The sequence below is a fragment of the Ornithodoros turicata genome, chromosome 10, assembly GCF_037126465.1.
Source record: "Ornithodoros turicata isolate Travis chromosome 10, ASM3712646v1, whole genome shotgun sequence".
Taxonomy (NCBI): domain Eukaryota; kingdom Metazoa; phylum Arthropoda; class Arachnida; order Ixodida; family Argasidae; genus Ornithodoros; species Ornithodoros turicata.
Genome location: NC_088210.1, coordinates 8,383,821 through 8,455,909, shown reverse-complemented (window position 1 = coordinate 8,455,909; position 72,089 = coordinate 8,383,821). Strand labels below are relative to the sequence as shown.

Here is a 72,089-nt window from a genome sequence, read left to right as displayed (position 1 = left end):
TATTCACTGCTGTGAAAGGAACTGTTGAGCCATGTCTCCGTTAGGCAGATCACGTCATACTCAAGTGAAATTACATTGGTTAAAAATTCAGCAGACTTTGTTCTAAGACCACGCACATTTTGGTAATAAATGGTAAGTGGGCACACCATTTTGAAATTAGGTGAGGCTACAGAGGCGGTATTTCAGGATCAGAGTTAGCCGATGCATCGGGAATCTTCCCCATGAACACGCGGTATAAACATCCTTCAGGCCACACGTTGGCACAGTTGATATCTGTGAAACTTAGTACGTCTGTCACCACACAGAAAGATGCGTAAGAGTCATGTCGAGTGGCTAGCTTAACACAACGAAACGGTTTATCCCGAAGGACTTCTCTTACGACTTGTGAGACGTCATCCTCAGTGGTGTCCGGGTGGAGCCTTGACACGAAGAGTGCACGGGTAGGGGCTGGCCGAGTAGCTAGTCGAAGAGCAGACGAAGAAGCAGTCCCGGTGGAAGCGGGAAGACGTTGTTTTCGCCTATATCTGACGGTAGTAAAACCAGCATCTTCACTTTGTTCGTCGGTAGTGTCTCTTGTAGGGGCGGTTGAAGACAAAGTAGTTGTCGACGAGGCCATGCCTTGATGGACCTGGTTTTGTGAAGGGCCGGGAGCAGCGGCGTTCTTCGCGACACGCGAAGAAGGCAAACTTTCGGTCGAAGGAACGGTGGGAAGACGAGCAGGAATCTTCTTAACAAGCGAAGAATAACTTGCAGGGGAGTTCACAGATGTGGCATATGCATAGCGCAAGGAACCTAGCTTCTGGTTGAAATCGGCTCTCTGCTTCGCGAGCTCAATTTGGAGAAAGCTTACATTTTTGTCCAAGCTTCGTACAAGGTCCAGGAGCTGAATTTTTTCGTCTTTCAGTTCAGACACTTCCGTATGGAGAGCATCGACTTTCTGCACCAACAGGGCCATTAGCTGTTCAGCGTTACCTTGGGCGGAAAGAGGACCACTCGCGATGATGGAAGCGCCAGTAGCAGGGCTTGAGGGAATCACAGAGTCGTCCGCATTTGCACGTTTTGTGCAGGATTTGCATTTGAAGATGCAGGCATCGTCCACCCAGTACATGTCATATTCAACAGGAGTAATGTTCAAGCACTTACAGTGAAAACGTTGCCCGCATGGGCCAGAGCAAACAAGTTTTTGCTGACGGCCGATAAAGGCCTGGGAGCAGAATGCACACGTGTCAGACGAGGGAGGCATGTTGCAGCACAACCTTCCTCGAGAAGAGACAGCGCAGGAAAGAAACAATGATTTGCAAATTATCATTACAACTGCATTTTACAAGCTTTGTCGATTGTTCTAGCAATGGCTCAGGCAAGACAGCCAGGTATGCCTCACGAGTCATCAGACGTACCATCCAAGACCTCTATTCAGTGTGTTTCACCTAAGGTGATAAAATATTTTAAATGGCTATGTACTCGCCAGGGGATTGTCGGACTTTTGGCAATTACCTTCTGGGAACTTTTGCGACGATTGTGGAAGGCTTTGGGCAATTTTTAATTGCGGGAAATTTATTTTTTCAATTCAACTTTGAAAACTGCCAGGGGAACCTCACTTTTTTTTTTTCACAGAAATATGAAGTCCTCCACTGATAACCACACACCCAACCGAAACTATGCACCTTATAGAAACAGAAATACTCTATAAAAAAATAGTAAAAACTAGGCTTTAGCCCCGCCTACTTCATTGTCGCAAAGAAAAGCGTACTGTATTTGCGGGGAGAGAAGGAAGTGTTCCCGCCTCTTGTTTTACCTTTCTTTGCGACGCGTTGACCTTGATGCTGGTGACAACCGACTTATCACAGGCTCCCGGGTGGTCAAGAATTATACTCGGATATCGTCTAATAATTTAGACATTATCAGAGGACCGTCTGCATGTCAGAGCATTCGATTGTCCTCATGCTATTGCCTTGGGTCTATTGGTTGTATGTTTTTGCCCCCCCCCCTCCCTTCGGGAATTCTTTGCCCTAGGCTGAAAAAAAGCCACAATGACGCCCATGGTACAGACGGAGAAATCGTGCCAAAATGCACATTGTTTTACAAAGAATATGAAGGGGAGACAGCGATACGAAGCAACACAAGCTGGTCCACAAGGTGTGTCGTGAGGCTGGAACATACAGAGGGACAAACAGAACGACCAACCCCCCGCGTGATCCGGTATCGCACCTGACCGGCAATCATGACGTACATGCGCATGTCCCACTGTTGTTTGCTTTTCTTTTTTATTGTTGTGGTTAATCGCTGCAACTTTTCATGGAGCCGAACCCAGAGCTCACATGATCCTTCCCTTGACGACCTTCCCAGCGTGATGTCACCGGTGGACTATAGCTGGTGGACGTTGACCCCACGCAGACGAGGTCGCGTTCACGAGGTAAATAAATACTTTCTGGGTATAACCCACACCATATGCGCAAGTCCTACCACATTACACGCTATAAATTCATTGCTGTCAAGTTGAAACTGCCACTCCGTTATGGGGTAAACGACCCCACAACACAAACAAGGAAAAGCAAAGGAGAGGTTAGTAAAATGGGAGGTTAGTAAAATAAATGGGAGTACGGGGGAAGGGGGTTAGGCGGGGGGAGTTCCGGCTCTTCACTCGCAGCTAGGTAGTCTATACCCGGCTAACCTTTCCTTCTTTTTCCCGGTTGAGCTAACCTTTCCGTCTTTTTTTCTCTTTCATAATAAATATATCCCCCCTCCCCCAGTTGTCATCATAATGATTTCAACCTCATCACCGGACCGTCTGCATATCCGACCTTTCGATTGCCCTGATGCTGGTCTTTTTCCTATTAGTTGTAAGTTCCTCCGTCCCCCCCCCCCCCCAAGGAATTCTTTGTGGTAGTACAAAGAAAAGGGCAAAAACGTAAGGTCCAAAACGAAAACAAAAAAGAGAAAGAAATCGTGCGAAATAAAAATGCACATAATGTTACAAAGGATAAGAACGGGGGAAAACGACACGAAGCAACGGAAGCGGCTCCGTAAAGTGGGCTTGACCTGACACCAAATTGCTACATTTCGCCATTCATGGCGGAAACTTACGTACAATCTGGTCACAATGGTAGTTTTGTAAGACGGTAGTGCTCTCCTGTAGGGTAGGGTAGGTTGGGTTGGGTTGGGTTAGGTTAGGTTAGGTTAGCCTAGCTTAGGTTGGGTTAGGTTGGGTTAGGTTAGGTTAGGTTAGGTTGGGTTGGGTTGGGTTGGGTTGGGTTGGGTTGGGTTGGGTTGGGTTGGGTTAGGTTAGGTTAGGTTAGGTTAAGTTAGGTTAGGGTAGGGTAGGGTAGGGTAGGGTAGGGTAGGGTAGGTTAGGTTGAATTGGGTTGCGTTGGGTTAGGTTAGGTTAGGTTAGGTTGGGTTGGGTTGGGTTAGTCTGGGTTGGGTTAGGTTAGGTTAGACGTTAGGGTACGTTAGTTATACGCTGGGTGTTAGTGCCCGTCACGGGATACACAAACTTCATGTTGTTAACTGTTGCGTACTGCAGATTCATGTGTGTCCCGTTGACCCCACGCATGTAGCATATGCACCTGTAGTCCTGTTATTCGTATGTCACCACTTTCGTGCCCAGTGCGACGCTCTGCCGAATGAGTGGGCCAGGTGTAAAGAAATCAACAGCTATACTGAGATATCGTTAAAGTGGTTTGAACATTATCAGAGCATTTGATTATCCTCATGCTTGTCTTAGTGCGTACCTGTCCTGTGCTTTTCTGTTGTACGTTCTAACCCCCCTCCCCGTGAATGAATTATTTCGCCCTGCGGACGCCCATGATACAGACGGAGAGGCGAAAAGAAGCAACGTTGCGATCATTGTCATGTAAGGTTCCTTTTTTTTCGTTTCTTTTTTTTTTTTCGCTCACTTGCATAGTACACAAAAAGCGAGATAAAAATGCACAAGTAAAGTTACAAAGAAAAGAGCAAAATATAGTATTTTCACGCGTATTAGCCGCACCGCAGATAAGCCGCATGACTCGTTTTTAGATACATTTTGAAAATGTTTTTGCAGATAAGCCGCACTCGCAGATAAGCCGCGGGTAATACGACGCGACTGCTTTGTGCGCTAAACCAGTGAGGCACAAACAAAATCAATAGAGACCCGACGCCGTACTCCCTGCCAGCTGCCCTGTTCGAGTACGTCAACGACTTTTAGTTTGAAGTCGCTGTCGTAGCTGTGCCTCCGCGTTGGAGCTATGCCTTACCTCTAACTGCCGTGCCCGTGTCCACGAATGCTGCTGCTCAGGTCAAATGAGAACTGACGCTTAGCTGACCACGTTTTATCCCGATGTCAGGTGTACTGAACCCTTCCTGCCGACAAAGGAGACCGTAGGGAAGGCCATAAACCCTGTGGTCCACATTCCGGTGTCGGCATGATGTCTAACTAAGGAGGTCAGTTCTAGTGTTCTATCGGATTGTGCCATTGTTGCGTGTTTTTTGTGGATTGATGAGTTAGTGGTGTTCCAGGAGACATTAATCACTGTCACCCCTTTTGTTAAAGCTACGTGGGGGAATGTATTCGGAAGGTCAGTCTACTCGAATGTGGACCCGCCCCTGTTCGGTATTGTTCGTGCACTGACAGGGCGGTCCTGTTCCGAAAAACATGAGGCACAGGCGGCCCTTTAGTTTAATCCGTGGTATGGCGAAAATACCAGGGAAAAATAGCCATCAGATAAACCGCACCCGTGGATAAGCCGCAGAGCGTCCGCGAAAAAATAAAATCGCGCATAAGCCGCGGCTAATACGCGTGAAAATACGGTAAATAAAGAAGAAAAGAAAGTGTGCCAAAAATGCACATTTTTTACAGAGAATACCAAGGGGAGAAATTGACACGGAGCAACATTAGCTGCTCCGTAAAGTGGGCTTCACCTGACATCAAATGTGACATTTCGCCATTTCTGGAGGAAACGTACGTACAATGAAAGATGAAAGTCACTGAAAAGGTTAGCCAGCTGTAGGGATCGAACCCACATCTCCTGGATTATCCGGTAATCCAGGAGATGTGGGTTCGATCCCTACAGTTGGCTAACCTTTTTCAGTGACTTTCATCTTTCATCGTTGATTTCTTAGGCAACTTGAGGCTTGTTTTACATCTGTCCCTTCTATGTTGTTCCAGCCTCAGAACATCAGTTTCTTTCTTGTTCGTACCGGCCTCGGTGGCTCAGTCGGTAGCGTGTTCGCCTTCTGATCCCGAGATCGCGGGTTCGAACCCGGCCGAGGACGCCAGCAACTTGGTGGCAGGGTACAAGTTGCTTAGACACGCCGTCTTCCGCGAGGGACGTTAAATACGGGGTGCCGTGTGATGAGCTTTCATCGCACGTTAAAGAACCCTCAGGTGGGCAAAAGCAATCCACAGACCGACCGCTGTGGCGTCGCTCATGATCTCAGTTGTCTCGCGACGTAAACCCCCAATTATTATTATTCTTGTTCGTACGTACAGTCTGCCATACTGGTAGTTTTGTAGTGTGGGCTTCACCTAGTGCACCCGTGTGCTAGGTGAAGCCGACTTGCAGAATGGTGACGCCTACCAAAACAATGCCGCATTCAAGATGAATGCTGACCTCTGAGACAGTACATGATGAGCAGTGTTGAATAAACTTCAGTTGCAAGTCGCTAACGTGCCTGTCTACTATATGTCTCGGTCCTGTTTACATACATACAAGGGGTTTTATGAATATCCTCCAGCTGGACAATTAAAAAAGGGTTGATATCCGAGACTCCATTCTTGGATAGACTGCTGTCTCTGGGACGACTGCCACACAGGATACGTACGACACAACAAAGGACACCAGACGACAGAACGACAAAGCATCTACAAAAGAGAAGGTCGTAATATACGACAGCCTTGTTGTTAATCACATATCTCTGTCGTTTTTTCTCAACTGGGGTATGTCCATCATATATCCAGGGAACATTGTGTGAGGGACGGATGGGGTATGTAAATATTTGGACATCCAATAAACGTCTTCAGGACTTGTGTGACATCTACGATGTTCGAGGCCAATTTGGTACGGCTTTACTGCTGTAAATCCAATATATGGCGGATTATGTTGAAGAAACAATTCTGCAAGAACTATATAAATCTTTCCTTGTCCACTAGAAAAAAATCAGTGGTCGATATCTCTGTTAAATGTTTTGTCGTCCTCCGATCGAAAATAGGCCGCCGAAAATGCAGTCACGCCAGGGAAATTGTCAACAGCGAACTCAGATTAACATGAATAAAAAATTCGAACACCCAACCTGAACTAGTCTGGGAACAATCTAATTAGCTTTTTGCCAGATTAGTTCAATTTGGGTGTTTGAATTTAACGACGTTATGCTTAGCAGGGCGGCTTTGCACTAGCGTTGCACCTGGGCTTTCAGTGGAGAGTCGCTTACCCTGAAGAGAGGACATCACGTGCCACGTGACCTTCAGATGCCAGACGTCAAACGTCGATGTCCTGCGCACTGCTGACGATAGCCCACTAAGGTTGAAACAGCTTTCCAGTGCTGGAATGGCGACGATGAGCAGTTATAACCATATACTGCACGTGGGCCCAAAGTGCTGAGTAGCTCACCCTGAGGGGAGGACATCAAGTGTCACATTATCTTCCGACGCCACTCGCTCAAACATCGATTTCCTGCAAACTGCTGATCATAGCCCAATTAGGTTGAGACAGCTGTCGAGTGCTGATATGGCGACGTTGAGCAATTATAACCACATACTCCACGCGCATCCAAAGTGGTGAGTCGCTCACTCTGACGGGAAGACACCACCAGTTCAGACCACCGGCCACATAGTTGAATCATGGTCCCGTCCAGCCAAGCACATTTGTCTGAGCTATATGATTACAATGAGACGATAAGAGCCTTGAAGTGACAGAGCCATCACCAATGCCCGGACTAAACCAACATTTGCTGTTTCTGCCAAAGCACACGCCACTTCTCAGTACATGTCAGGGTCAAGATACCTCGAAAACGTTTTCGCGCTTCACTGAGAGCAGCCTGCAGAAAAACAGAAAAAGTGTCCCAAGTTGATCAGTTACTGTGGTTATGCGCATGATTTAATAGTATCCCAATCAGCAAAATGCACTGAAAGTCGAGTGCAATAGGGGTGGACGGGTAGGTGAAGGGCCCTGAACAGATTCGTGAAACCAAAGAACATTGATAAGACACATGCCGTCCACCCCTATTGCACTCGACTTTCAGTACATCGTGCTGCTTGGGATAGATATGAAACGAAAACAGTTTTCCTCGATACCAGAAGGTCACACTGCACCGAGTAAGTATCGAAAAATCGAAATTTCCACTGAATATCGGTACACCGGTAAGATATCGATATACAGTGTGTTCATTTGTGTTGAAACATTGAAACATGTTAGGGTTCGTGCTCGATAGTGACGCAGGAAGATGGTTCCAATCCACGTAGACTTGCCTATAGGCTGTATAAAGGAAATGAAGCATGCGTTTGCCCCGCAAAGGGTGATGGAAACCTTGTAATGATGGTCAATGCGAGATGAAGTGTAAGATGGGAGTATCAGAAGCTTTAGGACGGGGTTGTGAAAGTATATGGAGTGAAAAAGACACAGCCTGCTGTGTTTGCGGCGTGAAGTTAGTGGTTCTACTGGTAATGATGATTTCATGGATGAGGTGCTCGCTGTTGGACGAAAGTTGGAAAGAATAAATCGAGACGCCCGGCTCTGAACGGTTTCTAGCTGATCAGTAGACCTCTACCCGAGAAACGTCATTATGACGTTGGTAGACAGACTGAAACCGAAACAAATCAGAATGGGAGGGCTGGGTTCCGCGGATGGGCACTCGTTCGCTTCCTCCTAGTGAAAGAAAAGTACGACCGAGGGTCGCGTCCCTTTCAGGGACCATCGTAATCCCCTAAAGACATCGGCTTTCGGGCGCGACGTTGTTTGCTTCCAGCGTAGTTCTCTCGAATACTCGACACGTAGTACTCTACGAAATAAACAAGTTCAGAAAATCCCAGAGTCCTTAGCGTCGCTTTGAACTGTGGGAGTTTACTAATACGAAAGAAAAGGGTAACCTCCAAACTGTTCAGATTTCTTCCCTACCGGTCCATTGTCTACGACGTGTCAAGGTCACCGAAAGCGAAATGTGAAGGATTATTCTTGCATGGTTCCCCCGCTCAGCAAGCGCCCAGGATGCAATGCGGGCACAAAGAGCACTGGGATTTCCTCAACTCGTCTATTGGTGGCGCCGTCGCACACTATGACGTCATTTGTTTACAAACAGGGAGAGGTCTATTAGTGAAGTGTAACTGGGATCCCAGACGGTAGAGGCGTATTCTAATTTTGGTCGGATTAAGGTCTCGAAGAGGCGGAGCTTTAAAAGTCCTTAGGGGCCATGTGGAAGTTTCGCATGGTGTAAATTAGCATTGTGGTGTTAACGTATTGAACGTGCTCTTTCCAAGATAGGTCAGGGGCTAGCATTACGCCCAGATATTTGTAGGTGTTTACGGTTACAATTTAAATTCAACCCAGCTCTTTAATCATGGGATTCCGGGAAAAAGCGAGATAACAGAACCGAGAAAATGCTCGTTGAAACTCATTCAATTTCTTTTCTTTTTTTTAAGTCCTGAGACGCGCACGCTGAAATATTGACCGCGGAATTTCGACACGCAAATGAGCCGAAACTGCCGATCAGGAGCACAGGGAGGATAGCGCTCATTTCACGTCAGAGGACTACGTGCTTTTGGAGCGATGGAGGTGATTGGAGTATAGGTGCTTTCTGTTGGTCAGATAAACCGCTTTCCAGCCAAGACAGACAACACCTTACGGGTAATACACCTTGCCATTACCACTTGCGACGCACATAAGCCGCCGCCCTCTCCACTACCTTCGCCACGTCGACGAAGACTGCCCAGCCTCTGACTTCGGTCGTGCTCTCGGTCGCCTCAAAGGGTCCGTCCCTGCACAGTTCTCTCTGCCCTTGCACGCTCCTGCGATGTGGACGCTTGCAAGACCCGAGACCTGTGCCACTATTCCCGGCCTCCAGAGGAAGAACGATGTGCCTGTGACAGTAGCCCGCCAGCTCGCGCTCGAGCATCTCAATTCGGCCTATCCTCTGAGCCGCGCCATCTATACTGATGGATCGGTAGCGAATGAGTCATCTGCAGCGGCCTACTACGTCTCGCAGGAAAACCGTGACCTCGCCCTCCGACTTCCCTACACAGTGTCCTCCACGGATGCGAAGCTGCTCGGACTGCTGGCCGCTCTGCGGTATATCGCTAAATCTGTGCCTGATGCGTGGGTCGTCCTCACAGACAGCAAGGCGTCTTTGGCGCTCCTGTCCACATACCACCCGAGTGTCGTGAGCGATCTGCGTACCATTGCGCTTCAGGAGTACGCCCAACTCTCCTCGGTCGGCCACCGTATCTGCCTTCAGTGGGTACCCGGGCATACAGGGCTACACGGAAACACATGTGCTGACGCGGCTGCGAGACGCGCCGCGCTTGATGCGGCCACGCCGGTGCCCCTACTACCGCTCCCGGTGTCCGCGTGCCGCCTGCTTATACGGCGTCTCTGCGGCGACGGCACCCGCCAGTTTCTTGTAGACGCTATCCGACCTAATGCGTTCCTGCAGTCCATCGACCCCTCACTGGAGTTTGTCATCGGCTGCCGCTGTACCCGAGAGGTGGAGACCCTTCTACATCGTCTCCGGCTGAACGTTGCCCTCACCCGTTCACTCCTGCTCAAAATGGGCCGCGTCTCATCTCCCACTTGCCCCTGTTGCGGTGTAGAAGACGATATTTCTCATGAGCGTCACCACCATCATCGGGCCGTGCTCTGGCAACATCTCTCAGAGCTTGGGTGCACGGACGGACGGACAGACGTTTCTCTCGCAACACTCGTTGGCCCTGTGCAGCGAGCTAACCAGTGGAGAGTCACAAAAGCGGTTCTCCGCTTTCTGCGTAACATGGGTCTCCTGGGCTCCCTGTGAGCCCTATGTTTCTCTCTCGGCCCAGTGGGCAGTCACCACAGCGCTCCTCCTTCGAACCTTGTCAACGCCTTGTGATTGTGTGACTGTGTGTGTGACTTTTTAGTTTTAGTTTTGTGTTCTTCCTTTCCTTACCTTATCTCCTTTGTTCTTAACTCTTTTTCCGTTTCTTTTCATTTCTTCTTCTCCTTTCCTTTTCCTTTCTTTTCTTCTTTTCCTTTTCTTCCCTTTTCTTATTCTTCTTTTCGTCCCCTTTTCTTTCCTTCCCCTTCTTTTGCCTTTTGCCTTTTTTTGTTTGGAATAGCAAGCCGACCTTCGTCTGGCTGACCTTTCCTTTCTTTTTCTTAATAAACATATCCCCCCCCCCCTCGCCGCCGGCGAAGGTCACGTGCTTCTGAGGCTCGCCATTTTTGTTTCGGCTCATTTGCATCGCAGAATTCAGCGATGGCTACTTCACGGTACGCGATCGTTTCAAGATTTTTGAAAAGATAGATTGTTTTGTTTTTTTTCAGCTAACGATGAATGTCTGCGATTCTGCTATCTCGCTTTCGCTCGAAACTCTCCAATAGACCTCTACCTGTTTGTAAACAAATGACGTCATAATGTTCGACAGCGCCACGAGTTTGGTAGAGTTGAACTACGTTTAAAGCCAGTGGCGAACAAGGTCGCGCCCGAAAGCCACGGTCTTGAGGGGATTAAGATGGTCTCTGAAAGGATTGCCCATTCGTGGAACCCAGCTCCCCCTTCCGATCTGTTTTGGTTTCGGTCTGTCTACCAACGTCATGATGACGCTTGTCGGGTAGAGGTATATTAGAAAGTTAGTGGTATTGGTCGTCTTGTAGTACAAACTCATTCGAACGGATATGTTCGCGTGGTTGCAAAAAGTGCTTCTGTGTATCTCTCATAACATCTCAATACAAGACCTGCAGCTGATAAAAGTGAACGCCCTCTAGATAAATAGATATAGTATCAACAGTCTATCTTATCGGTAGTTGAAATTGCGATGTTTTGGCATCTCGAGTTGGAAGACATCAGAATATGTGGGGCAGTGAGGTCTTGAAGGATTTTGAGGCCAGTCATGAGAAGCCAGGCTTGTTGTGAGGCTACATAGTAATGAGCTGAACGAACGAGGAGGTCAGAGACATTGAGGTCTGGGGGGTTGAGAGACCAGTTATGAGTTGGAAGGCATGAGCAGTTGAGGGGTACTGAGGTCTCGCCTGTCCACGCGTTGAAGGCATGGGAAGTTAGCAGCCGTGAGGTCTTTTCAGAATTTTGATACCAGTTAGTATATACTGAAGGCATGCTGCGCTGAGAGGCAGCCCGAAGTTGAGGCATGTGACGCGTTGAAGACGTACGTGAGAAGGTTATATCTTTAGGGGCTGTGGGGCTGTGCGTTGCAGGCATGAGGCGGTGAGGGGTGTGGGAAACGCGGCTTACAAACGCGGGGTGATTCCGATTCCGAGTAGCCGTAACCGAGAAGAACACTAAACGCAGCAACTAATAACAAGAAAGAAAATATTTATTCTCTTGCATCTCAACGTGTCCAACTCAATGCCGTCTCCGAGCCCGCGCAGTCGCTGTCTCGACGCCCACCAGACGAAGACAGCTGAGAGCGGCACCACAAAGATAGGAAACATGGGGAAGTCAGCACTCGAGACACGGGTGCTACCGCTACGCGTATCAGCGCCCTTATCAGTCTCTGATGATCCCCCACAACACCCCCCCCCCCCTATGTAAAAAGTCGAATGTCTTACAAGTCCGAAAGATCCAGGAGAATATCCTCCCGGTCACGCGGTACAGCGTTTGATGGTAACAGGTGGATGCACTGGATTGCGGCTGCAAGGTCTTCAGGCAAGCTTTGAGCCTCGTCGTGTCTACTTCTTCGTGTGTCCTATCGTTTCACTCAAGCTCAAGGTATGCCACCGTATGAACCTTCACCAGCTCGCTTGCCTGCTCACCCTTATTTCACGATCTGAAGGCAGGAGGAGGTTACGCCTTTGGGGTTGTGAGGCTAGTCGTGAGCTAAAGTTATGAGAAGGTGAGATACATCGAGACCTTTAGAAAACGTGAGACAAATCATGCAGTGAAGGCATGTGGTGGTGGGGGAGAGCCAGGAATCGTGAGCCGTGTCACGATTTGAAGGCATGAGAAGGTTACGCCTTTGGGGGTTTTGAAGCTACTCGTGAGCTCAAGCTAGGAGAAGGTGAGATACGTCGAGGTATTTAGAGGCCGTGAGACAAATCATGCGCTGAAGGTATGTGGTAGTGGGGGACAGCCAGGAATCATGAGGCCTGTCACGATTTGAAGGCATGATAAGGTTACGCCTTTTGGGGTTGTGAGGCTAGCAGAGCTCAAATTACGAGAAGTGAGACACATCCAGGCTTTTAGAGAACGTAAGATAAACCATGCGCTGAAGGCATGTGACGGTGGGGGACAGCCAGGGGTTGTGAGGCCTGTCACGATTTGAAGGTATGATAAGGTTACGCCTTTTGGGGTTGTGAGGCTAGCACAGCTCAAATTATGAGAAGTGAGATACATCCAGGCTTTTAGAGAACGTAAGATAAATCATGCGCTGAAGGCATGTGGCTGTGGGGGACAGCCAGGAGTTGTGAGGCCTGTCACGATTTGAAGGCATGATAAGGTTAGACCTTTTGGGGTTGTGAGGCTAGCACAGCTCAAATTATGAGAAGTGAAATATATACATCCAGGCTTTAGGAGAACCTAAGATGAATCATGCGCTGAAGGCATGTGGCTGTGGGGGACAGCCAGGAGTTGTGAGGCCTGTCACGATTTGAAGGCATGATAAGGTTACGCCTTTTGGGGTTGTGAGGCTAGCAGAGCTCAAATTAGGAGAAGTGAAATACATCCAGGCTTTTAGAGAACCTAAGATAAATCATGCGCTGAAGGCATGTGGCTGTGGGGGACAGCCAGGAGTTGTGAGGCCTGTCACGATTTGAAGGCATGATAAGGTTACGCCTTTTGGGGTTGTGAGGCTAGCAGAGCTCAAATTATGAGAAGTGAGGTACATCCAGGCTTTTAGAGAACGTAAGATAAATCATGCGCTGAAGGCATGTGGCGGTGGGGGACAGCCAGGAGTTGTGAGGCTTGTCACGATTTGAAGGCATGATAAAGTCACGCCTTTTGGGGTTGTGAGGCTAGCAGAGCTCAAATTATGAGAAGTGAAATACATCCAGGCTTTTAGAGAACGTAAGATAAATCATGCGCTGAAGGCATGTGGCGGTGTGGGATAGCCAGTAGTTGTGAGGCGCCTGTCACGATTTGAAGGCATGAGAAGGTTACGCCTTTGGGGGTTGTAGGGCTAGTCGTGAGCTCAAATTATGAGAAGGTGAGATACATTGCAGCCTTAGATAAATCATGCGCTGAAGGTATGTGGTGGGGGCAGCCAGGAATCGTGACGCCTGCCATGATTTGAAGGCATGAGAGGGTCGTGCCTTGGGTGTTGTGTGAAAAATAAAATAGAGCATGTTAGTTGACTCGGTCCTCACGTAAAATGAGTCTTTTTCAGCTTGACTTCCCAGTTGAGCTCTACACGCGCTTCTAGTGTGTAATTGGCTCTTGCATGACCTCTTGCTCGGGTTTTAACATCTGCTTGGCTCAGGGCTCGCTCTGCCCTAGCATGCAGAATGGTGGTGGTGTCCTCCTGTGCAAAGACACGTCTATAGAACATGACCCACACGCTCCTCGTACAATTATTTAAATTATAAGATCCTAGCTAATACACTTTTGTTGCGTGTTTCGGCTATCCTGGATATGTTGCATCCTTGTCAGGTATGTTCTTCCCCTGGAGGTTAGTATAAAAAATAAAAATATGGAGATGTTAGCCCAGGCCTTCGAACCTTCACAGAGTCGTGCTTCGCGATGCCATCCACTGGATTAACAGTAGCCACGCCACTGCCGTGGTGGAGTCCTTCGGTCAATCCGAGGCACTTGATCGTGCGCAACACGTATATCTATTCTCTCTGCTGAGGGCATACGGCGGGTCCCAATGCATGAGTAAACATTGTGGAAACGAATGGATCTTGTGTGCAGCTGGAGCTTGTGAGCTTGTGTGGAGAATGTGGAAGCGGGCCGCAATATCCTGCTTGCACCACCCCTGCGTGCAAAGTTCGTTGCACTTCATCGCGCGTTTCTTCTTCTTTTTTGAAACGCTGTATACCCCGGAACACCCACCGTGCGCGACACTCTCAGGGATGTGCCACCAGGCAGTGCCGGATTTACAGTGGTGGAGGCCCCGGGGCACTGTGCTGTGGGTGTTCCCTCGTGTATTCTATGTCAGTCCAATGTGTTATTCGGGGTCTATATGCGTGGACGGGGGACTGATTTTTACCAAGTTTCCGTTTCAGGGATGCGTTGCAGGCATGCAAACAAAACAGATTTCCCTTGGACAAGACCTTTACTGGTGGGGACCTCTTTGTGGGGGTGGGGGGCAAGTGCCCCGTCTGCCCTCCTCTAAATCCGGCACTGCCACTAGGTACGTGGTTAATCGACGGTCCCGCGTGTTGGCCTAGGTCCTAAGTCCTGTCTCGTCGATACGCTGCCTGTGTTGATGTTTTAAAACGTTTACGATTCTGGCTTCCTGGCGCCGTATCCAGTTATGTGTAGTCAGCGATTCCTATGCGGCAATGCGGTCCGGTCCCGCAGTCCCTTCGGCCAACGAAACTTTCTTGGTGTCGTATATCACTGCGGGATCGCTGATGGATGCCTTGTCTTGGAAGCTTGTCCACGCCGTTCTTCCACTCCTCCAGCAATTTCTCCATTTTCATATAATTCATATCTCGCTCTTATGGTTGCCCGTCTTGCGGGGACGTGAGAAACCGCCGAGCGCTGTTTCAGGCGTTGCCACATTCCTCCTCTGCTGTGGCGCAGATTACCGCAAGTTCAACTCTCGACAGTCGCCTGGGCAACCGTGCGGTTCTTAGAACCGTTGCCCGTTCCGCGCGCATATAGCGTAATTCGGATTTTTCTTGCCGGCTAGTCTTCAGTGACCCAGACTTCGGAGATGCAGCTATATTTCAGGCTGTTAAGACAGGACTTCGTAGCCACATTGTCCGTGAAGAAGCGCTATACGACCTCGTGTAGTTCCCTCGCCGCTGGCTGACGTCTTCTCGTCTTTCCGCCATGTTGAAGGTGAGTGGCAAATTATCTTTTAGCTAGCTCGCTATAGAACTGTACTGCCTTCTGCAGCTACTCTCTCGCGTTTGGATTCTTCGCTTGGCATATGGCTAGCACGAAAAGCAAACCGCCATAGGAAGTGCTGTTATACATAGAGCTGTAAGGTAGAGTCAGTGACTTTGCAAAGTAGGGGGCACGGAGAAAGAATGAGGGCTACCTCCATAGGTAGTTCTCGTGCTCGATGACAATACACAAACTCTTCGGCATTCCCTTTTACTTGGCTTATATCTAGTCCACATCTAGTCCACTTTATGAATATAATTTTTTGTTTGTGTGTGCGTCGAAAAAGATTCTTCCTCTCGTGATGATTGTTATTAAAATACATTTTTTATGCTCCGCTTCTGTTTTAAATTTGTTGCAAACTAGTCAGAGAGCAGCACTTCGATATAGGCTTGAAATTAATCGTAATTTCCCGCTTTCCGAGATTATACCACAATGTTCGCAAAACATCCGCTGCCCGTCAGGTGCAAATAACATTTAGCGCTGCAGAACAATATATACCTTTGTAACGGTATAAAATCTAGCCCCACTGCTAATGGTCTAGCTAATGTAAAAATCATTTGTATACCTTTCCTCAAGGTGAATTTATACCATAAAAGGTACAACCCCACTGTAAGAAAAATATCCGTAATTTTACTGCACAACTGACCGCTCCATGAAGAAGACCGAGAGACAATGACAGGAGAAAACTGACTGCTAACTCTGTTTCCGGCATACGTGATGTAACCTACATGCAGGGTTCCGCGTTTTCGGTTTTAATCGAAAAACACCGAATACAGGGGGGCATTCCAGGATTCCGGAATGATGTCAGAGATAAATTGCTGCACCATGCCCAGCACGTTGTTGATGCAGATCAGAGAACCATACAGAAATACGATTGTTTTGAAAAATGTTCGTTTACTATTTTGTTAGCTGTAAAACGTCACCGCGGGGAACAATGCCACGTTTAATGAGCGTCGTGCAGAAATCACGTTGTGATTTCTATTCGCCGATAACTGTCGGGTAAGCCATGTACGCGCCGGGAAAAACACCGAAAAACGCCGATTTCTTGAAAATCAGTAAACACCGAAAAACATACGCCGAATCAGCCCGAAATTAAAAACCGAAAACGCGGAGCCCTGCCTATATGCTGCACAAAATATCCTTTCACAGTTTATCCGAATATGCTCTCTTTTCGCTTATAAGAGCTGTGCAGAGTGCACTCTGAGCGAATATTTTTGCAATAACTTTACGAAACATATGCCGGCAACATAGCAGAGTTATAGTTCTTTACAGTGTTGTTTCACGGCTGACTTGTACCTTAAAATAGGCGCATTTTTCTAACAGTATACCGTGGAACAGACGGAGAGAAGCCACGGCCGCCAGATACCATCTCTTTTCTTGAAATGGGATATCGGTTGGAGCAAGACGGGCACGACTCCAATGATAAGAACGCTTGCTTAGTGCAAACAGTGGCCACGGGAACACTCCACAATATTTGCACAACACTCTTTTGTGCACAAAAGAAGAGCGTCCAGACTCCAATTTGTGTTCGTCAGAGATGAGTTGCAAGCCCCGCCTTCGCTAGTTCCACGCGCCAGCGCATTCTTCGCACACGGTTTCCTACAGGACCTCTGCTTTCACTCTATTCGAACATCATATGACACGTACTTGGCACACGCGCTTTTGCTGCGTCTCTTTCTCTCTGCACACCTTCCATACAGAACTGCACCCCTTCCGAGAACCCCACGAGGGGTCGCTGAAGTCATTCTGTGACGCGAATGGGCATGCCCGTACTCTAAAAACTGATGGTGGTGGTGGTGGTGATAGGGCTTGCCGTTGTCGGCCTCACGTATGTGGGCAACGTCACGACTCACGCCCTGGGGGAATGTGCGTCCTGGGCCGACTTCTAAGGGAACTGTGCCGACATATGTCTGAAAGGGTCTGAGCGTCTCTAAAAACTGAACTTCACCGCAAAGCACGCTCTGTGCCAACCACTGCCAAGAATGATACGATTATCTCTTCCGATTCGAAGAGAGAGGCGGGCGTACGCCTTTTTTGTGGCAATTTGGATATATGAAAATTGCCACAAAAAGGCATACGCCCTCCCCTCTCCGTTCGAATCAGAAGCGATAATCCTATCCTTCTTGACAGTGGTTGGCTCACAGCGTGCTATGCGGTGAAGTTCTGTCTTTAGAGTGCAGTGAGATGTGTCGTGAGCAAAGCAGTGCAAAGCAGAGCAGAGCTCATGCAGTGAGCATGAGCAAAGGCGCAGGGGTGGCATCCAATGTATTGCTGCGTAGACAAAAGCGTGCTGGGCCAACGCAATGCATCCTGGACAGGTCCTGGTCGCACGTCACAGCAAACGTCAAGGCACACGTGACCTTAAAGGTACTTGTAAAGCAGCAGAGGCTGAATTTCATTTAGCGTGGCTATTCGATAGTCTAAGCCATCAGTACAAAAACGGCACAAATTTCATTCCAATCGGTGGTGCAGTTAATTAGAAAATTAAAATTAAAGATTACGGACAACACTGTATTAGCATACGGAATGATCCGTACTCTCAGCCGCGAACGGCGGCAACCACGTTGCATGTTTATAACACAGGGCCCGACAGCCGAACAGCGCTGCGTTTCTTTTTGATTTTATTTCGCAAAAAAAACACACATTAAACAGAGGTCTCTGCACTCCTATGGAAATATGATACGAAATAATATAGCCACCAAAAGAACAAAACGTGACAAAATAGTGCGGCATACATAATACATATTCGACAGTGTTGCCCGCTGCACAGTGGGTTGTTCGACACCAGGCGTCGCGCCGCTGCACTACGCCGGATTTTTCGTGATAAATTGAAAATATTTAGAGAGCGTTGTCGGTCCGCATATGGGATTTACAAGCAACAAAGTTTCAAGCCACGTCGCCAGCATATCCTGCTGGTCTACTGCTTTGTGCAACATTTTTGATGTATTTGGATCACGGTAATTATTTTTATTCGATAATCTCGCAGTAAAACGCGCACTTTTGGACATAATGCCTTCTACTGTTGACGACTTCCAAAGATATGTGATGACGACCGCGCGTTAAGACTCACTGACCCGATGCGATGTACTTAAACTAAGGAGAAATGGGCTACCATGTTGCGGAAGAAGCACCGCATAGCTTACTCTGGCAAAATACGTTCATTTCTTGGCTTTATGCCGATGGATATGTGTCGGTAAGCGGCAAACGACATGTAAACAAAGTCACATGACCTCAAAATGCCGTTTTCTATGACGTGCGACCGTGCGACCAGGACAACATGGCAGTTTCGCCAAAAGTCAAAAGCACCCGCTTGAGGGTAGTTACAACAATTGCGGGTTTGTGTCACCCCTGTGAGCAAAGGGCGCAGACTGACGACATGACATTTGTTGGCGGCTGTGTCTGAGATAGTGTTTGTGTCGCCTTCCCGTGTTTTTCCGTGTCTCTCATGTTTCGTGTTCAATTGTCTCATGATACTGTATTGGCATCAGAGCGGAAGACCAGCCACACAGACTGGCTCCCTCTAACGTTTCACACGGACTAAACTAAGGCTACGTAGATGCCAACTCTAGAGCAATATGATCTCTAGATTAATATGTGTGCTGGACGTCACCATGCAACGAACGAAGACTCGTGGAAAGCTGCGAACGTGACAACGGCACACTGTACTTGGCCACCTAAAAGTGAAGCACATACGTACCTCTATCATCTTCAAAGAGGACCGAAGATGTCTGCCACCGTCTTGCAAAGTGCACAGCTCCCAGCACAGCTCTCTCTCTACGAAGAGCGCGACGAACCCCTGCTCGAACAAGATTTAGCACTTCTGCTACACTACGGATGCGGCCGCCCTGTGCTGCAATGCAGCGAGAAATCCATACCTGGTAGTTAATCTCAACTGCCAGAAGGAGGAACTGTTTCCTATCGCGATGCGGGACGGGAGGCTGAAAGAGCGTTTGAATGACAGCCCACCGAATGCGTGACACACCGAACAGGACTTCAACTTTGTGCCATAGAGTATCAGGCACAAGGCACTGATGAAACGCGTGTTCCGCAGTTTCGTGACAAGCACAGAATGGACAAGCCAAGAGGCAGTGCGGTTACACTGGGTGTTTCGCCCCGCGTGTGAATAATTCGTCAACAGGTGGTGCTATCGCAAAGCTTTCTTTACGGTGAGCATCCCTATCACATCGGCGAAGAACTGAGTAGCGAGCAACTCATTTGCATACGATAATTCATTGACTAAACTCCTAACTGTTCAAATTTCCTTCGGACGCTTTCGCAACCTCTGTTTTACCGAGTGAGCCCTTCAGCTAATGCTATTCCAGAAAAAACGACTCATGGCGAATTCAATAGACCTCTACCTGTTTGTAAACAAATGACGTCGTAATGTTCGACAGCGCCACGAGTTTGGTAGAGTTGAACTACGTTCAAAGTTAGTGGCGAACAAGGTCGCGCCCGAAAGCCACAGTCTCGAGAGGATTACGATGGTCTCTGAAAAGGACGCGACCTTCTGTCCTACTTTTCTTTCAATGGGAGGCAGCAAAGAAATGCCCATTCGTGGAACCCAGCTCTCCCCTTCCGATCTGTTTTGGTTTCGGTGTGTCTACCAACGTCATGATGACGATTCTCAGGTAGAGGTTTATTGGAAGAGCATTTTTTGCCCCAATGTGGGTGGGGTTTCGTGCATTCTCCCGGCGGGGCCGACGTGAGGCCGACAACGACCAGAGCCGACAAGCCCTTTCACCACGACCACCACCCAGCAGGGTCGCACGGGGTCGCTCTGTCAATAGAATGCTAGCGATTAGCGACTTTTTCGAGTAACTATTTGGTTTCGGTTTGCATATTTGCTTCGCTTTGACCAAGCGAACATGACTGCTCGGGATCTGCAAAAAGAAGAAAAAAAAGTTGCCACGAAATGACCACCCAAATTCGCCAAAACAAAAACTGGATCGAGATGGCGCTTTTTGGTGGGAGACACGTAGGGTGCGCGTGTGCGGGAAAACAGAGCCCGTTTCCCGCAGACCCAGAAACGGCTCTGCGGGAAAAGCACGTGTTGCTAAATTTTCAGTAACATACGGGGTACAGCTCGAATCAGAGTTAAAGGCCTTCGGACCCTGGTGGGTGCTGTGCAGAAATAACTGCGGAGGGTGTTGTTGGCCATCTATTTACAGTTACAGGGACGACCCTCCTTATGAAGGCGTTCGTTTCCGCTAGGCGCGCTGCGCCAGTGTGGCTCTCCTCCCGCTTCGCAGGCTGGAGATGTGTTCAAGTTAACCTTGACGAGGGCCGTACGAGCATTCCATATCGTTAAAATCAACTGTGTACGTTATACGTACTTCAATGCCAATAAACATGCATCCACAATTAGATGTGCGTTGCCATGCCATCATCAGGTCCGTGACATGATACACGTCGGGATGTACAGAGTGTGTGCAGAAAAACATGACCCGCATTTTTACATGTAACTCGTTGTCTACTTAGCCGAGGAACTTCCGGTGGCGCACGACGGCGTATTTATGCGTGCGAAAGCTACAAAAAAAATCCTGGAAGCCATACTCAGTGTAAAAAAATTAACTGAGCGCGAAAACATGGGCTTCCATGCATTAGAATAGGGCGGTCATGACAGTGCATGGTAGTGCATTTCGGTCTCCCGAGAGTTATGTGCAGGCACCGCTAGGGGTACTGCCGATGAGCATCCATGTGGGACATTGTTTCGATTTATGCACCGATAGCTCCCCTAGCGGTACTTGAACACAACTCTCCTACGTGCACCACGTTGCCCTTTCACATACACCCTATTGTCCACCATGCTGCCCTATTCTGATGCACGGAAGCCGACGTTTTCGTTGTTCCGTTTATTTTTTAAGCTGGGTATGGCTTCCACAATTTTTCTACAGATTTCGCACGCATAAATGCGCCGTCGTGCGCCACCGGAAGTTCCTCGGCTAAGTAGGCAACCAGTTACATGTAAAAATGCGGGTCATGTTTTTCTGCACACACCCTGTATATAGAGGTATCCATTCCTCGCCTTGATCTGATTGTTTAATCCAAGATCATTTATTTCTTTTTTTTTTTATTCCGTGTTAGCGCCGCGAAGCAACTGTGACTATGAGCGGCGTACAGACGTGGATAGATGGAGAGAGGGCAGCAGGAAGGAGTGGGGGACAGGGGGGGGGTGTCAGTGTGCGTCCTGGGCCGACTTCAAGGGGAATTGTGCCCGACATTCGTCTGGAAAGTCTTCGGAAAGTCTTCGGAAAAGGGAAAACCTCAGATAGCACAGCCGGTGACAGGGTTCGAACCCGTGTCACCCAAGATCATTTATGGTCGGAGCTATAAGACGTTAGGTATGACAAGCAACCCTAGATATTTCGTCTTTTTCTTCTTTTACTTTTTATAGAATGTATGTAGCTATGCAGTCTAATTTATAGATTTTCCTTCCTTATATTATTTGGAACGCGAGACAACACAACGTTCCGGTTGACATGAGGTAGCGTTTTGGGCTAGAATGCAGCAGTTGTTGCCAGTATAATAGTTGCTATTCTGGAGTCCAGAATTGAAACTCATGCTGCATTACACGCGGCAGGTTGACCGATATTGCAGAGATATTGAGTCATCTTGTATTGATAAAAAAAAAAAAAAAAACTATGACGGAACGATGAAAAACGACCACCAGATGCGCCTCATTTCCGATGCCATTTCCGCGCTTGTTGGCTTGCTCATATTTCTGTAAATACAAGCAATGCTGCCAGCGCTCCAAAAGGAAAGAGATCTCACTACGAAGGACTCCTGTCTCTCATAAAGAAAGAAAAAATCATTAGTTTAAATTAATTATGACAGTTCCCCTGAAGGTTGCTTGAGCTTGGCTTCGAAAAAACTGCAATTAAAAAACATTTCAAAATTTCCAACTCGCGGCGAGGGGGGTATAGGGGCAGGAACTCCCCCACAGACACTCACATGGGTGGCGGAAGGGGATGTTAGACCCCCCGAATTTGTGAAGGAGGGCGCGAAATTCCCATGGGGATGAGGCGCTAAATGGTTATCTCAGGTGCAGCATGCGAATAAAATATGTCATAAACACTTTTTCTGAATCGATCGAATTGCCAGCTTTGTCGTTTGATGCGGTATAGAGTCAATTTACGAATATAGTACCTGAAAGTGGCTGCCCCGAATCTTTGGGACCCGGGCTTGAATTGGTTGTGGCTGGGGGGGCCGCCGTTTGGGATCTGGGGCCGTCATGAATTCTGGACGTTGCGTCGCCCTGTAGTGACTCATCAGGTTGATTGGAGCACCTAATAAGAGATAAGTGATATCACGACTAACTGGCCATCACCATTTCGCCTCGTAAATGTGGGAGTAAAGATGGATTTGTGTGTGTGTGCCAACTCCGTAGCCCCATCCCCTCCAGAAAAAAAAGAGACAAACGTCCCTGCCTATTTCAAATGTTCTGCACGTAGAAGTGGACACGAGACAATTAAACCGAGTTGCGTCATTATGATTTTCAGTGATTGGGTACGGTTATTCCTATTTAACAGCTATCTCAGTCAGCCCCTTTTAGTACTGTTACCTTGCTTTACGTACAAACAGACAACGGTGGTGTCCAGAGTAAGGGCAACAGCGGGAATATCTACGAGTAGCAGACGGCAGGTTGAGGTAACGAGGTGTGACCTCTTTGATCCAGGAATCCCGCTATTATCGTGAAATATACTTAGATTCACTGTTGATCATGACACCATTATCCACAATAAGCTGTTGCTCTGCGCCAGACTCCTTGGCCGTCCACAGGCGGATACCGAAACCCGAAACAATAGACGGCGGAACAAAATAATGACGTCACGATTTCCCTCACCCACGTCCTCGCAATCCTCCTTTCACGTCCTGTGCACTCGGACTCGCAGGGCGGCCGCCGGAGCACCTTCCTCCCGCGCGAAGCGTGGTTATACCGTAGTCATTGTCCTTCTAGTCAAAGAAACAACTGAAACATGGCCCACGATCCCGAAAGACGTGAGCGGATAATATACAAGCTTGTGCTTACAGGCGGTAAGTCTGGAATCGTTTCTTATTGATTGCCGACACGTGCTGCGATGCCGAGAATATACTGGAGACGGAATTGTATATTTCTTGAGTCACACTTTTATGCAGGGTCGTTTTTCGAGGAATAAGGGGGCGATGAAGGGACACATACGAGGCGGTGATGAATTAACGCCTAACCATGTACTAGGAGCAAATTTCGTGGAAAAGGGTCATTTCTGGCGGCAATCCAAGCGCAGATGCACATCCAGAATCAAGCAATAAAGTATACTCTGCGTTGCCACATCCTGAGCATCCGCTGTTACATTATACGACACCTTGCGTGCATGGCGATTGCAAAAAAGACAATCTGTAGAAGTACGATAAAGACGCACGCGATGTATCGTCGCGCAATTTGGATCTGCTGCACGCGCGATGTTTTCTTTTTTTTTCTCTCTCTTTTTCGCTATGCCGCCGTAGAAATACATCACTCAGCGATACCCGGTGCAAACGAGAAAAGTTAATTCGTGCTCTTCCAAATGGGAGTCTACACATTTCCGAAGTGCGTATTTTTCGTGTCGAAGAGCAGAGTCATATGGACACGAAAAATACACACACACACGGATAATACTTTTGTTTTTAGTTTTTTTGACAACGTTTCCTATTCAGAGCTGAGATTTCCCTGTAATTTGGGATGGGGGGTTTAAGTACTTAGTACACCAACGTAAAAACGTAAACGACCGACCTCAATTTCTATCAGAATGCACTTGCTGAGGGAACGAAGAGCGATTTCTGCACCTACAATGCCTGCCCTCCTCTGCAACACATGCCCGTATAGCAGAAATTAAGGCAAGCTGGCTGTTCGAAGTAGAGGAAAGGGGGAAACGGTTGGTGTAAGTGGGCTGAACGAAATAGTTGAACCTCGATATAGCAAAACTCATGTGAAGCACAATTTGTTTCGTTGTACCGGATATTTCGTTGTGTCTGATCTGACAAAATGTGGCAGCCACCCAAGCAGGCGATGGCCCATGGTTGGCAAAAAATTAGATGACAGTTGACCAACGACTCCTTTGGCCAGCCAACGTTGGCACAATGTTGCATAGCGATAGGCAGAGCGAGGTTTGGCAAGCCGTCGGCCAGGGGACAGATCCGTACCAAGAAAAGAGCTCATTGGCCAAACACGGCTACGTTGGCAAGCCAAGCCCCTCCCGAGCTTGGTACAATCTCGATATTTCGCCTTGAGGAAGGGGTAACGCGGAATGTTGTAGCAGTACATAAGTTCATCTTTCGATGGACCAAGCGAATGATTCAAACCGAAAGCAGCAAGAAACGGAGACGTTATGTTCATGCTGAGTTAATACGACAAGCAATTCATCATTTCAGTGTTGTTTGTGCATGCATCGAATTAAACTTGGACACCTCGCCCCTCATTCTGACTAACAGGCAAGCAGGGCTCTCGAATTCCGTGAAGCTCGCGGCACAACTTCTGTATAGTAGTATAGTATCCATTCTTCATCACGAAAGAAATGCAACTGCTTTTCTTTCTCAGTCTTTTGATCTCAGTGGTCTCAGGCATCTTGCGAGCTTTTATGACTATCCTTCTCTGTTTTTCATTATTTTTTGCACTTTGAAACACTGTGTACATTTCTGTTGTGGGAAATTTTTGTGCTTTAAAATGGGCTGTGATCACTGTCTGTTGTGGGAAATATGAGCAACAAACAAAGAATGATAAATCATTACCATACGCCGCGAGACAATTGAGTATGAATACGAACGATGACGCAGGAATGGTTTGGTCTACTTCTTGGCACAATGTAGGCTGGCCAGTGTTTGGCAAGTCATTGGCCAGGGTACAGATCCATCCGTATTAGGAAACAAGCTTGTTGGCCAATGATGCACCAACCAAAGGCCAGGTAGGCCAGTCTAACTATTGCCAAGCTTGGTTCAACCTTTGATGCTTGGGCAGGTGTTAGTTGTATATATAGCGTTTCATTATATTGAGGTTCGACTGCATTTCCTAAAGCTTGTGAAGGATGACTCTTTCTAGTGCATCTGTTATATATTGATCTCTCCACTCACAAGCAAATTTCTCAGTTGTGCACGTGCATGTGTTTGGAACATTAAGTGTTGGCTGTTATTATTCCGCTTGTGTCGAAACATGAAAAAAAAATCATCTGCATGTTGCAGGACCTTGCAGTGGAAAGACCACAGGACAGGCCAGACTTAGTACATTTCTGGAGAACTACGGTTGGAAGGTAAGATGACAGAGTTTGAAAATCATGTCAATTTGTTTTTCCAATAGCACAAGCATGGAAACAGTCCACTGCTTGATTTGGCTGTCTGTAACTATAGTGCGCTAGAACTTGTTTCTACGAGAAAGGTCACAACATGCGTTATCAGGGATCGTAATGGTACAAAGGGCAAAATGCTGTTGCTAGAAAAAGAATGGACCACCTCGGACATGCCTGAATTTTCACTTTTTTCCTGAGGATGGCGCAAGGGTGTAAGGCTGGCTACGAACCCAAAGACGATAACATTGACCTTATCACTCAGCATATGATTGCTGTAGCTTTGTTCCTAGCTTGAGAAAGCAACATACTTAGACTGTGACATCTTCATTGCAAAGGTATAAGTGCGTAAAAGCATATACAGAGTGCAGACACACTGGGAAGATGGAAATTTTTAAGGAAATAAAGAACATTTTGACAATGTTTTTTTCTTTTTGTAGTGTACCTCTCACAGAAAGCGAACACCACACAAAACTAAGGGCTACGGCTCGATGTACCGTACACGTCTTCTCTTCAAGCTGGGAAAGCAAGACTGTCCGAGCTGTAGTCAGTGTGGCATTGTAGAGGACATCGAACACGTCCTTGTCAGGTGTCGGAAACACGCCGATGCTCGAAATGTCTCGTGAAGACTCTCCCGAGCCTTTGATACCATGGAACTGTTATCCCCGCCCCAGTCGTCCGACAACGTGCTGAGGACATTGTGGACATATCGACAATTTTATGACCCGCTGAATGTGTGCTAGGTGTGCCCGCGGTGATTCCAACATTTTACACTCACTTGGTTGAAACTTTTCACCTGCATGTTCAACTCCGTCATTTCGACTCGTTCATCTGTTTGTATTTTCCGTGTGTAAGCATCTAGTTAGCATCCTGTTAGCTGGGGTAGCCAGTTTGACTTCGTCGACTGCCAACCTGGAACAAACCTACAATCGAGCAGTCCTACTACGTTCGACTGCCAACACACAGTCACACACAAGTCTCTTTTACTTTTGTCGATTCTGTGGTTTGCACAAATGCCCAGCTCACTGTTGATAGGTCAGACCACAAACAACCATTGGTGACAATGAATGTACACGCACACAAACAAACAAAATAAAAAGACGAGATATCTCGGCGCGGTATCGGGAGCCCCGTCGGGACCAAAATGAAGCCATTTCCACCCCTTCGAGCGCTTTGATTCGCTGGATGAAAATGACTTTGTGGAACAGCCTTGTGAAGCCGCAGCACAAAGCAGTTCTCAAAGAGCGTCCGGAAACGCCTCGCCGCTCGGAAGGCGCGGGGCTGCCACAAGAAATGCGTGCGTGATTACAGGGTGTTACCAACCTAGAAAACCCAGAATCGTCAGGGAATTTCGTTACGACTGGAAGAGTCAGGGAACTTGCTAGAAAGGCAGCTGAAGTCGGGGAAAATCGCAGATAAGTGCCATCACGATGTGCAGTGAATCATGAATGTCGATGAGTAGTTGAGCAGCAGCAGTGTTGCCGTGAGTAGCAGTCCGGCCAATACGACAAGCACACAGGCAGAAAAGTAGGGAAGTCTTACACATCTCTCAATAAATGCTTGAAATAGTCAGTGAAAACCCGGAAAAGTCGGGTATTTGAAGGCTACAGTTTAGTAGACACCCTGGTGAATGAGCCTTCAGTGCTGCAGGCTGGCCATAAATTGTACGGCGCTTTTCTTTCAGGTGTTCCGGGTTCCTGAGGCAGCCACCGTGTTGCTGAGGTACGTGCTCTTTCGAAACCCCAATTGGGAAACCCTCGGTAACGGTTTGATTTCTCTTTTTTACAGTGGAGGTGTCCGGTTCCCCGACCTCACCCCTGCAGAAGGTATGGGACTGGAATTATCCGTGCTTCTTCATACTGCCAACAAAATCAGAGACGAGGAATACCCCTGTCGGATGACAAGCAAAACCTTTACGAAAAACGACATTTGATGACCCTGTCGGACGGCAGTGAAAAGGCCATTCGTGGCCAACGGCGCTGCCAAACGGCCTTTACGATTCAAAACGGAGTACTCTCAGAACAGTGGGGAAACAGGCAAGCTGGCGACGACAGACATCTGTAATGTAACCCTGAGATTATTGAGATCTGTGTCTGCGTCATTTATATGTCCCCTCAAACTCAGGGGGGGGGGGGGCGTTCTGTTATGGGGGGGAGTACTCTCGACAACAGAGTCCGAACACTTCGTCTCTCACAACACTTGAGTGGAAGATAAAGTATCTAAATGTGACAGAAAGTGTACGGATCCAGATCATAACCGCACTGGTGAGATTTTAGCAGAGTTCGAGGTAACTCGTTACTGTAACCAAGTTCCTTTTTCTGGTGACTTGTAACTTAACTCTGTACTTTTGCGCTGTGGTAACTTTCAGAGGAACTCGTTTCTTTTTCAGGTAACTTTACCAAAGTAACTTAAGCCAGGTTCCAAGATACTTTTATTTGGATTTTCACTCTCGTTCACATATTTTCTGGCTTTTTACGCCATAAAACGTGATATTTAATCAATGACAGTGTTCTATTCAGGAGGTAAGAACCGCTGCCATTGAAATGAAGCTGAACCATTGTGCGCCCACAGGGACTAAGATGCAAAGCGTTTGAATTGTTGGACATTGTCACTCCTCCACAGGCAAACTCCAGGTGGAACTCAACTGCCCACACGAGCTGCACCTGTGCAGCGCTATTTTGTGTCTGAAGTAACTTGGAAGTAACTCGTTCTTTTTTTAAGTTACTCTGTAATTAAGTAACTCTGTAACGAACAGATGGCACAGGCAGCTGACAACAAGCGGCTCCTTTACAGCTCCTTTGACATGGGGCTACTCCATAAAGGGCATTTCAAAACTAAAAGGCTCTTTATGTTAACTGTCATTTAGAATACCATCTGACAGGGATAGAAGCTACTCGACAAAAGCAACTCTTCGCAGGTTGAGTTGCTGCATATAAAAAATTTAGCTAAATTACTAACAAAGCTACTACTAATTCCAAACTAAGTTCCTGAAAGAAACTAATAAAGCTCCCGAGTTACTTTAGAAAATTATCTAGTTACTTTTGAGTCAATCCCTACGTAGAATGCACTTTTTAGTTCTCGACCCTCGTATAATTCCTAATGGATAGTGCAAGACATTTTGAATAGGTTTCAGGCATCAGAATCATGCCTGTCTCCAATTTGATGTAAATAGCGATACTTTGATGTGCTTTCATAGGCTGCTGTTTGATGAGCTTGATATTTTCGAAATATATTTTTTGAACGGAGAACAAAACAGTCGACAGAATTTTCAGTTTCACGAGTTGTTGTTCTCTGCACATATTTCATAGAACTGTGCTAAGTGTAGCATTTAATGCAGCTACATCGTGCCCTCCACAATTATAAAAGCTCTACTCATCGCCATAGACTGAGAAGTTACTGTGTGAAAAATGTAACTAAGTTAATAACGAAGTTCTTCAGCCTGAAATGTAACTTGCAGTTACGGAGTTACTAAAAAAAAGAACAAGTTACTTCCAAGTTAGTACTTCAGACACAAAATCGCACTACACATGTGCAACGCGCGTCAGCAGTTGAGTCAGACCTTGAGGTGCCTGTGGAGGAGTGCAACACGCTTGGATTGTTTTCGTTTATGTCCAACTATTCTAATGCCTTGCAGCTTACTCCCTCTGGGCGCACAGTGGTTCAGCTCCATTTCAATGGCAGCAGTTCTTACATGCTGAATAGAATACTTCACTGATTGAATATCACGTTTTATGGCAAAAAATGCCATGAAAGAACCGGAGAGAAAGCAAGAAAATATGTGGACATGAGTGAATAGCTTACGTTACTTTAGCAAAGTTACCTGAAAAAAGAAATGTTCCACTGAAAGTTACCACGGTGCAAAAGTACCGAGTTAGGTTACAAGTTACCAAAAAAAAGGAACTTCGTTACAGTAACGAGTTACGTTGAACTCTACTCATTGCCATGACGAACACCACTTTAGTCACATAGTTTGTAGCTTAAACTTAAAAGTATCTTAGTTACAGTAACGAGTGACTTCTGACGAGTTAAATGCAGGGCCCTCAGCTGTGTACGTTCTATTGTCCTCCCACTACTCACTGCCCATGTTGCGTTCTTTTCTTTCAGTGGAGAAGTTTCAGGAAAACTTGCTGAGAACCATGATGGCAATGGAACAGACCTACTTTGACCTGGCCAACACATGTGCAAAGAACTGCCTCATAATTTGTGATCGTGGCACTATGGATGCATCGGCATGTAAGTTCACTGCAGTTCCATGTCAGTTCAGGCAGGGAGAAGGGCCAGTGAAAGAGAATTACTGTACTTACAGGGTGTCTATACCAACCCAGGTGGAAAAACGTCTGCTATCTTCAGTGGTTTATGAAAGAATTTCCACTTTAAATCACTTCAAGTGGTTCAAAGTAATTTCAAGTGGAAATGGTTTCGTAAACCATTTGGGGATTACAGACCTTTTCTACCTGGGAACCTGGAAAACAGGGAATTGTCAGGGTATTTGGCCAAAAAGCAGCTGAAGTCGGGGGCAAACTGCAGACAAGTGCCATGATGATGCGCAGCGAATCACGAGTGCCGGCCTGTGGTTGAACGGCAATGCCGCAGCAACGTTACCGCAGGTAGCAGTTCGCCAGTACGACAAGCTCTGAAGCAGAAAAATAGGATAGCCTCACTAACACTTAATAAATGGTACGTTTTATGATGGATCTGTATCAAAATGTAGGAGCAGGCATCAAGTTTCCGTTTGTTTTTGTAAGGGAATTTGCTCGAAATAGTCAGGGAATTGGAAGGCTATAGTTTGGTAGACACCCCGATTTACTTGCGTACACTGGTACACTTCATCTACAAAATCTTCTTTCAAATATAATGGCTTTGATGGCTTAATGGTTCTTCAAAATATAATGGCTTTTCATTTAATTTTAATTAATTTCTAACTATTTTTAGGCGACCATCATTGTTATTAGACCATAGTCACACACTCAACTTCCGTGATAGCGAAGTGCAAGACACATTGTAATGGTATAGTAAGCGTTACTATAGCACTGAATGTGTGCTCTCCCTCACTGGGTTATTGCATAAGGTTTGTCTCTTCCTGTGTGTCTTTCTTCCCAGATGCTATATGGCATAACAATGACATGCAATGTTTTCAAAACATTTTTTGTGCAAGCCTGATGGGCTGTGGTTAACACCAGTTGTGTTGCGTTGATTCCTGCAAAAGTGGGAAGCTAACATTTGAAGTTCTTGTTATCATTTTCTTGTTGTCACATCCGTTGTCTACCATGCTCGAAGTTGAACTCTGTACTGTACTACTTTTACACGAAGCAAAAATGCATTTTAGATACATATAAAAGAGCAATAAAAATGCATTTAACATACATATAAAAATATGTAAATAAGCAAAGATATGTAAAATTAGTACATATATAAAAATATGTACAAAAATGCATTCAACAAGAAATGTATTCCGCATACCTATAAAGATTTTGCCAAGTGTTTGCAAAACTCGTCACAATTTTGTTTGTGATTTTCCAAATTGATAAAGCTGCTGCGAAATTTACCGGTTATAGTGATAGAGTAACGAACAGCCTCACAACTCAGTTTAAGACGTGACTTAATAATTTACCGGAAAACTTTCACACACAATTTCCGTAGCACCTGTTTGTAGAGACATGTCTTATCACGAGAGCGCAAGTTATTTCTATCGTTTTGACGTATGTATTCACGTGCAGAAATGTATTGCATTTGAAGCAAGGGCACACAGACAAGGTGAACAGTACAGGGGAGATGATGGGGTAACATTGACAGTGCTGAAGAGTTATGTCCTAATTGAAAGCTTAGTGTGAAAAAGGTGAATAGGTGGCTATTAGTTGTTGCTTTGGGCGCACTCATGACCTGTAGCACTGCAAGGCACTTCTTAATAACAATAATAACAATAGTGGCTGCACTGGCTTAATAACAATAGTGGCTGCACTGGCTTAATAACAACAGTGGCCGCACATGGCAATACTGGTCCATAATTGGTCCAATATTGTACCTGCATTGCCATTATTGGGCTGATATATTGTTCCGCTTGGGATCTTGTAATGCGTCAAGTTGTGAATACTGCAGCTCCCTTGTTTCTTACACGATCAAGAGGCACGTAATGAACATCATAATAAAAAGACAACCATTGATTGTTTGTCTGTTTTTATATTTCCAGTTGTAAGCAAAGCAATTTGGGATAAGATAATGAAAGCACATGGGTGGAACACTGTTGACCTGAGGGACAACCGCTACGACCAAATAATTCACTTGGTAAGTGTACACCCTTGTGTAGCAGCTAGAGCCCTGCACGGGCCTGGGCCCGCGGGCCGAGCCGGGCTTGCTATTGGCTGCGTGATCCGGGCAAGGCCGAGATCGGGCCGACAAAAGACGCCGGCACCGCAGGCCGGGCAGCGCCCGGGCCGACAAACATGTTTCCGAGAGTCAGGCTCGGCGGGGTCACGCAGCTAATTCCCCACAATGGAGGATTATTAGTTCATACCATCATTCCTGTGCATATATTTGCAAAAACAAGCAAATGACACTGCATTATGCGTGTGATTCAACACTCTAGAACATTCTCAAAGCCACATCATATTGCTCCTGACTCCTCGTGTATTTCACGATCACGTTCGGAAAGCTTGGTGAGAGGGGTACGGATTCGGAGAAGGAGTTTGTCGACAACATCCTCAACCTCCTTGATAGTGTACGATAACGCACTAGCAGGTGTGCATTCTGGATTTAATTTGGTCTCGTGCTGTTGTGGATTTTAACCACCAGCTTGTGGTCTTGTCTTCTGTTCTTATAAATTTAGTTACAAATTTGTTTGATAAGCGCTATAGAAATGCGTGCGTTGCGGCTGGAAATATTAGGCAAGGCTGTACTCGCCGAGTCACTGGGCCGGGTCGGGCCGCATAAAAACATGAAGGTGCGGGCCTGGGCCGGACCATTTTTTGATGTGCTCAGGCCTGGTCGGGCCTGGAAAAGTCTGTCCGTTCAGGGCTCTAGTAGCAGCTGTGTTACGAGTGACTTGTAGTAGTAAATAGCCACTTGTTTCAGTAGCCAGCTACAGAGGAGAGTTACTTTTACAGAAAAATACTTGTATAGCTAATAATTATTCGTGAAAGCAGTTGTAAAATGTAGCCGTAGTTAGCGTGCTGAGGCAGTGCCAGTGATGGGGAGGACTTGAAGTACCAACTAGTACTCAAGCAGTACCTCAAAGAGATTGGGACACTTTCATAGACATGGTTCAACACATCATGGACACATTGTCGTACTTGGCAAGATACAAGCCATTGAACACATTCCCGAGCAAAGCGCAGTCGTTACAGAGTCCGTTCCCATTGGAAGCTGCAAGCACATGACTTACCGTGTGCTGCCCACGACATGCTAGATCGTAGCGACCATGTCATAATCGGCAAACTCAACGAGGAGCTCGTCCGCACGATCCGCTAGGGGCGCTACTCACCGGCCTGCAAGGTCTACATCCTGATTAGACGACGGAATAAATTTGAATTTTGAACACGCAGAAGCGGACGCACGATCACCGTAGCAGACGATGGCAACAGTTCCTATGAAAACGTGTAGAATGATGATGATAATCAATTTTAGAAGGAAGCATCTCTCGTGGGACATCCACCACTTGTTCAAAAATACTAAGGCAAGCTAGAGTACAGAGTATACTGTATAAATTGAGGATGCAATGACTGGGCCGATGAGTGGCGCCACCGCTAGCCTCTAAATGCGGCGCTGGGAAGGGGCTCGTATGACATGGTCGCTATAATCTAGTAAGTCGTGGTGCTGCCTGACTGCCGTCGGCGAGGGCTGTGATGACAGAGCCGCGCGAGTTTCGGTTTTTTGCTGTGCCCAATTGCTCCATTTCTATTACCCTCTTCACTGTGAGACTTTCGGTGCAGGTTCACGTTGGTGCAAAGAACCGTCTTTTACGTTTATCTGAGATGACCTGTCGCAACCCCTTTAAGTATATTTCCGAGTACTCATGCCTTACTTTAAGCACTTTCCTCTGGTACCTTGCTACCATGTACTAAAGTGCCTAGCAGGAAATGCAAAGTCAACAGAAATGGAAAATATCAATAAGTAAGTTTTACGTCTAAAGCAGCATCTTCAAAAAAAAAAAAAAGGTTGCCATCCTTTTGTTTCGTAGTACATAAAGCGATGCACAGAAGAATGAATTGGGAAATACTTTCCACTAGCACAGCTGATTCCCTGTGCAGATATAAAATGCAAATTATGCCTTCTGTTATAGTTTCATAGTAGTACATAAAGCACCATCTAACTTGGCTTCAAAAATTGCGCTTACAAAAAATGCTTCCTAAATGCCAATCACATTTTGTCACCACAAAATGGTCATACGTGTTCCTAACTGAACTAAAATTGCAATGTACTTTACGAGTATTCTTTGAGGTACTTTTCTCAGTACTTTGTATTTTACTTTATGTGTATATTTACAGTGTGGTACTTTGTAGAGTACTTCAAATACTAATGATGCCAAGTACTTCACTTTAAGTGTAGTCTTGGGGAACTTTGCACATCACTGGTTGGTGCTTTTTTTTTTTCATCCATTTCCCAAGTGTGTTTGCGTTGTTGAGGAAATTATAGCAAGCGAGCTCCCTTTGAACAGCTTCGTTGCGAGAAGGGATGACTTTTGAAGTGTTCCGAGCAACTTCAAAACAACTTCTGACGACGACTTTGTTCGCTTATGGATAAGACTACATTCCTTGCGGGAAGGAAGCGAGCGCAAGCTGAGTCATTATATCGCAAACAATGGCTCTTCAAGATGTTACGCGATAGAACAGCCACCTGCGTTTATTTTCTGCACGCTACGTTCTTTATGACTGCTCTCTGCAACTTGCAGTCAGCTATCTTTCCGTCACTACCAGATGTGCGCTTAGCCTTTCAAAGGAAGCACCGTCCTTTTCATTGAGCCCCTCACGTTACCTGATGCTGAAGTTCAGATTACCAGACGCACAGCTCGGACGTCATACAGACATTGTCTTTCTCATTCCACCAGGGCCTGGCTCCCACAGTAGCAACCCTCAGAATTAATGAGCAGTGCTGTACAAAGTACCTTCAAATTATGATTAAAATAATGTACTGAGTACTTGGTGTGATTTGCTACTTTAAATACAGTACAAAGTACCACGGTGCACATCAACGTACTTGCCAAGTACATTGCAGATCTAGCTTGTATAATTTAGTGTTCCACTATATCATAAGGTGAAAAAGTAATTAAGATAATTAATTAATTAAATTATATTACAGAGATGAGATAAGATTACAGAGATAAGCATCATACTGTAACATGGTTCTTTCTTCAAGTGCCATCATTCAATTGAAGCATATCAGAACGATCTATGCTGAGCATAGGGACACGTCAATAACCAGTACTTTGCACTAGCACAGCAGATTATATTTACAGATCATATTAGATTATCTCATTTATACAGATTATACAGATCAACATATAGATAATCAACAGATTATATTTGTTTATTTACTCTTTCATTTAAGACAGGAGGGAGTTAAGTCTGGAGGGAACATCGAAAAGAAAGCCACCATGGTGGCCTCACGAGCTCGCAATTCCCACATATGTGACAGGCAATAAGTAGCAACAGTGTGACTTGTTGAGAAGACATTAGCGAACATTAATACATTAACAACATTACATTAATAATAGTACGTTAATAAACTGTGGTAATCACAAAGGCACAAATATGCTAAGACACTGATGAAACTAAGGTGCCTCAGAAACAAACGTACTAATAGACTGAGGCGTTTCATAAATTAAGCACAGTCTGCATATAGATTTATATACAGATGTATGTGTTCGTAAACAATGAGAATTGGCCGAGGCAGAGCACAATTAGGGACGACACAGACAATTGAGCCTCAAACTCCCAGATATTAAGGAATTCAACCAACTCGGGGGAAAAGATGTGCTGACGTCAGAAATCAAACCTGGGTAGCGGTTAACATACCTGACCAGAAATCGGAAGACCGCGGTTTGATTTCTGGTGTAACAGCCTCTTTTCCCCCCCCCGAGTTTGTTGAATTCATTATATACGTTCATTTTGTGTTTCTGAGTTCATACTCATGGGTCATTCATTAGCAGTAAACTAGCTAGGCTTCCCCATCAGCACTCATCAGATGTACATTCTAAACGGTGTCTAACAATGCCAGTCGAGGTATTTTTCACATTGCTTGCTTTCCTTTTCCTTTGATTCATTAAATTAATTTAATTAAGCAAGCTAGCCTAGCTAGTTTACTGCTTATGAACAACTGACGAGTATGAACTCTGAAACACAACATGAGCGTATATTCTGCATTTACATATGTGCATTGACCATCAGCTGTGATAGCGCAAAGTACTGTTTATTGATGTGCCCGTATGGTCAGTCAGTGCAGAGCATTCTAGTGTTTCAGTTAATTGATGGCATTTGAAGAAAGAACCACATTGCAGTATCTTATCTTTGCTTATCTTTGTGTATAATATGAAGCAAGAGGGCATGCTTTCAGACAAAAGGATGCAATTGCAACGAAGGCTGTCCCCTGATGTGACTTTAAGAAGAAGAAGGAAGAAAGTAACACCCATAAAATGCAATGCAAAATTTCTGTCATAATGTTTCTGCATTGTTTGCGAAATAAAAAATAAAATATCTGTGTCAGCATTAAAAAGTTGAAACCTGAAACAAAAGACCGAGTGCCTTCCAGTCTTCTCATTCTTTTTCTGTCATGTCATAACTTAAAACCAATCGTGCGTTTCAAAATGGAATTATTTTTGCACATGATTGCCAATAGAAGAAACAATGCAGAAATGTAATAACATTGGGTCTCGGGAACAAGAACACACACACAGCAGTCAGTCGCTGCACTGCCTGCCGCAGGGCGTAGCACGTCAGTGCGTTTATAATTGTCGAACATTATAGTAGTACTTTAGGTTCATAGCATACAATCCTGTCAACAGTTACCTTTTCTTCTTCAAAAGCACCTTTCCAGGCAAAAAGAAAAAAAGAAAAGTGTGTTTCCGAGTTCCCTTTGTCCTGGGAGTTGACTACACGAGTACTTGATGGGGAGTCCTGACAAAAGTATGTGAAGCATATACAGGGTTTCCACGCTAAGTGTGAACAGATTTTTTAAAAATATGTCAATCACTTTTTCCGAGATGAAATCAATTGCAATATAGCATATGCTGAAGGGCACTACCTAGGGGGGCATTAACAGACTCCTAAGGCAATGTCTTAATTAACTTTCAATAATTAACTTTTTAATTATAAAAGCTACGAAGTTGCTCCAATGAGAACATCTGATCTCTTCGGTCACCAGATACCAAAACCGTTTTCAGAACAAAAATCCGTTCGGTAGATCGTCCGCAAAAAATTCGTGAAGGAACGCCGTTTTTTTCTTTATTTGGTTTATCGCGCATCTTCAAAGAAGCGGCTTTCCTTTACCCCCAGTGTGAGAGCGTGAAAGAGCACAGTGCCGCCTCATGCGTCGAAGATTAGCTTTAACTTGCGGAAACAAAACAAAAACACAAATCTATCGGGTGACTCTATCGCGACTGCACTTATCTTGGGCTGCATTTTCTGTTTTCTTTTAATCTTTTTCCAGGACGCAAGAGGCAATAGTGTGCTCTTTCATCCTCTCGTATTGGGGGCGAAGGAAAGACGCGTCTCTAGAGATGTGCAATGAATAAAATAAAGAAAAAAATGGCGTTCCTTCACGAATTTTTTGCGGACGATCTATCGAACGGCTTTTTGTTCTGAAAACGGCTTTGGTATCTGGTGACCGAAGAGATCAGATGTTCTCATTGGAGCAACTTCGTAGCTTTTATCATTAAAAAGTTAATTATAGAAAGTTAATTAAGACATTGCCTTAGGAGTCTGTTAATGCTGTTGCAAAACTCGCAGCCTCGTTAATTGGCGGGAAGCACAGAAGCAAGAAGCGTCTTTACTGCTTGGGGTCTGGGTTGGAACTGTCTTTATTTACAAAGCGAAAAGACTGTACAAAGAGGGAGAGAACTGAAACTCGATACACGTATATACAATACACGGCGTTACAGTGAGGAGCGAGCGTGGGGGATCGTCCCGAAACGGTCGGCCATAAATTGTCCACTGTCACTGTCCGCTCCTCCGTTCGCGTTGAGTTCGTGTTCTGTTACAAATGCCCCCCTAGGGAGTGCCCTTCAGCATATGCTATATTGCAATTGATTTCATCTCGGAAAAAGTGATTGATATATTTTTAAAAAATCTGTTCACACTCAGCGTGGACACCCTGTATATGAAGTAAACATACTTAAATTGTGCTAATTGTAAACCGGAGTTTTGTATAACGCTGCCTCCGTGCTGAACATCTTAATCGCGTGTCCATTTTATGCAGTTTACTGCCATCATTTTCAGGAGTTTTGTCAATAACACTATTGCTTGGGGATGAACTTCTTTTTTAACTACTGCTTTTAACTTTTAGCTGGTTACACATATCACTGTTTTGGAACACTATGGCCACTTGTGTGCCATAAAACTTCACTCGTCATCATGATTATCCCAGTGACACCTCAGACTGCTGAGGTCCTCATCCCCATCCTGACAAGGGCCTATGGAGAAAGTGCCTTTGACTTAGAAAGTCAAATACACACGAGGCACATTTCATAGCCAACATGGGCGTTGCTAGGTGAAAACATATTGAATCACCTGAGCTGCGTCTAAATCTGTTTGCATCTTCTACCTCACAAGATACCAAAGCGATGGCTTCACAGGGATACGCAACACCACGTGACAGTGAGATCAGTTTGTGATCACAAGACTGTGTGCGGCACGCTGAGGTCGTGTAACCAAAAGGGACCGTATTCCAAAAGTGCTTTACAGAGAAGAAACTTATAGTTATGCTACGGGGTGTCTACCAACATGGAAAACTGGTAATTGTCATGAAATTTCGATGAGAGTGGAAAATACGGATAATTGTCAGTAAAGTTGCCAAAAAGCAGTTCCGGTCAAAGAAAAGCGCAGACAAGTGCCATTGTGATTCGCAGCGATTATTATATTTATGAGTGATATATATGAGTGATTATTAGTGCAGTTCAGCGGCACCGTCTCAGCAGCATTTCTGCAAGTAGCGGTTCACCAATACGACAAGCTCAGAGGCAGAGAGCTTGGGCAGCTTTATTTATAAGTGACCTTTAAAAAAAAAAAGCATGGTCGGAAATGAGGCACCATACGAGGCTTCCCTCAGTACTGCGGGATAAAAATTGGTTCTCTTAAACAGCGAGGATAAACATATATTTGTATTCTGTTTGTTTGAATTCACTAAATGGTCCCATATTATTGGCTTATTCAATAAAATTCTGTTTTGTGAATGACCTGTACCAAAACATAGGAGCAGACACCAAGTTCCCTTTTGTTTTGGTTACGAAATTCACTTGGAATAGACAGCGAGAACCTGGAAAAGCCAGGGAATTTGAAGGCTACAATGTGGTAGACGCCCTGTGCTATATCTATCTTATTGTCCTTTTTGTTGAATTCTGAGCCAACATCACTGTATGAACCACGGCTGATGTATGGTTAACAGGTGTCAGCAGCGCGTGGTGCTGAGGCCTTCTACAACACAGAGGACAACAACTGCAGGACGGAAGGCATTGAACTTGCACGGGAGCGTGATATTCTGGCTGCACAGGTGAGCTCTGGTGGATATTATGAGCAGAGTTCGAGGCAACTCGTTACTGTAACTAAGTTCCTTTTTTTGGTGGTAACTCGTAACTTAACTTGGTACTTTTGCGCCGTGGTAACCTTAGGAGGAACTCATTTCTTTTTCGGGTAACTTTGCCAAAGTACTTAAGCTAAGTTCAAAGTTACTTGTAGTTCACTTTTAACTCATGTTCACGTATTTTCTTGCTTTTTCTCAGATTCTTTTATGGCATTTTTCGCCATAAACCGTGATATTCACTCAATTACAGTATTCAGGAAGTAAGAACGGCTGCCATTGAAATGAAGCTGACTATTGCGCGCACACAGGGAGTAAGATGCAAAGCGTTCGAATTGTAGGACATAATCAAAAACGACCTAGGCGTGTTGCACTCCTCCGCAGGCGACTCACGGTGTAACTCAACAGCTCAGGTGCGCTTCACCTGTGTAGTGCTATTTTGTGTCTGAAGTAACTTGGAAGTGACTCGTTCTTCTTCTAAGTAACTTCGTAACTGCGAGTTACATTTCAGGCCGAAGAACTTGGTTATTAACTTAGTTACATTTTTCACACGGGAACTTCACTCGTAACGAGTTCTTTTTGACGGGTAACTACTCGACCTATGATTACGAGATCTGTTGCACTCAACGACTTTATTCCCTTTCAGTCGTGGATAGGTCACCCATACATGGACGTCATTGACAATTCCACGGATTTTGACACCAAACTGCGGCGCATGATTGAGGTAATGCCTTATTCTTTGCGTCCTCACGAGAACATAAAGCAATGTGTCGGGTCATGCTGTTCTGAGAGAGCAGTTTTCCAATGAAAACGTTGTTATTTTGGGAGCTCTTCGTGTGCTCCAAAAGTGTGCCATGTGCCAAGGCGAAATTTTTTTTAACTGTGTTATCGAACAGGGACCAGTTCAACCGGTCCCAGTTGAGACTGGGACCGGTTAGAAACTGGTTGGGACAACTAGTATCAGTCGATCGGACTGGTCCCTGTTCGATAACACAGTTATCATTCTAAATGAGATTTTTCTGTGTTTGGAAGCACTGATGCAAAGGAATAATACTTGAAATATTGACTGTTTTCTGAATGCTACACAGAGTCAATCCCGAAGGTTGTGGTCGAACAGGTGCCTTGAATATGCGGAGGCAGGGCACGTAGTCCCGTGGGATAAAGCGGGGAAGTTGGTAATAGTTTGTATCGTAACTGCAGCACAGAGAGCAGACTAGACGGAACATTTTTGTGAATGCGAGGAATGACACCCAGTAAACCATATACATCCCAGTGACATCTGCTAGATATCCCATCTTGGATAGAAGGATATCCCTGGGAGCACCCTGCAGATCCCCAGGATATCCAGGAGATCCAGAAGACCAAGGTTTCGGCACTTTTTGTAGATCCCAGGAACATCCCCACGACATCGCCATCAAACTTTTGGACCAATATGGGATGTTACTTCTAATTACTTTTCAAATGCAATAAATTTTATTCTAGTTTCCACGCCATACTTTTGCTTGATACATCAAAAGTGATGACTACGCAGTGATATACCTACCAAACATATGTGAAGTCCACCGTAACCTTCTGTCAAGTACACCCTGATGTGATGGTTGTGTTCCCTGTATGAAAGCTGCTTTCTCACTGTGGATGCTCATGCTGTCTGCTACATAGCTAAGCAGCCTAAAAGGTACAAGCCTGTTCGGTCATTCTGATATGGCATGGATTTTAGAACAACGTTTTATGTTTGTACTGGGAGGAAATAGAGGAGCAGGAAAAATTTGACCTCTCTATTTCTGAGGAGATGCCTCAGTTGATGTCCTCGGTACTTTGGCAGTGCTTAGCCCACTGACATAGTCACTGAGGACCCACTCGGGAATTTCCTCAGCGTTTATGCAAGTGGGCCCATGTCCAATCTGTTAAGCTAGTATCTAGATATATATCGGAAGACAAGCTACAGGACGCCGCAGACCTGCTGGAAAATTGATAAAAGTTTATGTGAGTAAGTACCGTATTTCGTAGCTTTCTGTTGGAGATACTTCCTGCAGTGTGATAGCAAGGTGGAAAAAGGAACTGCATGCAAGTATTCACTTGCCTAAGCATTACAGTGCGATGTTCACAGAGGGGAAGGATATCCCCCTCCCAATACTCTGCTTTCCTCTGCTGGGTATGAATGTTCATGTGGAACAGAATGCAGATTCAAAACTTTTGAAGCTAACCTAGAATTTTCAAAGGTTAGGAACACGATGGGACATAGTGCAAAGATGACTTCATGTAGTAAACATATTCCATGGTCTGCAAAGGCATATATATTCAGTTAAGTATGATGTAGCAGTCATGTTTGAAACGTAGAATTTATTTAATTATTTATTTATTTGTTTGTAATGTTTTCACAAATTCTTACCTCTACAAGGTCAGAACGAGCCACCGTGTCATTTGCAAAGTAAAGGAGACCAGATTTTTGTTCTCTGAGACTGTTGCACAACACCGTTATTGCATAAAATTTGTTAAGAACAGCGCACACGTAGGTAAGTGAACCAAAGCCCTTCGTTTCAGGGGGTGTGCCGACGGATTGGCGTGGACACGGGAGACCGTTTGGCGTACAACAGCCGCAAGGTGAAATACCTAGTCAGGAGCATGCCCAAAGACAGTGTAAGTACACTTAATAGATTTCATACTAAATTACAATCGAACGTTGTTTATATGACATCAAAGCAACAGTGTGGTCGAGTTGGTACGTACTGACGCAAAAACAGTGCAGAAACGGGACGTGAAGTAGACAAACGAAGCGCTTTGTTTGTCTACCCCACGTCCCGTTTCTGCTCTGTTTTTTGTGCGAGTCTATATGACATTCTTGCTTTGCGACCATTTTCCTCGGGAACGATTCCCACCCCACATAAATCCCCCTCATTCATATGGCTATTCACGTATCTGACAATGATTTAGAGCTTTTTGCATAAATAGGTAGGGAACGTGTGTGTTCTGCCCTCAGTGTTGTGTCCGCCGGTTTATTGACCAAGTGGTCGTCCTGTCCCGCAAGTGCCCCGTAGTTTCAGATGACATATGTCGAAGTCGCAAGAGGGTTTCAGGTTGACTCATAATACTCATACGTAAACTGTAAGGTGTTCGTCAACAATACGTCCTGCTTTGCAGTGAGTGATAACACAGCATTTATGTGCAGGGTTCTGCTTCCAGCTTTGGCCCATATCACATATATGCTCTTCGTTATCACAATAATTTGCTTTATGACCAATGTCTGTGGAGTGGTCGATGTCAAACTGTGTATGACCATATGTGTGCATAAGAGATAGCTGTTGCGGCTCATGCAAGAATGCAAACATGACGGCAATTGACTTTGTTATTGCATCCGCCCATATAACTGCATGTGAAGAGAAATAGTGCCAATTTTTGCAACTTTTATTAATCGTGGATGTATGCAGCATAGGGACGAAGGCAGAATTATTATTATTAAAGGCAACAGTATGCCTGCAGACTGGTAAAATTTTATTGAAAAAAAAACATATTTATGCACTTTGTAGGATGATAAGCATGAGCAGCACGTGACAACAAAAGCAATTGATAGACCCTGCTGTACTGAACTTTTGTTGCGCATGCTGCTCATCCTTCTCATCCTACGAAGTGTATAAATATGATGAAAGATGGAATTTCTTAGGCACTTGAGGCTTTGTATGTCTTTGTCCTTTCTATGTGTTCCAGCCTCAGAACATCAGTTGTCTCATGTATAAATATGTTTTTCTTTTTTTCATAAACTTTCACCAGTTGAGAGTCTGCAGGCATACTGTCTTCTTTACATTCTAACAATTATGTCTTCCTCCCTATGCTGCAGGTGCAGTGAGGTGCTAAGTGAATTATTTTACTTGGGCTAAAGAATTGTTTCCTTATAGGATTGGGGTAACCCTAAGTACCCCCCTAATTGCTCTGCATCCGCTGCAGATGTTGGCAGCGACATTTAAAAGTCACGGTGTGGTAAACGATACGTTCTCAAAAGGCCGAGATTTCTGTCGGCTTATCTCAGATAGGCTCTGTGCTACAGCTCCCGTCAAAGTTAACCTTAACACTGCTTCAGCCTGCGAAGCGGAAAGCAAAACACCCTCATAACAAAGGTCACCACCTAGCAATGCTATGCTGCTAAGCACGCCGCGTGTGCTTCACCTGAATGGTGTTCAAGTTAACCCTGATGCGAGCAGTACAGCCACGCAGAGCATCCTCCATGACGTCAGGGCACAAGTTTTCGCTTTGCGATTCCCCTTTCCGTCGGAAAAAGAGCCTTCCTCCCAGTTTCAAACAATCCTTACCTTTCGGAGTTCCGTTCGCACCCACAAAAAAGACTGCCTTTGGATAGGTTGCCGATGTGCTGCCTTTCGTTGCAACTTTCGCTGCTGTCCACACGCTAGCGGTTTTCGTGTTTTCTAATAGGGTCTTGTGGCTTCTTGTTGGCTTGCAAACAGGAACGGTGTCTTATCTGCTGTTACGCATGGTGTTCATGTTGCCATATTTGGCAACGTACACCGCGAGCATATGGTTAGTGTGGCAACGTTGACGTGTGTGAACGTCAACGTCAACGGGAACGGGAACGAAATCCAACGGGCAATTCTCTCTTTCCTGTGCCAATAAGTGCCCAGAATGCAATGTGTGGGCAGACAGCACTGGGATTTCTTGAAATTGTTTACACTTTCTTTCTTTGATTATTATTTTTCTTCTTTTTTTTTTTCAATACAAAATTCATACAAAAACACACGACTGAGAGGGCAAACCCCGTCTGAACATTCCAGATACACAGTCGTTTACACCTTACATTACGTACGTCTCGTGAAGGCTGTCAAAATACACACGAAAAACAACTATACCTGGAAGATCTCAGCAGGGAAGTATTAGACACAAACAGGGCAAATCTATGTACCAGCAAGGAAATACGCCTTAGCACCCTTTTTAAATGACGTAGCGTAGGGGTTAGAGCGTGTGTGTAACTAGTGATTGATGCCCTTCATTGCATTCATTAGCCTTTTCCATTCTGTCCTACTATAAATAACAAAGACGGTTAAGAGCATCAACTGTTTACTATATACAAATTAAAAACAAGACCTTCGTGCAGTAGGCTGCACTTCTTCAGGTTTGAGGGCCTGTTACAAGTGGTGAAGGATATATCGAAAACATGTCACATATGGTACAAGAGAAAAGGGCGAGGGCTAAGAGAAATACAAACAAATGCAATACAAATACGTATGAACAAAAGCAAAACGCAATCAGTAGGAGGTGGCTGGACAAGGTTTGACAGACATACAGATGGGTCGGAAGTGTACGTGGAGGAAACCAATGCACATCACATGAATAGACACAGCGGCCAGTTGACAAAATTCATGTGATGTGCATTGGTTTCCTCCACGTGCACCTCCGACCCATCTGTATGTGTGTCCGACGTTGTCCAGCCATCTCCTACTGATTGCGTTTTGCTTTTGTTTATACGTATTTGTATTGCATTTGTTTGTATTTCTCTTAGCCCTCACCCTTTTCTCTTGTACCATATGTGACATGTTTTCGATATATCCTTCACCACTCGTAACAGGTCCTCAAACCTGAAGAAGTGCAGCCTACCGCATGAAAAGTCTTGTTTTTAATTTGTATTTAGTAAACAGTTAACCTCTTTGTTATTTTTCATTCTGCATCGCTGGAAACTTGCATATTGTTTTGCTTCACGTTCTTACGATATCCTATTATATTTAACATTCGGGAGTCCTTAGCCACATTTGTTAACGGATCGCTGTTGCACAGTCCCCATGTATTTTGTCATGCGAAATATTGAAGTCCTAGCCATAAACTACTTTTTACATCCTGAGCAGCTTAGAAGTATATAGAGAATCTTCTTTTTTTTTTTTTTCTTTTTTCAAAGTTGAGCAGCAGCACGACTATCACCATAATGACGTGTTATGTTTAGGGCCTGACTTTTTAGGGTTAAACCCGTATCCACCCGATATTTACCCCCCTAACGAAATCTGTAAAATTAGGGTTTAACCCGAATCTACCCGAAAACATCTGGGTTGCGTGGCGCACTCATAAGCCTGCATTAAAATAAAGTTTGATAACATTGCTAAACATTAGTTCCATGTTAAGACAAATTTTTATTAAACAAAAAAATCACCCGAATACACCCGAATTCCTGACGACAGAATATGCCGTAACGGGATTTAACCCGAATACACCCGAATTTTCGAATGAAAAATATCACCCGATATTTACCCCCCGAATTTGGCCAAAAATAAAACCCGAAAAAGTCAGGCCCTAGTTATGTTGTCCTTCACTCGGTGCACTAATCTCCGTCTGTGATGACTCACCATCAAGTATGATTCCCTTGACAGGACTTTCCCCCGTACCAGGACTTTGAAGTGGTGCACGACTACCTAGTCACAGCCAATCCCAAGATTCAGTGCCGCCTGAGAAAGAGGGGCCAGAACAGTAAGCGGGCGAAGTGTATAGTCGACGCAGTTGGTCTCGAATTCACCGACGTCCTTGCTCCGTTTCAGACTACTGGAGTTACATGCACACCCAACGCAGGTGCGACGTGGGGAGCCAAAGCATAGAACTCAAGCGGCAGATTACCCATCGTGATTACATTGTACGTACAGTTGCCACCCGGTGTTACGGACAGTAATGACGGGCTGCCTTTTTTTTTTTTTCTTCTTTTTTTCTTAGAACATGCTGGCTCAGAGGGATGACTCCCACTACACGGTGTACAAGCTGCGCCGTTGCTTCCTCTGGGGTAACATCTCCTTCCAGATGGACGTCTACAAGAAACCCTGCCATCCCAGGTACGAGTTCGCGCGTCACGTTTGGGCCCTTGTATTTTGGGGGGGGGGTTCTGTAATCTTTTGTAAGTCAGCCCAGGTGAAAAATGTCTGCAATCACAACTGGTTTATGAAAGAATTTCCACTTGAAACCACTTTGTATGTAAGTGGTTTCAAGTGGAAATCCTTTCATAAACCGCACTGGATTGCAGACGTCTTTCACCTAAGAGGGAATGGGGTGAAAAACGGGTTTCATTTCGGGAGCTGTGAAGTCGGGCTAGCATCGGGTGTATGCCGGGTGGGGAAGTAAAAGAAGAGAGCTTCTTATGTGAACGCAAAATCCAGAGAGGCTCTGTTGAACATGTTGGCAAAGTTTGGACCTTTGCAAGTTCCTTTTTCTTTTTTTTTTTAATGGAAGTGACAACGATGCAATTCGCAGGGCAAAATCGGGTTTTAGCACCAATGCACAAGGTTCTTGTTGCAACAGGGCGTGGTTCGTCGCTCATAATATAACACTGTCGGACAACGAGCAAAAAGGCCTTAGGAGAATTGGCCTTTCAGAAAAATTACATTAACCGTATCAAGTGGCAGCATAAAAGGCCCGTTTTGAAAATTGTTCCTTACAGCCACCAGAGCTACCCAACAGCGTTTACGATTTAAAACATGGTACTCTCGACAACACCATCCAACCACATCGCCTCTGCGAATGCCCAGTGAAAACGACTAAATGTGACAAAACGTCCAGGTTCAAATTATAACCGCATTGGCAAGGGTTTTTGTGAGATGACAACTTTAGTACTGGTGTACAGAATGAAAAAGAAACAAACTAGATGGCGCGAGGAGCCAGCAACAAGACTCCTTAGCAGCTCGTCTGATACCTCTGTCCAGTGATGGCCAGTAGTTAACTACATGTAGTTAAACTACTAGTTAAACTGCCAGATTGTAGTTAAAAAGTAGTTATCAACTATACCTGCAGAAAGGTAGTGGCAACTACTAGTTAAACTACTATTCTAAGTACTTAACTACAGTAGTTAGGTTACTGAAGGCATGAACTACTTCCAATTTTGCCGCAAGCTTTACGGCACGATTGTGCTTCCGACTTTTACCTTGAGCTACTTGTTTGATGAGAACGGAGGGGCAGAGCAATTGTGTCGTGCATGTGAACTAAATCTTCACTTTTAATGCTTGTCCAGTGAAGCCTCATTTGCTGTGAAGTAATTCTGCAACTTGGTTTATCGCGTGGGCACATAAAGAATCCCGCCGCAAGCTTTGTATTTGACGATCGTAGCAGTGGCTTGAGCCAAAGTTTATCATTCCATGTGATTCATATTTAGGTGTCCAAGAACACTACAACGGACTGGTGTTGATGGACAACGTTAAGTAGTTATAGGTGTAGTTAAACTACATTGCAGTAGTTAAAGAAGTAGTTTTAACGTACTCCCCTGAAAAGTAGTTAGTAGTTATAGTTAAACTACTGTAGAAGTAGTTAGTGGCCATCACTGCCTCTGTCAAACGGGCACATGTACGGCCTTTAAGGGTAGGGCATTAAGAAATGGCTGCAAGTTAAATACGGCCTTCAACTTTGGGAACCTGCCAGACGGTATCCGTGAAGGCATTTTGCCAATCGTGTCCACATCGGTGAACACGTCTGTGAACGTTGAACGTAATGTAGTGAAGTCACATTTTTTTCTCACTGAGAGCATACGAAAACAACTTTTGGTTGGCATTTTGAAAATACAACAGTAAACTGCATTTGCTTTGAAGTGCATTGGATATTTTTTGAGCTGCGTCTGACTTTGTGGATGCAGATGCCACGGTGCGATGCCTCGTACAGCAATTCGAGGGTGTCACTACAAGCTGAACACCTGAACAGGACAAGCGTGTGATAAAAAGTGAAGCATAGGGCAAAAATGCATCAGAAAAACACGGAAAAAATATGACAGAACATTACGTCGCGTAAAAACATTTTATTTCGAATTGAATTAAATGTATGAAATCCTGCTATTGGTACTTGGTGACAAGGCCTAAGCAGTTTCGATGAAATGTCAAAAACTGTCTTGCTGGAACGCCGTTGCCTTTCTCTCTCAGTTTTGTCACAAAGGCAGTATTGCTGACCGTCTGGCAAGAAGTTAATGACAGTACGCACTTACGGCCGTAACTCTTAAAGCCGTAAGTGTGCCCGTCTAATACCCCTGTCAGACGGGCGCCGTTACAGCCTTAACGGTTATGGTCTTAAGTGCATACGGTCATTAAATTCTTGCCAGACGGTCAGTCATACGGTCTTTGCGACAAACTACTACAGTCATACGACTTTGCGGTTCTCATTGGGACAACCTCGTAGCTTTTATAATTAAGAAGTTAATTATTGAAGGTTAATTAAGACATTGCTTTAGGAGTTTGCTAATGCCCTCCTAAGGAGTGCCCTTCAGCATATGCCATATTGCAATTGATTTCACCTCGGAAAAAGTGATATATATATTTTAAAAAAATATGTTCGCATTTAGCTGGGACACCCTGTATATATATTGATTGTGCGTGGCTTTGTTTTGCCAGAAAATTGGGAAGTTCGCACGAAGCCTTTTAAGTCCGCTGTCTGTTTTTTGTGCTAGCTTATTTTTTCAGCACCGGTGGGGCAAGGGAGAGCAGGTAGCGTAATTCAAATGCAGCCACATGTTGACACAAAACTTTCTCACGCGCAACGCCCTCCCACGATGTCCTCGCGCTTCGTAATTAGAGATCTACATGTGTGCTTCTGTGCTGAAAAGAATCTGCTCCACAGAAACGTTACAACTTGCTTTCTTTCAAGAGCCTTCATGACTATACTGTTATTGCTAAATATTAGTACTTCAGTAGGGATTTAAGGAAGCACAAGATTGTTCCTGATCCGCACGTACTCACCTTCCAACTTATAAGATAAGGAGGTTAAGAACAGAGTACGGCAGATATCAAAAGTAGTGCTGCGTTCCAAAAATTTTTAATGCTGTACTTTGGTACGGACTTACAGAAAATAAAAAAAAAACGTGCTGCGAGGGAGCTAATCAGAAAACAGTTGTTTCTGAAAGGTTGATGAGTACTGCGTGGCATTAATAACACATGTACATTGCATTTCCGTCTTGTATTGAATTGTTGTGACTGCATATTTGCACTAAATGTATTGTTCTTTGGTACACATATTACTGTAATGGGTTGTTTGTATTCCTTACTTGTTCTTTTTCTTTCTTCAAAGCTATGTAAGTGCATAAATACTGATGTTAGTGACTGTCTGCCATCTAGGAAAGATGGCCCACATGCCAAAAGGCATAGGACATCCTGTTTTCTTTTAGAGTCTGTAAAAGCAGTAGAATCAATTTATTATTATAATTATAATTAGTATTAATTAAGTGGCCACATGTCTGCAGCAAGGGAAATGGCAACAGTAGTAGCAAGGCACGGCAGTGCCGCTACCAAAGTACGCACTACCCTCTAACTGATATTTGGTTGCTCGAAGGTGCTGCGAAACGCATATTTCTGTGCTGCAAAAGGCAGGTTTATATGTGCCAAAGTGCTCCGAATTGTATATTTCGCATATTACGTTCTGGGGGTAGCATCACTGCACTAGTTTTTCCTGTGCTTTTGCAACTGGCGAATTTGTGCAGGTGCGAAGGGCTCATTCTGCTGGAGACCTATACAACCCACACAGCCGAAGAGCTGTCCTCCCTCCTGCCCGACTTCTTGGACATTGAAAAGGAAGTAACGCTGGACCAGAACTTCTCCATGTACAACCTGTCACGGAAGGACACGAAGCTCCAGCTATATCCACAACCCAACGGGCACGCGTAGCGCTCAGAATGTCGCCTGCTTCTTAGGCCATGTATTCACACGGAAACCGACACGACATCCCCACGGAATATTCTAGCGGTAGATGGAGCAAAAAAAGAAAAAAGAAACTGCTCACGGGGTGGAAGTTCCATTGCATCTCGTTGGGCATTTGCACGTAGTGGCGTACTCTCCACATAGCAGACGACACCATCGGCCCTGTCGTCTGCTAACAATACATCTCGATATCGACGTGGGGCTGTGCCGCAAGACATTCTCTATGGGTTAGAAGCATGTCCTATGGCATTATAACGACCATGTCATTATTGGTAACTCTTACGCAGGAGCCTGTCAGCACCATCCGCTACGGGCGTTACGCATCGGCCCGTGAGATGTTCATTGTGATTGGGCAATGGAAATTTTTAATTTTTAATGAGCAGAAGAGGACATGTGACCGTTGTAGATGAAAATGTGTAAGATGATGATGGTAACCAGATCACAACTTCAGCAAGAACGCATCTGTCGTGGGACATGCTCCGTGTGTAAAGCTGTAGTGCTGAAGTACAAGGTATTGTAACAATTGGTGAAACAGTAACTTGGCCGACGAGTAGCGCCACCACTGGCTTCCAGATTGCGGCGCTTGGGAGTGGTGCAAATAACGTGGTCGCTATAGTATAGTAGGCCGCGGCTAGAAGAGTGCAAAATGACATAACATTGAGCTCTGGCAGCAGAAAGCCAGGAACGTTTTATGCATCTTCCGTCGGGGGCGTTCTCGGAAACTGTCGCTCGTTTGAATACACGGGAAAGGGAACGCACCTGTTGTTTGGAGTAAGTTCCTCGTGAAGTGGGATCTATTTTTATGGTACTGTACTATAGCTGTTGACGAACCTTTCTAGTGGACACAGCAGTGTTAAGGCTGAAGTGGTGCACTTCCAATTATGTATTATTTGATTTGTTGAATATTTGTTGTTGTTATAGACTGAGATCTCAAGCTGTTCAACAGTGGAACCAATATTGAATTTTGTTTTGTGGCTAGCTCTAGTATTAGTGCGACAAGCTCTAGGCACCCGCGAGTATTACCTGCAGACGAAACACAATGTGGTCGTGAATGCACCACCTGTGTGAATGAAATGTCAGTCCTACGTTGAGTTTGTTTCTATGTGTATCCTCTTTTGAAGTACACGCAGAAAAGAAATACATGTGGATCAAAGTGGCTTTTCTCTGTCCGTATCTGTATCTAATGTGTATTGATCCATGGTGCTATCTAAGGTTCAAACGGGCCATAGCCAGGACACTTCCTTCTTATCTTCTACGTACGGGGGGCACTCTCACCACCTCACCAAGTCACCTTTTCATCAGCAATAGTATTTCCTCTTTCATTTGTTATTGATGCATTGGAATAAGTTGTGGAAATTCAGTGGAACATATTACTTGTTCAAAAATATTTTCACGATTTGAATTATTAAGATCTGAGGTTTCTTAGGTGTCACATGCAGAACTTAGTACCCTCAAGTGGCTCTGCAAACAATAGAGAAATTAACAAAGCAGACGATCAAACGGTATTGTGGGTAATGGCCAAGTACAGTATCAACTTTGAAAATAAATTAAAATTAATATTTGTCACGTGCGAATCATAAACTTTATCGAAACGTTACTCAAAACCCAACAAATGAAGCTAAGTTGGTCTCATGAATTTTATGACTTACGAAGTTAATACACTCTGATAGTTTGTCTCTGCACAGGGTAGAGTGGGTAAACCTCGGAGAAACTGTGTGACAAAGTGTCTGTCCACTCACGAGGCAGCAATAAACGAGAATCCATGGATCGCCACTGGTCACACACAGAAGGAAAAGTGGCATCACCGCGAGGGCACCGTAATGCCCCAAAGCTGTTCTTCACTGTTAAGTGGCCGCTTCCGGTGTCTCGTACTTTCGGTCCGGGTGCGCCAAAAGAGGGCCATCTACTCGACATAGCCAATGAATTTGCTTCATGGACAATAGGGGAGAGAGGGAGACTCTGGAGATGTGCAGACGGTTGACCTTACTTGCGTGGTGTATCGAGTCATAGGGATGAGAATAGCACTGGGTAATGGGACTGAATTTCTTCGTGTTATTATTAAAGTTGACCAGAGCTGTACCAGAGCTGTACAGCTCTATTATTACACATTTGGACTCAACCTTCATAGCCAGGAATCCTCCACTGTAGCACCCGAAGGTGACTGAACTGGCCTGTGACAATGGAAACCGCTTCTTTTATATATATTTGGCGAGGCATCCTCTGCAAAATTTTTGGTGTTCAGCAGGGCTGAGCTGGGCATCGTACCTGCGTGTGACGCTGACCGTTGCCACTCCATTTTTGATCACAACCTTCCAGCTGTGAACGCGTCTACAGGTTTTCATAGTGATTTTAATCCAAGCGCCATCGAAATTAATCCACGTGCCATGCAAACTTTATGGGGCATGGATTAATTTAGCTGGAACTTGGACTAAAATTGCCGGGAAAACCTGTAGTATTGCCTGCTTTGGGGAGAGCATTCCCCGGACGCTCTGAACTGAGACAATAGTTCTGGTCGGTCTTCATCATTGCCGAGGTTTCCCATGCCATCCTCGGCGTGGATTTCTTGCATCGTAATGACCTTACGGTCGACGTCCACCCAGGGTGTCGAACCGAAACGTTTTTCGTTCCGGTTTTAGTTCCGGTTGCATCATAAACGATCCGGTACCGGTTCTGCTCCGGAGCAAAAAAATAACGGTTCATACCAGTTTTTAACCGGTTCAGCTTCTACTGGGAATATTCATCCCCACAAAAAAAAATCGATGTTACAAAATGTAAACTTGTTTATTCCGCATACATGGTATTTAATATTAATAGACAGCTGTGAACTTGGTAGCTCCTGGTTCCTGTAGGTTACTGTCTGTTCAAATGGGCTTTCTCCTTTCTTGAAGCACATGCTACAAATGGACTTGTTTGGCGTGATCTCATAAGTAAAGTACTTTCTTGCTGGGTTGGAGCGATCGCGTCCCATCCGAATGTCTGTTGCTACTGTCTAGCCAGCAAGCACCATCGCACGAGTACGACGCAAATCGAGGAACACCTTCACTCACAAACGCGCTCGACGGTTCCGTTTTATTTTCTTTGTGTCCTGTCCACAAAAGAGTTGCCACTTCGCACGGGTTTGCCATCGCGTATACGTAAATGTATTCAACTTAGCTGTTCTCAAACAAGGGATGCGTTGCGCAACATGACCGATAAAGAGCCGTTATGCAGCTCCCTCGGGTCGCTGTTTAGTTGAGGAGAGTTTGCGGGGATCAAATTAAAACTAACACTACGGCACATTGCTAGAGAGTCCCATGTACCTCTAAGTCTGTGGGCGTGCGCGAACGATAAACCATTACAAAGGTAGCCTAAGGGTCATAGTATACCGACATACATACCACCGTAACCGCAACCCTCGTATAGTATCCATGACATGACTTCAGAGCATACGACGTCTGTTTCACTCGCCTATCCGTAGTCCAAACCGGGGAAGTTTTTTCTTGGACCGAAAACCGTTAAACATATTTTTCGGTTTCCCTCCTGAGCGAAAAAAACGTACATATACGGTTTCAATTCCGTTTCGGTTCGCACCAAAATAGCATTTTTTTTCCGGTTTTCAGTTCGCTCCGACACCCTGCGTCCACCGTAGACGACTGGTAGATAACGGCACCGGTCTCAGCGTCAATGGTGTAGCACCACCCCGTCCCCAGAGCTGCTTCCTGTCACCTAACGTTGCTCAACAAGTTCACTAAAAATACACCAAAAACCTACGCTCTCACAAGCAACCCACACTGTACCCTGGTCACCCGTGGCAGTGCTAACACTAACCTGGTAAAGTGCAAATCGAACTAGGCACATGTGAAAACCTTAGGGCTTGCCCTACCCACATACCACCAGTCGGATGTAGCGTTATCCAGCCAAGAAGGCCTGCGATATGTCACCACCACTGGCATTGTGCATGCATTGGTGACTTCCCCCAACCTCCCTGTTTCTTCCACTCCAAGATAGGTCAATCCCCTTGGGCAACTTAGATTGCACCGGGTATGTCCTCCTTGCCTGTGCAAGCTGGGCATGGCTGCCCTGCACAACTGCTCATACAGAATACCTGTCCTCGATCCCAGTTGTACAGTCATTAATATGACCAAGGCCGTTCTTGCGGATTTTGGTCATAAAACGAGTTGTCATATTAACGAGCAGCATGCTCCAAGTAAGCCTTTTATATAGGAAGTCTGTGTCATTTATTGCGGGAGCAGTATTTCAATTCAATTCATTTTATTTTACAAACACAATTTATTTGTTACAAACTTACAATTTATGGAGGAAAGAAATCTGTCAAAAGTGTCTGCTTAGAAAACCTCTCAATATGTACCTTTTCTGGCGACTCAATTGGAAGGGGCAACGGGGAATACATAGAGCGCGCACGTACATACCCGGACCACTGGACTTGTGGGTCGTGAGGAGGACTCGGTAGAAGATGGGTCGTGACTTAGGCATCCACCGCGCTTACGTTTTCCTGGGACCACGGGACATTTGGGTCAGGAGGGTGACTCGGTTTGCAGAGTTAATTTTCCTCTGCACGTTCTGACAGATATGCGATGACAGCAATTGTCTGCTTTTCATGTGTCGGAAGTATATGAGAGCTATTTGAGACTCCTGTTTAGTGTGTTTTTCCCCAGTCTCAGGGTTCGTTATGAAGATCTATATGAGAACGGCACATCGAAGAAAACTGAGTTGTGTATGACAGTGTTAATCTTTCTTTTGGGAAGGGGGGGACACCCGTTTCACCCCTTGAACCTGCTGGCAACCCATGTTATGCCGCTGCTTCTAGGTGCAACTGTCTGAATAATCGTCAAATGACACAAATCACTTCATATGTGCATACTCAACTTAATAAAATACATGAATGAGAACATGTCCTAATACGGGGTGCAAGCTATCTCAACCCCCCTCTTGTCACATGGGCAGTGTATTCTGTCACGCTAACCCAGTTACAACACAGACAATGAGGAATTATCTGTCCACTTATAGGGTGTATTTACAAACAGGTGACATGGATATGCGATGTCACGTAGCGGCGACATTACGGTGGTGGACTGTACAATGGCTGCTGGCCGGACGGCGCCCTCATGCAGTTGAGTTTGTGTTCTTGCTAGGATGGTTCGGATGGGAAATGCCCTCTGTGTAACAGTGTTTCGCCTTCGGGTCTCTGTAGGAGTTTTCGTGCTGTACACTCTAAAAAGGCAAACAAGCGAGTGGAGATAAAACGGCAAGCAGGTGATCATCTCACTGCAGGGGGTTATCAGATAAGCCCTTCAGACAGGGCTGGGGAGAAAAAAAAACATCATCATCAGAACACAGATGGATTGCAATTACGTTTTTTTAAAGTTTTAAAATTATATTTATTTACTTATTTCTGAGGTCCAAGGTCACATTGGTGAGCTTGTACACAGAGAGGTCCTATAGATGATAGTTTAATCACATAGCTCCCAGAACCACAGACTAAATAGACAGTCTTATTTTTAATGATCACGATGGGGTGCCAAATGGGAATTAAATTACTCCACTCTATGTTGTTCATACTTGTTTTTTTGGCAAGTTGACCCTCGTATATCGGCAGAGTGTCCCCCAGGAGGTTACGCAATATTTCGCGCAAAGTTTTACGTACCTGCGACGAGGTTCGGCATTTTGTGAGGCACAACTCAAAGTGGTCTGTTATGGAAGCAAACAGCACTTTGAATGTCTCGGAAGCCTGACCAATAGTCTTCTGCAGGACAGCTTTCTATTAGAAGAAATGTAAGTAAGAGTAAATGTTCTTTTCCCAGTATTTACAAGATATGACTCATAATCAGCCAGTATTCTCATTAGGAGCAATAAGGTTGAGCTCAGCTTCTAAAAAAAATTGAAAAGACTTTAAAAGTATGAACCATTAAAAAGGTCACATGAGGCGGCATTCTGCGTTTAAAGGGGCCGTAAACAGGTACAAAAGGTGCACATTTCTTTGTGTTATGTTATTGGAACTTAGGCAGTGAAAACTCCTTGCAATTACTAACGCTCAAAAACAAAAGGCACTTGCATACGGATGAAATATTCACTGCACTCTTTCGCATTTTAGCTCCGCCCCATGCTCTAACTTTACGTCCCCCCCCCCCCCCCCATTCTGACGTAGCGCTTTCCCCACCAATTACGATTGAGTGTTCCACGTACGATTTTATTTCAAATGCGGAATTGAACTAGATGAACATGAATCCTCTTCTATTCAAAATCTAAACAGTTACAGCCTCAAACTGAGAAAGAAATGCGTTTAATTTAGGTATCATACGCGCACTACGTTTTCTGGGCAGTAGCACGCAGCACACCACGAGCGCGAATGAATATCCGGGACTACAGTTCCGGAATCTTTGGTAGGTGCGCGATGGAACATCTTCGTCATCTTCGAATGGTTCCGACAACTGGGCTGCCGTACTTTGATTTGAGCCACGCGGCATCGCGGCACCAGCTCGCGTGGTACAGTGGATAGCGTGCTGGCCATGTCACATCGTGACTGGGAGGAACCCGAGTTCGAATCGCGTCATGTGATAGCAGCCCAGCTGTTGACGTTTGCGCCAGCCAGAGATGCTGAAGATGTCATGACGTTGAATTTCAGAACCACGGAGTGCAAAACATCGTTTCACACAAACAAACTGAGCACTCCGACTCACAGTATGCTTATTGGCTGGTAATTTGAAACGTCATGTGCGCAGCTCGGCCCCCCCGATTGGACGGCAAAACGCTACGTAGCCATGTGACGTATGCGTTGTGGAGGGAGGCTCGCTGGTTACTCATATTTGAAAGCAGTTATATGGGTCAATGAGCTGGCACGAGCCGAACGAAAGGTATATTTGGGTATTATGAGCTGCGTTCTTTCATGGGGCATCATCATTTCAGAAATGCTTGGTGGCCTGTTTACGGCCCCTTTAACAGTGGCCCTGTAGTCACGGGACCTTTTAGGTGTCAACTGCTAGGACCTGAAGTTCCAGGAATTTGATGTAATTCCCTCTGCATGTAGTATATAAGTCTCTTGGACCTATTGGTTCCTTTCAGAGCTTTCTTCTCATCTCTCTACTTTACAGCATCCTCAGGTGACAACAAGCTTCACAAATCAGCGACAAGCAATACAAAATTTCAGGTTATTGGTACCGGTACTATTTGGGGGGGAAAGCTCTTCAGCAAATGTGCCACAACAGCCTCAGCAGACGAATAGATGGAATCAGCGGAAATGCACTCATGTCCATAACAATGAAACAAGGCGGTCATCGGAAAAAAAACAAAAAAAACTGCGCCCTGACCAAGCATACAGTGTGTTGTGAAGCAGATTTTCCACACATCTGTTACCCCCTTTGCCGTAAAATCTAAAATGTGTGATTTAGCCGATTTCCAATATCCACAACATTTATCCAGCCAAACTTATACAGTGAAGCGTCGCAACTCCTCTAACGGAGTTCATAGGGGGCAACGGCCCTGGGCTCCCTCGCAGTAGGGGGCGCTGCATCCAAGTTCCTGGAGCTTGTTGTTCACAGAGCCTTTTTGTTCATAGAGCATCTGGTAGGGGGGCATCGTGTCTACCACGCCCCAGGCGGGAGCTCACGTCGGGGACAGCCGTGGCTGCAGTGCACTGTTAGTCCAGGGTTGAGGGATTTACGTCGACGATTTTTATCGCGATATAATTAACCAGTTTTCACGACAATTTTAAATCGGCACCTAAATTTTTAATTGAAGAAGGACCACACTGAAATTTGGAAGGAAACCACGAAAGATGGCACAGGCTCAGAAATCCTTCCGATATCGTTTCGACAACGGCCAGAGTAGGAAACGAACGTTACAGAAACCAAGCATGCCCTCAGCTAGTGTGTACTCACGTAAATGAACTTTTTTTTTCCTGCACTGCACGGGAAGGTTGATTCCTACTCAATACTGTAACTTTGATTGCCCCATTTCGAGTGCCGAAAACTATTACAATAATTCGGGGGCTTTAATTTGGCACATTTGCAACTCGCTTTTGTTTAAAGCTTGTAACTATTGACACCACCGTAAGAAGAGTGCAATATGCTTGAGATTTGGACAATCGTCATCTGCAATGCCAATGAGCTTACCCTTATTATCATGGATCGCACGATACTGGCCAGAAAATGTGGCCCACCCAGTGCACAGACAAGCCTCTGGATGCCGGCCAATAGGAGGACGCGGAGGGCAGGTACTTCCCAAGCCACTGCTCTCGCCAAAGAGACGGCACAGCGTTGTCATTGTTTAGCGTGTCGCAAGGCTTCAGTCATTGCACACCAATCTAACCAAAGGCTGAACGAGGCTTAGACAGGAGTGTAGCTTCCATTATTTCGCCTGCCTCAAGGCTTCTGCCATGGCACACCAATATAACTAGGGCCTGACTTTTTCGGGTTTTATTTTTGGCCAAATTCGGGGGGTAAAAATCGGGTGATATTTTTCATTTGAAAATTCGGGTGTATTCGGGTTAAATCCCGTTACGGCATATTCTGTCGTCAGGAATTCGGGTGCATTCGGGTGATTTTTATTTGTTTAATAAAAATTTGTCTTAACATGGAGCTAATGTTTAGCAATGTTATCAAACTTTATTTTAATGCACGCTTATGAGTGTGCCACGCGACACGGATGTTTTCGGGTAGATTCGGGTTAAACCCGAATTTTACAGATTTCGTTCGGGGGGTAAATATCGGGCGGATACGGGTTTAACCCTAAAAACTCAGGCCCTAAATATAACCAACGGCTTCGCCGTCCGTCGACATGGGAATTCGGCCAAGCCGGTGTCACGCCGAAGCCGTTGAGATTGGTGCGCCATGACAGAAGCCTCGCGGCAGGCGAAATAACGGTAGCTAGACTCTTGTCAAGGCCACGTTCAGCCGTTGGTTAGATTGACGCGCCATGGCTGAAGTCTTGCGACACGCTAAACGACGGTAACGCTGTGCCGACGCCACCTAGATAGAAAAAGGCCTGCGCATTGCCTCTTCTCCCTCCTTCGCTACGTGGACATATATATATGTCAGAATTCGTCTGCTACAGCAATTCACCGTCCTGCGATTTCAAGAACCTGCAAATGATTGCAGCTTACTTGGAACCTGCAGACCTAAATAATTTAGACAAAAAGTGTAAGATGCATTCCAGAATATCACTTTTGAGAAAGATTGAGACCGTTCTGCGCTTTATTGCAAGTTTTCGCAATTATAGTACGCGGGGACTTTCAATCACATCTCGCAGACGACGGTGGTTCTTCTGCATGGCCACGACCGCTGAAAGCACGTTCGTGATTGGCTACGGCCATTGAAAACACGATCCTCATTGGCTGACTCTTAATTGTTACGTTAAGCGAACGAGCGCGCAGGCTTTCTGTATCTAGGTAGTGTCGGCTGTGCCATCTCTTAGGCGAGAGCAGAGGCTTGGGAAGCCCTCTGCATCCTCCTATTGGCTGGTATTCAGGAGGCGGAGCCTCCCTCGCTCTTGGTCAGCAAACGTAAGGTATAGTCAGCTAATTACCTCTCAGAAAATTATGCAACATCGCATGTGATTGAGAAAAGGCTCAGGCAATTTGGACATGACACCGTTCCTCCTCATCAAATGATTTGCAGTGGACAGGAAAAAAGACAAAAAGAAATGTGTGTCTATTATGAAAGTACCTTGTTTGGATGCATACAGCAAGAGATGCAATATTCGTAAATGCTGCAGCAGCCGTGAGGCAGACAAGTATCGCAAACGTAACGCTTGGTACTGGAAGCCTCCATTCTGCAGCAGCCACTGGGCTCAACTTCCAGCCGTTGACAGACATAACCTGCACCAGAAAAACCTCTTTTCATTTGAACCTCGAACAAATTATTGCGCACATAAAGAAATTGAGCATTTTGGTGGTGCTTCCCATGTGTGCCTTATACTTAGGGAGTGACTTTTTCGGGGTTAAACTCGATTCCGCCAAGTTATTCCCCCCGAACTGACCTCCGACCAACCTCCTGAACCCCCTCCAACTGTTCCCCTCCAACTGACCTCCGAACGTTAGTATGGCTCCGAGGAATTCAACAAAACGCTAGATTGTTTTTCTGTTGTTGCAGCGTTGATCACGTTACGCTCGTGTTAAAACAGCACAAAGTACCAGGCGATGCTAGCTACAATTGTATTTTGGATTTGTAGATGCTTTACTTCTATGAATTAATAAATATTTTTGTATTCATGTATCTCCCTCAGCCTAGATGAGCGAGCGTTTGCCGCGGAAAACTGCAGAATTTTCGATTCCCTGTCGCACAATTTGAGATTTGCTGCGGCACAGAAACCAGGCCATCACCATCACAATCTACATGGCTGATTATTTTCGTCTGAAGAGTGGTTAGATATTGAATAAAAATTTTTTTAAAGATCAGCGCTGCTTCCACAGCTGCGGAAGCGCTGGCAATGTCAACACCAGTGTGACGTCCCTTCCCAGCAGAAGGAGCGAGAGGGTGGTGCGCACAGGATAAAGACTTTGCTTCTGCAAGTTCTTCTGCTTTGAGCAACCGTGGCATCCCTTTTTTCGAACCTTGATGTAAAGAACGACGTTTTCACCTTTTTCCACAAAGTGAATGGACTGTTTTCACAACGTTTCTGAACGTTGCCTATTTTAATTATGACTGCGCCCTTATGTTTTTTCATGAAACCCATTTGAGTTTTTATTTAAATAATGAGCGCCTCCCACTGATCCACACAGTGTGCAGCTTGCAGGTGGTATCAGACAGATACTTGTAAAAAAAAGAAAGCTCTTCGATTCGTACACCCGTTCATGAGTTATTTAGCCCGGGGATTGAACTGAAACACCCTGTATTTTTGTTCGAGGCACCTTCTGCACTCCTTCAAGTATGTTTTCGACAGGCACTTCTCTGTAATCCTTTTTGCCTTTCTGCTGCCAACGTGTCAATGGCAGCATCAGGCTGTTTTGACAACTGAAGATCAAGTAACGGGATGTGTAATGTTACATGCGATGCTTAAAACACGATTAATTTCATCAAGTCATCCTACAATACTCTGCATGATATGTGTGTCCATTATTTCTTTTGCTGAGGCACAGTGCATATAGTATTCTCCTGACACATTTTGCTCATATCAGGCAACTGCAGCCCTCAGCAGGGATTTTCCCAGCATGCCCCCAATGTTTTTTATCACGCAACACCAGGCTTACGTCTGGAACTTCATTGTTCGTATGTTTCACAGTTCCATTAAGTGATAACCCCAGATTACCATATATGGCTGTGGTATGCTATCCGCAACATATTCCAATTGCTGTTTGTATAGCAGACGACAGATGGTGCAGACGACACATGAAAATATGGTGTCGTCTGCACCGCGGCTGATTGCTTGCTTGTCCTCAATAACCAATTCCAATGCACGTGCACTGTGATATGCGCAGAAACTTAACACGTAGAAGCATCCGTACATACGCACGCAGACCTGAGTATACGACACGGATGTTCTATTTACCCCTGTCGTCTGCTACAAGGGCTTTTCCCTGCACAGAATTCCTACAGCTGTTTAATGATCCGGAGTGGTTCTTCTCCTCTTTGTGCCATTCAAAGGACTTGACAGGAATAGAGAGCCCGCTGACGTCGTCGTTACCATCAACATCCAGTCCTCCCTGAAGCACGGAAGATGGCACTTAGTATACCGGATCTCCAAAGTGAAATAAAGCTGTAATGACTCACCTCGTTCACAAGAAAAGATATGAAATACAGAAAAGACAGAGTGAAAATTACGCCAAGAACAGCTCTCTTCTTCAACAACCTAAACAGCATTTTTAGCCACATTAAAGCAGCTCATTACAAAGTGGCGTTACATTGCGGTAGTATCGCCACTGGATGAACGGTGCACATTAAAACATTAATAACAAGTTTGGTCACTCTAACGTTCCGATGCTTTGATTAATTTTCCTTTGCATCGCATCCATCGCAGCAGACATGTTGTTGACATCGTTCGACTTGACTTGGCCAGACCAGCCAGACTTGGCTTGGCATGGTTTAATGAACTACAACTACTGAAGGCACTGATCTCTATGTATAAATATAGCCCGCCATAGTATAAAGGCTGGATCGCGCATGGGAGAGGGGCTCGTGGGGGAGAGGCGTGCCTTCGGGCCGCCATGTTGGTGGGCCCTAAAGTGCTGTGTGTGCCCATAGAAAACAATGGGAGGCAACAGAGATTGTGAGTATTTATTGCGCTGCTAGCATTGATCGTTGTTTGTCATCACACAATTTTGTAAGGTGCCAGTATACTGATGTATCCTAACAGTGTTTCACAGGTGTCCTGCCGTTCGATTCTTAATTACGTTATGTTTTGCATTCCGAAACTAGACCGTCACTGCAGTGCAGCGCTGGGGATTGTACTACAGCACGTTTCCCAGCCAGTATTTCAATAAGAAACGACTTGAGGTTAACAACAACCATGTATATAATATCCCGTACTGCGTTCTGAACAAAAATTGTTCCATAAAGAACGGTCCGGGAAAAGATGTACTCGCATGGCAGAAAGAGATCGTTCTGTAGAATCACAGCCGTTGTTTTAGCCGTGTATGCGTTTAGTATGATTTATATCAAGCATCGCCTTAGAAAGAGTCTTTTAGTAAACGACAGCGGTGCTTTGCCTCGCAAATATGGACACACCGAAGCAGCGCAAATAATTACTTCACGCAATTAGATCACACTCGTTAGGACAGTTAATCAGGTAGGTTAATCAATTAAGTTACTTAAGTGGTAACGCCTCCTTGAGACACAGGACTTCTCTTTTTGAAGTACAGCCCTTCTATGTTTGTTTGCTTCTTCCTTTATTTGTTCTGATTATTTGCAGGCGCGGTTGTGCCAAACTGAATGTCCTTCTCCAGCACTCACATGCTTTTGTTGAATACAACTGCAGCGTGAGAAAAGCTTCTTGGGGATGGGGGTCCTGCTATCCAGTGCTGACTTTGTCATGCTTGTTATGTGGAGCATGTTCCAAAAAATGCAGCTCCACGTATGGCCTTCAAATTGCAACAGGACTATTTGGAGCTTGAAACAGTTGTGATTTTGTCATTTTGGCCCTCGTGTACCCAGTCTGTGAAACGCAAACAAAAAAGTCTAGCACGATATGCTTTTGTAATCAAGATCACTGACGATGAGTAAAGAGAATATACGAGTTCAAGTTTATTCAATATTTTATATCATTCATCATATTATTCAACATTTTATGTCAAGTTTATGCAACATCAAGTTTATTCAAGTTCAAGATTTATTTCTTGCACTTATGCGTTTCAGAAAAAAAAAAAGAACGTGCAGGGAGGTCGCAAAAGACTACATTTATTGTTTTGTGACCTTGCTACAATGGCAATATATTTTTTAGGAATGATAATGGTCAGGTACGCTCTCTAAATTTGTAGCACTCAATTTTAGGTTGGAATGAGCAATGAATAGCAACTTCCCTCCTGATATTTTCTCATATATGCTAAATTTTAAACTTAATGTGATCGAATGTGATAATAAAATAATAATATATAAGAATATAATATGTGATAAATGAATGTGATCAACAGTAGATGTAAACAACATGAGTAGCCAGAGAAGTGCATTCTCAATAAATAATTTTCTTCTTATAGCGTATATGTGCATGCCTATTAACTGAAACAATTATCACAGTTCCCTGAGAAGTTTTAATTTCTGAGAGTGTACTGTAGAGGCTGCTTAGATCTACAACAGTTCATACAAGGTATTATATACAGGGTGTATGCTATAAAAGGTCAGTGACATTTTCGCGCGTGACACTATATCTATTTGAGAGACGGACTTGTGCTGCCATACAGTGAATCACTTATGCCAGAGAAACCTACGAAAAAAATTGTGGTTACCATTCACTGCGTAATAAAATAAATACTGCCACGGAAACTTTCGTCTTCATGTGTTTCCTATGCGCAATACAGATGGATGGAGGTGAAAGTTTGCATGGTCATATTTATTTTGTTAGACAGTGCTAGGTAACCACAATCGTTTCGTAGGTTCCTCTAGCATAAATTATTCACTTTGAGGCAGAGGAAGTCTTTTCGTGATAGAGGTATAGCATGAAGGAGGTATCACTTCTTGCACGAAAATGTGACTGACCTTTTATAGCATACACCCTGTACTGTGAATGCCTTTAAAAATTCCATGTGACACATATGCCTTTACTTTCTGGAGGTGCTGTGGTAGTCAAAGTTTGTGGGCATTACGCAGGTTCTGCACCCATTTCTTGTGTATGTCGAGGCAGCCGTGAAGTAACCTGCATTGATGATGATTATTCCAATTTTTATGGTGCATCAACAACAAAGGAAATAATACATCAGAACATTGGTCTGGGTGCAACCAGTTAAAAATGAATATGTTGTTTAATAAATGCATTGGACAAATGTTAAAACATCAGTTTAAAACATGGTTTACAATCCCTGTATCTTCTAAAAATTAAAAAGATTAAAAACTATTCTAAAAAGAATATGGGGAACTCCTCTAAAAAGAATTATAATCTCTAATTATTATATTGCTGGGTGAAGGAGCCTAAAGTGTAAGGTGTGTTTCTGATGTGAACATGTCAGAAAATATGCAAAACTGAGAGAGGCTAACCACAGTGCGTGCACTGAGGTTGTTCCTTCCCGTAAAGTAGAAACCAGTGGATGAGGAACGTGATACTTACCTGTACACCCAGCCGTATCACACTGCACAGATTATTCACTGGGTAGCCCTCATGACGAAACCTGTATTGAGAGACCACTTTTGCCTTAAAAACTGCTACAAATAGCGCGACACGCTACAAATTATTACTATCGTAACAAGCTGACGATACAGCTCAGACACAAAGACGTTATTCAAGTCGCGCCACACTACCGTTACGTAGGATTCTTTGTCACAAATCAAACCAAGGCACAAAATAATACCAATACATGAAAAAAGGTGACAGTCGTGGTCTCATTATGACGTAATACCGAACTTGTGCAAGAAGGTAATTCAAAGAAATGAATGTGGCACTTGCTTTCGCGGAGAACACCGTGTACCATGCTAGCAGTGCATGCAAAAAAGCGCTCGAGTGCCCGCACATATATTGATGACAACACTACCTGTGTAGTGTAACGTGTTCTTTCAAGCATATTATGCACTCAAACTGTATTTGCTGCCGGGTAAAATGCAAGTGTGCTCGATTGAACGTCGGAAGAGCGATCAAGCAGCCTGCATCCAGTGCTCGTTTTGGGCAAAAAAACACTTCATAATGGTCAACTAAATATACAGAATGGACGCGTATTTATTCCTCGATAAAGAGTGACTCACCTGTATAAATTTAGGACCTGTAACCTTGCCAGTACGGTTGGTACGACCGTAATTGCAAGAAGTTGCCATGATCGCTGCGGCGACTGTTGTGGGTACAGTAAGATGGCGGCCGGTTTCTTCACGCTCGCGCTCCCTATCCGCGATCCAGCCTTTTACAATCGAGATCAGTGACTGAAGGTGATGATGGTGATGAGGTTGGAGATTACCAGATGGGCCAGATCAACGCTAGCTGGATGAGCACGTGTATTCGGTTCGGGCGAACGTGACAGGGGTATCGGGCCAACACCACCTCGATACAGAAAGCCTGTGCGCTCGAGACTAGGGAACACGGAAGGACAGACACAAAACGTCCTTCCGTGTTTCCTAGTCTCGGGGTTTTACATTATGCATCATCTTCACCAGCTCGCTTGCCTAGCCATTTTTTCACTGCGCGCTCTATCAAAAAAGTTTCAGATTAAGACGTCTGATGAAAGTGCATGTTACCGAATAACGTCAAATTTCACGTTACAGTTCTAGAGTAGAGAGTAGAAGTAGAAGTAGCTGCGTTTTGGAGCTTGGTGACGCCCGCGTTTGGGGTCTGCTGCGCCATTTCTTTTAGTTGAGGAGTGTGTTCCTCTTCTTCACTTGTATGTCGGCTGGGGGAGGGGGGTAGCTTGTTGATGATTACATTTATAGATCGCAGGAGGATCGTCCTTTGCACTTTGGATCTATATCTGCTGATAGTCAACATGCAGTGTTTCTTCTTCATGCAGTGGACCTGGCCTAGTATCTCTGCACGATTTGCGTATCTTTGAGGAAGTCACACAGCACACTGAGTGCAATTTTTTGGTCTGAGCTAGTATTCCAATTGCCCATTATCTTGGCAAAGGTGAGAGGCGTACGGTGACTAAGCTTTCGTAGTTCCTTTTGAACCTCTGAAGAAGATAAGTCAACTTATCCCCTTTTTACTATTTTTGCTGCAATGATATCTACATTCCAGTACGTACCTGCCAAAGAAAAATTGGGACCGTATTGCAATTTATTGGCCTGCTACAGGAGAGAAAGAAACGGGAAATGCATGTGTGTCAATGGGACGTACAATCAGATCATGCCCCTTTTCTCGGTTTGGGATTTTTCGACTTATTCCTTTATTGCATACAGAGGTTCAATTGTTCACGTTCTTTGGAGAACTTCTTGCACTGAATGATGACATGGTGGGTGGTATCGGGAGGCATACACGTTGAGCAGTCAGGAGAGTCTGCTTTGCCCTGCTTGAAGAGGACTGAGTTGGTTGGCAGGACTCCGAGACGTATGCGGTGAATCAATGTGGTGTATTCCCGTTTTATGTTGCCGCAGGTATGGAATACTTGAGCTCAGGATCAATATGTTTGATGTAATCTTCTGATCGCAGTGTTTTCAGCCAGAGTTTCTTCGCGTATACTTTAGTTTTGCTGTTGAGCAGGTTTAATGCATCTCCTTTAGTGAACGGGATCAGTGATCGTTTCTGATGAGACGGGGCCTCTTTTGCCAACTTGTCAACTAGTTCATTTCCGTCGATACCACAGTGAGCTGGTACCCATTGTAGTTCGACGTGGTGTCCTCTATAGATTACATCTGAGTGATCCAGTGTGAATCTTGTAGTGGAGAAAATGTGTCATGTCCGGTAGACATAGTCCCTGTAGAGCAGCTTTGGAGTCACTACAAATAATCCAGGAGCCGATTTCGCTTGTCTTGATATAGGTGAGAGCTTTCAATATCCCATGCAGTTCTGCTGCTGTGGATGATGTCGTATGTGACAGCTTGTAGCTTTTTGAAATGTCTTCACCATAAACTGCGCTGGTTGGGCCGAGTGCCGTATAGAACCATCCGTAAAAATCTTCTTTGCTGACGGAGGTTCTTTTGCCTCGACAAGTACCAACTGTGACCGCACTGTTTTCGGAACTCCGAGGACTATGCTTGCACTGCGAGCGAAGATAGCTTGTGTTCCTGCTTCGCGGAGAGGTTCTGTATGACGGGGAGGCTGTAGTGTATACTTTGCCTGATCGAAGAATTATGCAAAGCTGCCAATGTTTGCGTGTTTCCCCAACGGTAGCCTCCGAGAGTTCTGTGCGGGTGAAATCCGAGTCAAGATCTCTGTTCCCGTGATTGGAGGCCAGGTTCAGCCTGACTGTAGCTTCCCTTTTTGACTGCTGGTGTATCATCCCCTTGTGGGCCTCAGAAGGTGCAAGTATTACTCTTAGAAAGTCACCGGCGATTTCCTTTTCCGTCCGGCTTTCCTTTAGGCTGATTTCTCTGAAAGGGGATATTTGCCTGGGCAATTGGGTTTCAGACTTTTCACTATACAGTAAAACCTCCCTATGTCGGACACTCGTGGTGCAACCAAATCCTGTCCTACTTAGAGGGGTGTCCGAGTTAGAGAATCGAACATTAGGAGTGCGAGAGAAACGATACACAAAGGACGCCATGGTGGTATTTGAGAGTTAATTCTAGAGATTCCCAGAATGTGAAGCAGTATCTATCGAAAATATTCTGTTATCTTACTCGGAACTATAAGCCGCTAACGCTGCTTCTTGCAACATTGATCCGGAAACGGGAATGTTTTTCGATCGGCAATAAAAAAAAAAAAAAAAAAGGTGCAGCACCTTTTTGTTCACACTCTCGTTGTCCGTCTTCCTGAGGATCATTTTCCTCTTGCTGTTGGTATCTGCTCCCAAGTGTGCAATATTTCATCTCTGCTCGTACTGATTTTGGACACTGTTGACTTGGAAATCTTAAATTCCTCCGCAAAGGGGTTCCATGGTGACTCAAAATGTCAAACCGGTTCAGAAACACTTTTTCCTTTGTAATCCGGGCAGAATTGTTCGCAGGTTAACGGATTAGCCGGCTAAGGGCCTTCGGAGCATAAATTAAGACTAGGTTTGAGAAACTCACGCTTGGCCCTTTGTCCGACTTAGCAAGAAAATGCTGTCCTACTTCCGAGATAGGGAGGTGTCCGACATAGAGAATCTTCTCCCCATGTATTTTCAATGGAAGCGCGCCGGTGCAACAACTTTTCGTCCGACTTAGGGGGTTGTCCGAGATACAGAGGTGTCCGACATGAGAGGTTTTACTGTATTTGCGAGAGCCGGGTAGTAGCCGGCGCCTTTCTGCCCGAAGCTGTTCAAATTTGGCGTCAATACTTGTATAACTTGTTGGGATGTTTACCCTCTTCGTGGTCGCTTTGATGTTGATTTGGATTGTTGTAGTAAACTCTTCTGCTGTTTGAAACTCTGCTGTTTGAAACTCTTCTTGTGTTTGAAACTTTTGTAAACTCTTCTGCTCCTATCGAAATTGCTTGGTCCCTGGCCTAATCCAGCCCAGCAACGCTCTGCGCTTAAAGCTCTTCTGACATTTCTGGACACCATCGGACTTCGATCGTTATTATGAAGGGGCTCGTTACTTTATTCCCCACATTCCCACCAGCAATGGGGTAGAGTATCGCCTATGGCGATGAACCTCCCCACTCTCCAAAGCCAAAAATAAAGTTGTTGTTCTGCCGTTTGAGTCCCAGGCAGTGAGGATATGTTCTGCTGCCGGAACATTTTCCAGTTGGTGAGTGAAACGGTTCTGTTCTCCTTGTCTTCACTATGTTCTTCACGTCGCTCTGTACAATAAATAATGGTATGTGTAAATGTACTGCCTCTTGTGTCACTATCAGTATACCAGGTGAGGTGTTGCACAATATCCTGACTGCATAGTGTTAAATCCAGCACATTTCCATATGAGGGACCACGGATATATGTTGATGATCCATCATTGAGTATGGATTGGAGGATTGGAGTATGGATGGAGGATGGAGCACGGATTAGGAGTTCCACCTCTCGGCCCCGCTTGGTTAGCCTGGCATCTCCCCAGACAGGCGAGTGAGCATTAAAGTCGCCACACACTATAAACGGCTTCTGAAAGACTGGCTAATAGGCTGTCGAGGGAGTTGCCTTGGAACGTGGAAGATGGCGGGATGTACACATTTGCTACAGTGTAGCTAACCTTCCTGATCTTGATCTTGCATATAATATATTCTATGTCCTTTTGGCAGTAACCTTGTATTTTGGTGCTCGACAATGTCCGATGTACTGCCAGTGCTGCTCGGGATAGGGATACTCCCAAAGAAAAGTGATACAGTTCATATTGCGAGATGCGAAATGTTGTGTCTATGAGTGGTTCTGATAGGACAAGTACTGGGACAGGGTAGCGGTACAGAAAATTACTTATATATCCAATCTTTTGTTTGAGTCCACGAGAGTTCCACTGCATGATAAAGGCATGCACTGTTATATCCTATTCATGACTGGTGTGAACGAGTGTCTCGTACAGGATTGGCTCAAAGGCTAGAACGCGCTGAACTTCGGGGAGGTCCTTGGCATTCGGAAGAGCAGGCATTACGGCCTTCAGAGCAGCGAACAGGAACGGCACCATGTAGTTCCTTTAGCTCGCCACTCCAGGTATAACGAGGATGAGGAGGTATGATACCGCGTCACCGATGACGTTATAAGGAGAACTCGTTCTGGTTTGCTGGTCAGTGGGGGTCAGCGCCTTGTCCCTTTGCCGCCGTAAACCAGGCCGGATCATTACCGAGCCAGGAGAAAGGCTTTTTCAGAACCCCAAACAGCGGAATAGCAGACAACATTTCTCTAGACCAATCAGCGAGCATTCTTCTTATAGCGTCCGCGCGAGGTTCCAGGCAGATCACGGGCTGGTACTGCTCACGGTCGCTTTTTGCGGCGTATTTTAAATTCAATTTCTGCGATAATTATGACTCTGTGGTGCATCTTACTGGGGGGGGGGGGGGGGGGTGTCGAGGTAGCTTGCCGTTGTTGGCCGCACTCAAGTGGGCATCGTCACGACTATAGCCAAAAAAAAGGAAAAGAAGGTGGGAGAAAGGGGAGTTGAGGACTTCAAAGTGATGTAGAAGCAGGATGACCGGTACTGATGGGACAGAAGCACACTGTAGGTGAGAGGTGCACTAGAGTGGTCTCTCCGCTAGGCCCGTTGCTTGGAGAAAGCGCACGAGGCCGCGAGTTTTTGAAAGTCGTTCCGCACAAGAACCTTCGGGGAAGAGGACGTCCGTCAGTATACCAGGCCTGGCGTGGGGAAGATGGGTTTCCCGCATGGCATGGTATGCACGGCATTCTGTCAGGATATGCGCAATTGTCTCCGGATGATTACAGTGTCCGCAACTGGAGTCCTCCCTGGAGCCGATCTTGCACAGTTGCGAGTTCGTGAACGCAGATCCTGTGCGTAATCGATGGAGCATTGTCTGCATACCACGGGGAAGATCTTTCGTGGGAAGAGAGGGTCGGTGATTCTGCATGATGTCCTGTATGCCAGGGTGACGCACCTCAACTAGCTGTTTGACGACCATGAGCCTGTCAGTGTCGGCCGGGACTGCTAAGGATGGGCTGCAGCTGTTGTGTGCTGAGGAAGCTAGCTGGTCCGCTCGTTCGTTTCCTCTGATGCCGACATGAGATGGGATCCATTGGAGCGTAAGCTCACCTCCGGTTAGCCTATGCTGGGCACACGATCTCCTTATACATCGGGCCAGAATGCTACCACACATGGGGTTTATCACGTTGTTGAGGGCACTTCTGGAGTCCGTAAGCAAGACGGCCTTAGGTATTCCGGTGACTTGAACCGCAGCAGCTGCGTGTAGCAAGGCCAGGAGTTCGGCCGTCGTAGATGAGATTGGGTAGCGAACTGATTTCCCTTGCCAGGCCTTGTTTATTGACGGGATGTAGTACGCACTGGTAGCACTTTGGGAACGGTGGTCAATGGAGCCATCCGTGAACACCAGAGTATGTGTGTGATAAACGTCGCTGATCAGGTTCTCAGCCGCCATCCTGGCCACTAGGGGGCTGGACTCGCTCTTCTTCCGTAGACCCGGGATGTGAAGCGTTGTTGCGGGCACGAACTCCCGCCACGGCGGCGTAGGTGGACTAGCTGGGAGCCGAGGAAGAGCGCCCCTGTTGGCTAGAGAGCTGGTGGCACTAGCCAGGCGTCCTAGGGATGTGTGTGTCCTCTGTTCGAGGTCGGTGAAGAGGGAATGCTTGCTGATGGATGTTGATGCATCATCCAGAAACTGGAGTCCTTTGAGCTCAGAGTGGACACTAACAGGCTTTTCCTTAGCTTCCAGGTACGTTTGGGTGACGCTAGAGAACGTTGGGAGACCAAGCGCAGTTCTTATGCCAGCGCGATGAAGGCGCTCAAGGGCCTGCCATTGTGTAGGCGCGAGGTCTACGTATGGCGCCACGTAGAGAATGCGTGACAAGATCAGGGCTTTGTGAAGGGTGAGCAATGACCGCGCATTGCAGCCCCATGATTTACCGCTGATTCTGCGTAGCAGGTTGAGCGTTTTCTTCCCCTTGCAGATAGTCTCGTTTACTTGCTTAGACCAGCGTAATGTGCTATCGATGGTGACACCAAGATATTTACATGACGCGCATCTTGGGATGGGAGTGTTGTTAATGCTGAGGCTGGGGAAGTCTTTGCCCACGTACTTTCCACGGGGAATGCAGACCATGCATTTTGACTTCTCTGGTGATGCATCTTACTGGACTTCTGTGCTACTTTAAGAGTCACCCAATCAGGATCGCGTTTTCAACGGCCGTAACCAATCACGAACAGGATTTCCAGCAGTCGTGGCCATGGACGAGAATCACCGTCGTCTGCGAGTTGTGATTGAACGTCCCCCCACCTACTAAATGGGAAAACTTGGAAATAAAACGCAAAGCTGTTTCAATTTTTCTTAAAACTGATTTTCTGAAAAGCGTCTATCACTTTTCTGTCTAAATATTTAGGTCTGCAGGTTTCAGGTGAGCTGCAATCATTAGCGGGGTCTTGAATTCGCAGAATGGTGAATCGCTGTGGCAGATGAATCCTGACTATACCGGGTGTTCCAGTTAAATCCCCGGGCTAAATAATTCGCGAACGGGTGCACC

At 45.4% G+C, this 72,089-nt stretch overlaps 2 protein-coding genes across 2 annotated transcripts; one reads left to right on the top strand and one right to left on the bottom strand.

Moving 5' to 3' along the window:
• Positions 1–23,028: 23,028 nt before the first annotated feature.
• On the top strand, positions 23,029–50,980 carry LOC135369863 (TRPL translocation defect protein 14-like). The gene is made up of 13 exons (XM_064603435.1): positions 23,029–23,205; positions 25,363–25,430; positions 27,148–27,185; positions 27,252–27,289; positions 29,568–29,696; positions 31,651–31,745; positions 39,054–39,158; positions 39,832–39,909; positions 41,727–41,822; positions 45,545–45,641; positions 45,710–45,801; positions 45,879–45,994; positions 49,606–50,980. Exons 1-13 carry the CDS (start codon positions 23,148–23,150, stop codon positions 49,787–49,789), a joined length of 1,194 nt encoding a protein of 397 aa, XP_064459505.1. The 5' UTR covers positions 23,029–23,147; the 3' UTR covers positions 49,790–50,980.
• Positions 50,981–54,056: 3,076 nt separating this feature from the next.
• LOC135369837 (SREBP regulating gene protein-like) lies at positions 54,057–61,818 on the bottom strand. The gene is made up of 5 exons (XM_064603391.1): positions 61,525–61,818; positions 61,304–61,457; positions 59,482–59,633; positions 55,467–55,580; positions 54,057–55,033 (listed from the first exon to the last, which is right to left on the bottom strand). Exons 1-5 carry the CDS (start codon positions 61,624–61,626, stop codon positions 54,926–54,928), a joined length of 630 nt encoding a protein of 209 aa, XP_064459461.1. The 5' UTR covers positions 61,627–61,818; the 3' UTR covers positions 54,057–54,925.
• Between the last annotated feature and the right edge of the window lie 10,271 nt (positions 61,819–72,089).

Excerpts from the sequence above, each read along its gene's own strand:
- LOC135369863 (XM_064603435.1), top strand. The coding sequence starts at position 23,148 with ATGGCCCACGATCCCGAAAGACGTGAGCGGATAATATACAAGCTTGTG. Across the intron at positions 29,697-31,650 it reads CACTATGGATGCATCGGCAT|TTGTAAGCAAAGCAATTTGG; the intron begins GTAAGTTCACTG and ends TTATATTTCCAG. Across the intron at positions 45,642-45,709 it reads GAGAAAGAGGGGCCAGAACA|ACTACTGGAGTTACATGCAC; the intron begins GTAAGCGGGCGA and ends GCTCCGTTTCAG.
- LOC135369837 (XM_064603391.1), bottom strand. The coding sequence starts at position 61,626 with ATGTGGCTAAAAATGCTGTTTAGGTTGTTGAAGAAGAGAGCTGTTCTT. Across the intron at positions 61,458-61,524 it reads TATCTTTTCTTGTGAACGAG|GGAGGACTGGATGTTGATGG; the intron begins GTGAGTCATTAC and ends TCCGTGCTTCAG. Across the intron at positions 59,634-61,303 it reads CCTTGTAGCAGACGACAGGG|GTTATGTCTGTCAACGGCTG; the intron begins GTAAATAGAACA and ends TTTCTGGTGCAG.